Raw genomic sequence first — 72,089 nt, 5'->3', positions numbered from 1 at the left:
CAAGGAGCACACTGTCCAGACATACACGAGGCTTTTTTTCTCACTGATATTTGAGGCATATTAAATGTGAGTTGATAGTGTAGTCGTGAGTGAAAAAAGTTTCCAGGTGTTGATAAAATCACAATATTAACCTAAATTATGGTTGCTGCCATGCCCTTGAAAATACAAGGGCATGGCAGCCCTTGTATTTGGCAATTTGGCAAATGCATGAGATGGAAATTCTTGTCTGTACAGTGACACATTTTCTTTTTTTGATGAGTCCCTAAACACAACACACTGATTTCCACATAGCAGTTGGGGAGGCATTTATCTCACGCGTTTGACTTAAAGCAACAGAAGAATAAAATGTTCTAGGTCAACTATTATATCTAGTGCATGTTGATATAATAGATCCTGAATTTATAAAAGCATGGTTAGCATAATATGGAATGTAAAAATGATATATGTTGGAAGTGACATATGTCGTTACATTTGCCCATGTTTACTGTTGATCATCTAAATTGTTTTTACTTTTAGACACCATCTTGCCTACTTCAGGACCATTATGTAGATGTAATTCAGTTGTTGTTAAGGGCTGGTATATTTGTTCACATTTATGTATCAATAGAAGATGAAATATATACTGAACATTTCAAGAATTATCATAAAGTCTGAACTCCGCCGCCATATTTAGTATGACTTTATTAAAGTAAGCCATTTTTATAAGAACACAAATTATATTCGGCTAAATTAAATAATTTTGAAATTGCCGTAATGTTTAAACCCTAAAGGTGGAACCACGCAGCTCTGTTACACATTCAGAGTTTTTTTTTAAGGTTTGATTATAATATTTTATTTAATGTGTCAGCATTTGAGTAGATGAAGTCAACATATTGGTGACGAGGTAACAAACCTCTGTCATTTTTTGTTTGTATTTTTTTTTTAATATTCATATTTTTATTATTTTCTTAAACAAAACAACAAAACAATCACAAACCACATATACATACATCACTAGACAACAAACTCACAGGACATTACAAAACCATACACAGTACAACATGTGAGGGGTGGGAGGGAGGGGAGTGCAGATCCATACAATAAATTCATCCAGTTTCTCAAAAACAGTCTTATAAAGATCCAGAGTCCTTCCTCACCACGGTTGAGTTCATTGAGGGCTGATGTTGCCCGTTCCATTGACAGGAGATCCATAACGTCCTTTAACCAATTGTCAATGTGGAAGCAATTGGGTTTATGTATTTTCCAATTCATCATAACAATTCACTTCACTAACAAAAAGGCTAAAGCTATGATGCGTTGAGTGACAGTTGACTCAATATTTTGGACTCAAAATTAGTGTGCAGGTATTTTCACATTCAGAATAGAAGACAAGTTATAAATCAAATCCTTCCAAAAACTCTTAACTGAGGGGCATTGCCACATTAGATGTATCAATGTTCCTGCCTCCCCGCAACCATGCCAACAAAAATGAGAGAGGAAATTGTCCTTTTTCTTTAATCTGCTTGGTCTTATATAAACCCTGTGCAAAAAAAATATTTTAAGAATTCTATATCTTCCACATTAGGATAGGGCTGTTGTGTTCCTGTAACAGTATCCCACTATGCATTACTCACGGGTATGCCCAAGTCCTGCTCCCATTTATGTTGGATAGAAGATAGGCTGTCAAAGGATGACTGCAGTGGTTAACAACTCGTATAACCTTGACACTGTTCCCCTCCCTGATGCAATCTCCCTAAGTTTTTTGTCCAACACTACATCCTGGACCTGTACTGTGGGTTCTTTTGAAATAAGTAACCCAAAAATGTATTTTAATTGTAAATAAACAAAAGTCATATTGTGTTTTTAAGACATTTAAGGGTACCATATAGCCATCCTTCACTATCTGACCCACTTGGTTTATACCTCTATGTTGCCACGATTTGTTTGTTAATGTTTTACCACCAGCTTTTATTACGGGTTACTCCATATAGGACACGATGGTAAGTATGCTCCATTGAAAGGGAGACACTTCTGTATCATTTTCACAACCTCACAGGAAAATGTAATTAGAGGATTGACTATTTTCAAAGATTCAGAGCTTTTTATTATTTAATTTGTAAGATCCAGAGCGATACATTTGCACTGGAAGGTGTTTTATTTTTTTCTGTTTGACTTTACACTCTATCTTCATGTTTGCACATCCTACACTTAACAATTCCACCATTTTCCTTAGATCTAAGAATCTTTGGAGTTGAAGGAAGTGGGTGTGAAAACATTAGCTTCTGTCACTGTCAGGTGATACATACATAATGTAATATACAGTATATATATATATATATATATATATATATATATATATATATATATATATATATATATATATATATATATATATATATATATATATATATATATATATATATATATATATATATCCTGTATATACAAATATATATATATATTATACACACATAGGTTTGTTCTGTTGTTACTGACTCATGACAAAAAACTAACAATGAAATGACTCACAGACTGACATCTCTACACTGTTTTTTTGCTCAGTTCCTATATGTTTTGCATGGAGTGTCTGACTTTCTGCTGCTGTACAGTACTAACCATTGTGCCTGGTGCTAATGGCTCTCTTGTTTGTTGGTTTTGTCTTGTCTTGTTCCAGTGGGTTTTCTTCTCTGGAAAGGACGTCAGCTCTGTGCGCCTGGCCTTCCCTGAGGACACTTGATGTCATGTGGTCTACCTGATCATTACACTACCTGCTCTCCTCTACAACGCTGCCCTCTCGCTGCTCCGACACTTGAAATGCTTGGCTGGCCTCTTCTCTGAAACCATCGTGAAATCTTGTGCTAAAACGTTGCAGACTCTCTCCTCACTCCAGCCATGTGTGCAGGAGCCAGAAGAAAAGAAAAAAAGATTCCTGAACTCGGACGACTGCTGCTCAGTCAAGGGGAACAAACACAAAACCTCCTTCAGCCGCCCGCCACCGCTCACCTCTCACAGCTTTAGTTGTTTTTCTTTAGGTATATGAAATTGTGGCAATAGCCAAGTCAATGTACTGGCTACATATCCAGCTGATTAAAAAATATCTCTGTTTATACTGTATGTAGATGGCATGGTTTATTCAACTCTACATAGTCTTACATCAAGCAGGTTTAGTTACAGTGTATATAATTGTAAAATGTGTAAACAATGTGTCAAACTATTTGATTTTGTGGGAGATTGTGTAGGTAAGGTATAAATACATTTATTTAGGTAAATACATTTTCTGAATCTATTCCGTTTTATTTGGAATTATAACCAAATGTATTATTTCATGATTAGTAAAAAGTAGATACTTTATATACAGACATTTTGCTGTGTTGTCCTAAAAAAAAGTACACAAGGCCTTTTTTTCCTGGGGACACTTAGACGTGTAACAAAATGCATCAGCGTACATAGTAAAAATTAACGATTGATTGCTGAATTCCATTTATCTGCTTTAATGTCTGGATCCTGGTATTGTGTTACTTTGATGCCTTGTTTACCAAACAAATATTCCAATCCATCATCACTCATGGAAGAAACTGATAGATAAACGTTTTCCTGAACTTTTGACAAACAGCCTGCGAGTGACTGAGTTCACGTGCACCTCATTCAAGGGATAGTTCAGTATCTTTACTTAACTAGTTAGTGTGTTACATTAGAGATGGGGATCAGTGCAGTCACTATGAGGAGTTAAGGGGAGATGTAGCTGTAGCACAAGTCAGCCTTCTACTGTTGCAGACAGGGCCAGAAGAAAAACATTAAAAAAAAAATTCTCCACACATAAATGCTCACCTAAAACCTAAATATCCGTTCAATTGTATGCTAAACTGAGACTTTTTCCACAGCTTTAGTTTGCCGCCAGACCTCCGTTCATTTTTTGTATCACTCAACGATCAGCTGCTCGACTCTAAGCTACTCCGGCTTACTCAATAGACACAAAAAAGCTAAAATAAACAAAACTAAAGCTGTGGAAAAAATCTCAGTTCAGCGTAGAATTGAACTAATATTAAGGTTTTAGGTTAGTATTTATTTTATGGATATATATAGTTTTTATATGTGGAGACATATTTTTTTCTTCTGGCCCCCTCCGCAACTAACCTGGTCCTACTCCTACCAGACCATCGTACTTCATAAAATTTGTACAGAAGGTCTGGAATCGCTCAATTGACGAATGTAAACTCAATTGAAGGCGGGTGTCTGTTGAAGTTTAAAACTATTGGATCTGCCCAGTGCCACTCTGGATCTGCCAACCAATCGCATAACGTGCATTTTTCTCAGCCACTCCCTCTGTTTGCTGATTGGACAGGTAAAACTCTACCGGAGAACTGACTACTGAAGGGAAATGAAAATTGAGCGGAAGCAGGTAGGCGGGCGTTGCCAGGCTACTCCGCAACAGTATAAGGTTTATATATATGTAGGTTTACAATGTTCTACTTTGTCTTAAGACAATAGTCAGAAGTCCGCTGATTTGGCCTCATATATATTTTTTTCCTACTGGCCATAAATAGGACTGTCCACGTGGGAACCTGACTTGTTTTAAAACGGACTTGAAAAATTACCCTTACCCTTTAATATGTAAAATTTTTATTTAGTCATATTTCAAACAATATATTAATACCCCAATTTTGTAACTCAGTAAGGTAAATAAATACATTACAATGTCAGGGAACATTTATGTAAATAATCAATTATTTTACAGATTTCACCTTATCACATTAATTAGCGGATTGCATAGTGTTATGCCATTTGTGTTACTTACCCCCCAGCCTTCTTATACTCAACAGACTCCTCTTACTGACAATTTGACAGCATACAAAAACCCTGTCTCGCTTTTCTGAACTGAATGGGATTACACACACCAAAATGCTAAGTGCTGCAAGCATTCACACTATATTTATTCACACTTTTACTTTTTTTTAACTGATTATTTACATGTATTTGGCTCACTGTAACTCCTTCAAATCTTAAGCGATTTCAAACATTAGACTATCAAAATGTCCAGCGCCTTGGGACATGGTGGGAAACGTCTCAGCATTTTTATAATTTTTCTACTTTTTAAAATATTCAGCCTTTTTAAAAAGTGTTTTAACATTCGAACCAATGGGAGCAGCCTTCAAATTCTCTTGAACTTCTTCCCTTTAGAAATATTGCGCTCCTGAAGAGTTTGTGATGTCATCAGTGGTGTCACCCACTCTGCATTCGCTGCTAGCTCTTCTGCTTCTTCAAAAAAAAACTGAATTAAATACTTGTATATCTTCCACACCTCACAATTTATACATCAACACATATAAAAAATATGTCACCTTTCTGCACATATACTTATACAAACTGTGTCCCTTACAGATTTGTCACAGTCTGCCTCAAAGCACAGAGAGAGACAGTCTTCCTCATAACACAGAGAAAGCATTTTAGCTGTCTCATTGACTGCAATGTTATTTGAACTTCTTACAGTCTTAAGCAAGAACACAAATATGCCGATTTTGAAACAGTCATTCTATCTTTATCTACAGATATCTATCTATACATATGTACATATTCAGCAAAGCTTTGTGAGTCTCACAGTAAAGAAATGTCAACAATAAGACCTACAGATTCTTAGCTATTGTGTTATCACCAGTTCTGCTCTACAATGACTCAGCATTTTCAGGCACCAACCAAAGCTTTTTGTGAGCAGCATTAAAACCTCCAGCTTTTTGTGATCAGCTCATTAAAGCTCAAGCTTTTAACAATACATTTTGAAACAGTGATTTCTCTGTCATTTTTAACTTTATCCACATAAATTAGATGTACATCTTCAACAAAGCCTTGTGGTGCTCACAGTGAATACATTTCAACAATAACACCTACAGTGTTATATATTGTAGGGGAGACTGGGGTGAGATGTGCCACTTTTTCCTCAAAGTGACTTTAAAGTGAGGCCTTGACAGTAAAGTCTCCAACTCAAATATGTACATATATTTCAGGGTGTTGTGTTTCCCCGGCAACAATAACTTTGGATCTGAAATAAACTGTTTAAGAAATATAGCTTTCGGAAAAAAAGTTGTATTGTGGCACAACTTGCCCCCGGTGTGGTGCCGTTGGAGAGAATACCATGGGGTAAATTGTGCCATTGATATATATCTCATAAACTGTAATGCAAGACAAATCCATTACACAATCACTTATTTAAGGTTTATTTAAAGTAAATAAAGTAAATATTTTACAAAGATTGAAGGACACTTTTCTTAAACAAGGCCTAGCAGATCTAATAGTTTTACCTGCAAAGCTCACAATGACAAAGTCACCATCATCATCTTTCTGGCCATCTGAACTCTCATCAGTGGTGTCGTTAAGTGGAATGGAGATGTCAGTCTCTTCTGAGCTACTGTAGACAATCACTTTCTTTTGGTGACCAGCGTATACAGCCATGCCAATGGCACAACTCTCGAAATGTACTTTGCATTAACTGCTCCGCCCTTGTAGAACCAACTGCCACCTGGCATATGTGATTCCCCCTCCATTTCTGCCTTTAAATCAAGGCTCAAAACCCATCTGTACACCCTGGTTTTTCCTCCCCATTAACTATCTTTGTTGATATGTGGATGTCTGGGCTTTATGTCTTTCATTTTGGTTATTGTTATTTTACCTTCATTTGTTACCCACTGAATGCACTGCATGTTCAGCACTTTGGACAGTGCAAACTGTTATAAATGTGCTTTTATAAATACATTTTATTTACTTACTTACTTGTAAATCACCCCAGGCCCTTTGGCACAAATCACCCCAACCCCAGAATTTTTGATAATAAGCATGGTGCAGCCGTTTAGGGCTGACATCGTGCTAACTATATAGACACAAAGTGTTGCATACTAAAGCACTAAAACATGTGTCAAATGGTTTCAAATGTGTCTATAATTGTTCAGACACAATAATCAAAAAACCTTGATCATAGAAATGTTACTTTGAAAGGCAAAGAACAGTTTTTTTAGCTTAAATGTGCTTATGTCTTATTCCTTGTTTCTCCCTTCTTTACAGGATGACTCAAATGGATGGCTCTTCTTAAATATGTGGTCACATTTCCAATTTCTTCTATGGTTTTCTAGAAACAAGGGGTGGCACAACTTTCCCACTGGCACAACTCACCCCACTCTCCCCTATCTTGTTCAGGTGCTGCTTTGGCAGGATTTTACTCCCTGAAGAAGGACTCCGCACTTCAGGCTCCACATACAGTTACACACAACTGATGATGATTAGCTGATAAGACCTTTGCAGTTCCTTTGAACTCTGTTTTTTAAATGTTCTAACTATTTAAATTCTTCATAGTTCCCCAGCAATCCAGTTTAGCGTCAGGCAATAATTTTTCTAGTTTATTAATGGTAGGCTGCAAAGACCGCACAGGAGGGTGTTAGTTGTAAAACTATAGTGGCTGGTGTTACGTCTACAGTGCCCACCATCACTACCTTGAGCAAGGCACTTAACCCCAAAACTGCTCAAGGGGCGCTGTACTATGGCTGACCCTGCGCTGTGACCAAGTGTGGATATGCGAAAAGACACATTTCAATATAACCATTGACTAATAAAGTAACTTAATTAAACTAAACTTAATACAGTGGTCTCAGTTAAGATGCCTCCTACCAGTGCAATGCGCGTATCAGCAGTGCTCTGATGCTACTTGGAAATGTAGTGGTGGAAGATGAAGTGTCTTGCTCAAGAGCACCCTAGCAGCCTTTGCAAAGGGAAAAGACTCTTCTAGCCTGAGATTTCTTTCCCAGTTGTTCTCGGCTCAACCAGGGATTTGAATCACTCACAGATGGGTTTCTGTTATTTATAGCTGACCCACTTCCATTGCAAGCTTCAAAATAAATGCCCTAAAATGACTGTGCTTTTATCTACTGAAATGCTTATAAAGTATGTCTTTATTTATTGAAAATACTATTGGGAACTTTTAAATGTTAATGAAACAGTCTCATTTTGTGACAAATTATCATTATTAATCTTATATATTCACATATAAATACATTACCTCATTGCAGTGCAGTTTTTCTTTTCATTCAACAACGGAAAGTTCCTCATAATACTTTAATTTAAAATACAAAAGTGTATCCAAACTAAATGCTACTTATGTTCTTAATCTCCCAAAAGACCCACCCTATGTAGGTTTCTATGGTTCCAACATAGTGGAATTCTCTCGAGCTCCTATATATATTAGCCATCCTGACATCATACTGATTTGTAGAAATTAAACTTGAATATGTTTGTTTATTTTTTATTCTGAAGACTGATAACTGTAATGCATTGAATGTATTTATGAGTGATTGTGTTAGCTGGCTTCATACTTTAAATTAATAAATTATTTATTTCTGGCTTTGAATACGTATCTTTGAACAACTGTTGTCAGATTAAATATAGTGGCTTGAATTGTATAGTATTAGACACATATACACACACACACACACACGCACGCACACACACACGCACGCGCACACACACACACACACACACACACATATACAGCTCTGGAAAAAATTAAGAGACCACTCCAAATGTTCAGTGTTTCTTGTTTTACTCTTTAGAGGCATATGTTTGAATAAAATTAACATTTTGATTTTATAATGTAAACTACTGACAACATTTCTACCAAATTCCCAATACAAATTACGTAATTTACAGAATTTTCAATAAGTAATGTAGAGATAAAGACTTAAGAAAAATCTTGACTGGCTCTTAATTTTTTCCAGGGCTGTATATATATATACTGTATATTCCCTAATTAATGTGTCAAGTACAAGCTTGGATAAAAACTTGCTGGCTTTTTATGTAAACCACACAAAATAATGTAAACATGTTTGTTACGTTGTAGTCACTTTTATTTATAGAGCACATTTTCAAACAACAAACTCAGACAATTGCTGTACAGATATGTTAAAAATACATTCAGATCATTCAAAATTACAATAAATTGGCACGGTGCACAGAAACACATGATGTGAAATAGATTATAACCAAGCATGTATTGATATTCATGTTTGCAAGGACTCAAAAAGCTAAAGTAAACAAGTTGACAAGTGGATTTAAGAATGAATACCAAAATGACAACAGCAGTGGAAGACCTAGCAGTGAAGAATAAACTGTTCCACAATCTGTGCAACAATGGAAAAATGCTAAACCACGCCGTATAGAATTCTAACTGTGGGGATTGACTGAAGGGGAGATGCTGGACAAAGGATCTGAGAAGCCTGGAGGTGAGTTTTGGTAGAGGATGTCAGAAATATGAACTGATGTCAAAAGGGCATAGTATGATTATTATTTATTTTTTGTAAAGGAGTATATTTTATATTCAATGTGTAGTGCACATCCCTTTCAGATATAAATTCCAAATTAATTTCATTACATTGTTAGAAATGTGTTTTGCCTCTCGTTTTGCTTTTGTGCCTTGCTCGGCTGCACTTTGTCAATGGCGGCCATGAGTACCGTGATACTCCCTTTAAGGTGGGAGACTTTAGGAGGTTAACGCGGACATCAGTGATTTTTGTTGTTGTTGTGAGGATTGTGGTCTTATTTCACTCGAGTTGATTACAGTATACCATTGTAACTAACCTCAGTATAAACATCTGTCTAAACCTCAGTATACCAATGCCTAACAATCTTTAAGGACAGTGGGCTGATGGGAGGTTGTATGTGGATAGAAACATGGCAAGCCGATTATATCTGTGACAAATGACTTGAAGGTTATTGCTTCACTCTCACGGATCACAAGGAGTATAACGCCTGAATGTGATGCATGACACAATAAAGTCAGACGGTGCATTGCTCATACGGTCATACGATTGTGAACACTGCACCTATTCAGCAAAGAAAGTCCACAAAAAGGAGCATCATGGCGAAGCTTCCTTTTATTTTCTGATTTATTTTCTATTCAGGGAAGTTAGCTCCGAGAGACATAATAAATTCACCACAGGGTACAAGTGCACAAAGACATGATGGGCAAAACTTGCTACACATATTTTTACATATCGCTATAAAACAGGAAGTTAATTAGGCAACTTGAATTGGTATAACACGTTGCCGCCACATTGCTTGCTCTTTGATCATCACGCGTGCTGATTGAAGCATGTCTGAAACAGATGACGGGGCTGACTGTTGTTATCGGGGGACTCAAAGCCCCAGGATCCATTTGCAGTGCTGGCATCTCAAGCACCTCATGTTCATCCTCTGAAGAAGGTGAGACAATCCATTAAGTGAAAGGCATAAACACTCAACTCTGGGAACCTGATTGTGTGCGCTGTCCCCCATCCAGCCCATCTGACTGCAGCGGACTGTGGGTTTTATACAAGACAATTCAAGTCCTGAGATGGAACATTGAGAAAGAGAGAGACAAAGGGATATAAGACCATGTGGCACTTTGCATATATCATCACATTCACACAGCAGCAACACCGCTCAATACAAGACATCACAGACGTACGGGACAGAAGACATGTTTATAGTAATCAGGTATTGTTGTTACAAATATACCTGCTAGAGATATAAACAAAAAGTCCATAGTCTGTTAATTTAATTGAAAAACACTATAATCGTAAAAAAAAAAAAGTATAAACATGAGCTGTGTGTTTCTTTCTACACATGGCGTGTTTGTCATGTGCATTTTGGCCCTCTCCTTTGAAAATAGGGAATATTTTATACTGCTATATAGAGAAAGTAGTCCTCTTCTTTGACCAGCATGCATTTTCTGAATGATTAAAGAAGGAGAATCAATAACATTAATGACAAGGACATGGAATAACATGAGTGTCCCTGGTGTTGTATATTAGTTGGGATGGAGACACACGTTTGTGTATCTTTACTATTAGTTGTCCCTTGGTTTAATTTAGTGTGACAACCCAATGTTTGTTTTTCCTATTCATTTAATGTGACAAATCTACATCAGGTCTGAAACACCACACACTTCAGATTGAACAAAGCAGTTGAATGAACATAGTTCCTAAAATGCAAAAATGGATCCAGTGGACGATAAGCATTGAGGTGCTGTTGTCAATCAATCACTGTTTCGGTCACAAACAGTGTCAGGGTCTGTACTTATGACGATTTTTTAAAAAACATCACCGTTCTTTGTTCGACTAACGCTGTCAGTCAGCCTGCTTTATTCATCATAAGAGCTACTGTGTTGGATACACACACACACACACACATAAGAGTGTGCGAGAAATCCAAACACAATGAGGACGTAGCAACTTCAAACCAAATGGATCTACTTTTTTTCTCATTCAAAGTTTCTCTCAGGAGGGTTTTAATCATCCTCTTACATTCATAGTTCAGTGATATTATATTCTTCTGAAGAAGAAATATGAGTTCAAAGGCGGCATTGTTAGACACTTGACAGCTGGGTAGGCGGAATTGTATGGCGGCAATGAAACTAACTTTATAAGAATAAGGGCTAGGTTTTCAATAGGTACAAAAAAAGAAAAGGAAAATAAATCACAAACAAGAGTCCTGGTGGTATAAAGCTAACTTTTTCCTTTGTACATCAAACCAGATTCAGAAGTGAATGTGTGAATAGTTACTTATCTACAGTATATACATACGTAGCTGAAGTACACAGTTGTACTTGAGACACATTTAGTTTTTAATGGCTCTCATGGCTCTTTTCTTTTTTACACTCACTGCCTTGTTCCTTTGCCATTGACTCAGAGAAGTAGATGGGGTACCCTCTGTGAATGTATGAGTTACTGGACTGTTTGTTCCTCTCACACTTTGAGTATACAGTCCTCTGCCTGGGTAGAATTTGGGTTTCTTACATCTGGTGAGCTTGTATGCTACTTTAAAAATGCAATTAAGCCTCTTTCCTATTAATACAAACAGTGTATCACAAACTTTCAAATTTAAATTATAACCGTTCTGAACATTGTACGCCAACTCTGCAGAAAAAAAATGACTGTTAGACAGAATGATTTTGAAGTAGTCTTTTATTTGATTCACATTTATACATGTCTGTAGAACAGAATACCTGTGGACAGATGAAGTGAGTTACCTGGGCAGAAAAGGGCCCTGGCTGTATGAGCACTCTAACAGATGTGATTGTGACCCTACGTCTCCTGTGTAATAGTCTGCAGACTCTGCTGTTTTTTTTCCTAATCTCAACATTCAGCGTGGTCAAGAAACCTTGACGCTTCCCTTCCTCTTTCACAATAGATGACTCCAAACTGGCTGCTGGTCATCTGCACTACTCTAAACTCAGACGTTAGCATAATATAAAGAAGTGCTCTATCAGCGTCTCCCATAGCAAAACTCTGCTGCAAGTTTTGTCCTGTCCAAGGGAAGCACGGATGGTGGCTGAACTCACAAACACACACAAACACACACACACACACACACACACACACACACACACACACACACACACACACACACACACACACACACACACACACACACACACACACACACACACACAAACCTGTTTATTCCAGTGTCAAGCGCTGATGAGATCATGTTCCCTGACTCTATTGAATATTTCTATTAAAATGTTGGTATGTGTACATTTTCTGTTTCCCTGTATCCCTAAGCCTTACCTCACTTTCAAAAGTGTAACAAAAAACTGCTACCCTACGTCCTCTTCCACTCCTGACAAATGAGGCACCTGAAAATGACCTCATACGGAGGCAAGGACACTTGTACAAATGGCTTCTGCATTTTTGCTCTGCCGTGTTTGTATACACGTGAAAGGACAGCATTGTACACACCGCTGATAGGTAAAAATTAGCTAAAGGCTTGTGGAAATAACGGCTCAGAGCAAGTAGCAAGAGACCAGATTGCAAAACCTTTTAAAATATAATACCAGGGTGTATTTATACTTATTTGCTGGATACATTTGAATGATTCAAATGATACATGTTATACAGATGTAAGATGTAAGGTATATAATGCTGTATTACACAATCATTTTATGGTATAGAGTTTTAACAGACTTTTAAAGGCGAGACACGGCAGAGATCTTTTAGCTATTTTGCTTCCATAATATATTTTCTTTGATACCAGTATGAATAAAATGTCCAAAATTTACATTTAGGTGTTTATTTCATTAAAACTTGTCTGTTTGCGTCTGCATATTTTTAATATACAGTACAATCATCTTTAATGGCCATATCTTCACATTAGTTGTTTTTTAAATAATCACCTAAACTTTCCATATCATTTTAAGAACAATGTTGAAGGTGATTACAAAAGGATTTGCTCAAATGTTGTTAATTGTCTGTTTCATGAAAAATGTTGCTCTAAAAGAAAGCCTGCTGAAAATGTGTTTTTCAGACCTGTACATAGTATTTTTATTTTATTTATAAAACTAATAAAGGCAGTATCAAAAATCTATTCTGTAAAAACTTATATGATGTAAAAAGGAAATAAAGATTTCAACTTTGGCTTTATCCAGCTTCTGGATTTTTGAAAATGCAAATCACAGTAGATAGATATTATACAATTTGCAAGTTTATTCAAATATTTCTGAAAAAGTATATTTTTATCTATAAGTAGCCTAATTATTTTGACCGTATTCAGCTGCAGTGTCTCGCCTTAAATCATTTCTTCCCCTTTTTAATTTCACAACACTACATTTGGTCTTATTAACCTGTGTATTTTCCCTCACTCAATTCAATTATGACCAAACTATCAAATATGCATCAAGACATCCTTTTATATACAGTATCCCAACAAACAAGGGCATACATTGGAAGCAGATAAGGAGGTTAATTAGTAAGCAAACTAAATCTAAGAAATAAGCCATCTACCAATTGTGAACACTGCGACTCTGTATAATAGTTGTTTTCTGTATACCATTCCTAATACAGATGGAGTCCTGTTTATTTCTGTTTTTCATGTTATAGGCGAACACAACATGACAGAGGTTGGAGATGCTCAGAGGTGTTGTTGGGTCTCGTTCTCTTTCTCTCTCGCTCTTTCCTCCAGCTCCACGGAAAAATAGTCATCTAGCAGCAGCAGCTCTTCTGTTTTTCTTCCTTGTTCAAACCACACAGACACTGGTGTGTGTGTGTGTGTGTGTGTGTGTTGCTCGGCCCCTCGGCTCACCAGGTTCTTCTCATGCAGATGGGAGGCTGAGCTGAACAATGGCCTGTTAGACAAGCCCCCTGTCCCACTGTGTAAACTTAGTGGATTTGCTGTTGTGTGGATTCGCTCCGGCTCACACAGCAACATGCACACCGATAACACCACCACCCTGCCACCTGCACACACACACACACACACACACACACACACACACACACACACACACACACACACACACACACACACACACACACACACACACACACACACACACACACACACACACACACACACACACACACATTATGCATTCCCTATCCCTTACCCTAACCATCAAAACTAAATGCCTAACCCCAACCCTTACACTAGCCCTAACTTAAACCTTATTCATACCTTAACCTTAAAACCACACCTTAACCCTAAAACAGCCCTTTAAAAAGGTCTGCTTGTCCCAAATTGAGAACCAGCCAAAATCCTCACTTTCCCAAAATGTCCTCACTCTTATCAAACTCAAATTGGTTCTCACAAAATAGTTGTAAGCACACACACACACACACACACACACACACACACACACACACACACACACACACACACACACACACACACACACACACACACACACACACACACACACACACACACACAGCTGACGACACCAGTAATTAGATAGCAGGTTTTGGTAATTATTTGGAGATATTTAAAATGAAATGTATTTCAAGATAATATTTTGTTCACGTCCGTCTGTGTCTTTCCGCAATAACCGTTAAGAAATTCTATCTGGGATTCGGCAAAATATTAGCATCTGGAAGTGAGTGTGCTGTCCTCGCTGTTTTGATGTGCACATTTGATTGAAGCAGTTTGTTCTTCTTCAGTGAAAGGGTCAAAACTCCATGCAGATTTAAACATTCCTCCCCTTCTCTCTCACTCCTCCTCGCCCATCACTCGGTCAGCATCCCTTCTCCAGCCCCCTGCTGTTGCAGCTTTCTAACCCAATGAGGCCCCCTACAGGTGCAAGCTCATTGATGCTGAACTGAGCAGGTGCATAAAGATGGTGGCCACTTTTTAGTTTGTCAATTGGCCCATTTTGCAGAGCTTTGCATACTTTTTCATTTCTTGTGTGAGAAAAGTATGGTGCATGGGCACTTTGAGGCCTGTAAAGTATAAGTCTACATAACTTCACGATGTAAGAGATATTGAAATGATACACGGGAGAAGGGTTTAGGTGTCTCATTTGATTATGAGTATTTAGTTATGTATGTGTTTAATTAATTCAAAAGAAAAAGCTTTCTATGATCTTTTCTAGTATGGAAATAATAGTGAAAGGTCATATGGAATCAGTTCCGTATGTTGCTGATTTGACTAAAATAGGACTTCTTTGTTGTGGAGGACACTGATTGAACTAAGACTGGGAAAAAATGCACTTCGGCCCCATTGTTCATTTTCACTGAAGTGAATAAATCTGTACCATATTTTCCCCCTATCCTATTGCGCCACACCGTGGAAACAGACGGTCTCTCTCTCTCTCTCTCTCTCTCTCTCTCTCTCTCTCTCTCTCTCTCTCTCTCTCTCTCTCTCTCTCTCTCTCTCTCTCTCTCTCTCTCTCTCTCTCTGTCTCTCTCAAGTTTGAAATGGAGACGATGCTAATTGCCAGTGGACTCTTTACGTTGAGTCTGGTTTATTGTTTTTCAAGAGCGTTATGATTATGCTCTCAAGATCCATACCAATGTCATAAACCGCAATCATGCACTTTAAAAAAAGACAGTCAACTTTGCTGTGATGTCTGTTCGTTAAATATAGAGAAAGAAACAAGTTAATTCCCGCCGTAGGAACATTGTATTGTGGCAGTAACCCCAGTCAAAGCGCTGGGTTTAAATGAAGTTGGACATTTGTAGGTTAAAGCCGCATGACGCCAAGTGAAGAACTCTGCTGCCATCTTGTGGCCGCTCAGCGCAACATTTTTCTACTCTGCCTCTCCACTATCTCCCTCCCTCCCTTCCTCGGTCACTCTCTGTTAATATCAGCACTGTGGCGAATCTAATCTGGATCTCCTTTAAGGCAATAAAACCCAGATAGCTTCCTTTAAATGAAAAGCGCCGCTTATTATAGCTTTGAAATCCTCGTTTATTTGGCGATGTGCGCGATAGAAAAATGATTCATGTCGAGGTTCAAATGGGCAGGATGACGGAGATCCATGGTGTCCCAAGTGCATATTTCCTCAAGTATTGTATTTTCCAAGGTATATAATAGTGTTATCCACGCAGGTTGAACTATGCGGCACGCCAAGACGCTTGTTTTAATGTCGCCATGCTTTATCCCTTCGAGCAACTAAAAAGCAATTTCCGATAAATCTGACCCTGTTGCTTGAGCCGGTGGAGGGACGGTGTCATTTTCTGGCGCGTTAATGACGAAACACTGGTGCAAAGGGAATATTTGTCACCGTAAAAGTTTCATCATACGGGGCTTTTTACGCAGCTAAGGTTTTTATGTTGATGCAGCTCAGGGTTTAAAACAACAGGGCATGACTGGATGAACACATTTAGCTATATATTCTTTTTTGTTTTGCATTTTGCTACCGAGGCAAAAGTGAATCATAGATCCTACATATTCGGGGATCTTGAAAAATTACAAAATCCATAGCAGAATACATCAAATCTACAAATATTTAAATATAAATTAAAATATAATTTAAAATAGCCATTTTCATAATGTAATTTATATATTTTCCAATGGCATGGGTCTTGTCGGATAAACACCAGCCAATATCCCTAGCTTTTCGTTCCCAAGGAAAAGACATCTGCATCCCTCAGCACCACGTCCAAAACAAGGGATTCACAATAAAATACCACTGCAAATGGCAGCTTAAACGTTTACCTCTTAAATTAATCAGTAGTATTATTGACATATTTCTGTAGCTAATTGCTGCCAGCGTGGACGACGTCTTACTATAGGCTATAACTTACAGTAAAGATGATCATGCTGGCGTAAAATCCAGGGAAAGGGTTTGCGAAATCCAATCTTTAATTGGTGATGAATATGCATAGTGGCGAAGGTTTAGGCCTACATCTAATACAGGAATCCATAAAACGCACTCTAATGGTGTGGGGGCAAATGGTGTCAGATATTTGTTTCCATGCGTCTATTTTAGAAGTAGGGCCCACTCACACCAGCGGGACTCAAAGCAAACAAGGAAGAACACTGTCTGGTATTAAAAATAGTTTTTTGCGCTGTGACGGGCGACTTTTGAGGACAGACAATGATCAGCCTTTGACTTTGGAGCACGGGGGAAAGCAGGGGAAAGAGAAATGAGAAGGCTGTTGTTGGCATAGCTCTATCAAGGAAGAAGGACTCCCTGTTATCTGTGAATGGGGCTTCTTCTCCTTTTTTTGACCAGAATAGATATAGCACGAATTTTTAATTCGTTTTTCTTTGAGAGACAACAATGCTTTATTTGAAAGCTTGATACAATTTGGGGCTTGTGAGAGCTCCTTTTCTCCTTGTCCGAGCCCAGCTGCCCATATGGGATACAACGTGTGCAGCAAAGATCACAATGGCACCAAGTGACAGGCAGGACAAAAAGCCCAAGGATGCATCTCCCTGACTCTGAACAGCACCAAGCAACTCTGTCTCAGTCTCTCTATCTGCACTGTCTGCCATCCCCACTCCTGCTGCTCGTTAACATGCACGCCTCTAACACCCAGCAAAACCAGGCCTGGCCCTTTTGTCTCTGCGTTGTCTTATGTACTGTGTTATGCAATGATAGAGTCACAAAACTGCCTCACCAGAAGGGTGAAATCTGAGGGCATAGAGCCTTGCTAAACAGGAGTCTACTTTTTTCCTTTTTTCTTCTTCTTCTTCTTCTTCTTCTTCTTCTTTTTTTTTATTTATTTATTTATACTTTTGAGGTTTTAAAAATCGGTGTTGTCTAAGACATGTCCAATTGTAAAGTTTGTATTTTAAAGAAGCCATCAGTTTTAGAGTTCACTAATGTCCAAGCACAGACAGCCAATCCTTTGTCAATGCCTTTTGCAGTTCACTTCTTTTTTGTTATATTCCCGTCTCAAATCCCATTTCTCCTCACACCAATTTGCCCCATTATAACTTCGGTGTCAGCGATTATTTGCAACGCTGCGTGGGAGCAACGCCGCGCATTTTCTTGTTCATCGATCAAGACGTAAGAAACGAAAAACTATAGGCAAATTCGCTGATGTATTTGACCTACAAGCTCAACCAGTGGTGGAACACAAAGCCCTTTCTGCCAGGGACAAATTGAGTCTGTGTCGCCTACAAAAGCAGTAGCCCCTCGAGACCCAATTCTGTAAATAATTAGCAAATCTGCCCAATTTAGCTGTTTGTTCAGTGATGATAGGGGCGACTCTAGCATCTGTTGTGAGATTTTTTTTCTTGTCCTGGGACAAACAGAATGCATGGATTTTTCTATCAGGCTATCATATTTACCCAAGATATTGACTAGAGTCTGATAATCCGCAGTGCGCTACGGATCAGTGGGAAGCCATGTGTGCTCGTTTAGGTTGCACCTTAAAGAAAACGAGGACTAACAGAGCAAAGGATATTTGACGCCAAATATCATTACTAACAAGTTATGTGATCATGAGGACAAAATAACTTTATTAGGCGTTAAAAGCCCCTTCATAGCCGTGCGCATTTTGGTTGACCGTTGGCCGTGGTTAAACAAAGAAGACTGACGACTCATTGATTATTCCTGCTCTGTTTGCAGTTTGGCGCTTTAACAAGATAACAAAACATTTTATTGCATTAAATGTTTTTTTTCTCTCCCCCTTCCACCTTCTACCTCTCTGCACCCAAAGGCTGGGGCTGGTTGGGGATGCCGACTAAAAGGAGAGCTTTTGACTCAAAGGCTTCTTGTGTCGAGAAGCCCTCTTATATTAAGTGAGTGGATTTTAGTCCCATTTCACGAGTGACTTTAGGCTCTTTATTAGTGAGGTGTTCGGACTCAGAAAAAAATATTCTCCGGATTAAATTTGCTCGGAAAGAAAGGGCTGAAGTGCGCTGGAGATTTCTTCCCAGAGTAAAGCTCCATTCTGTGGCACAATAGTGTTTGGCTCCTCGCCTCCTATTATGGCGTTTAGCGATGCCTTTTCAGAGATGACCCAATCCAATAGGACACTTGTATAAACCAATACTTCATTTCAGAAACACAGCATTTTATTTTAAAATCCTTATTAAAAAAAATTGAGGATTTTTGGCCATCGCCGCGCGGCTACAGTTATTAACATTATAAATCTACGTTTTGCCAAAAAAATCCCTCCCATGTGTTTTTGTTATTTAATTTGTAAATATATATAAAGGTCGACCTTCAGCCTCACGCTCCCTATAGAGCTCTCAAACATTTGCCACAAAATATTTACAAGAAATGAATACAAAAGGGAAATAGCTGAAAAGTTTGCCAGTGTTTATTCATGGCCATAAATATTTTTTCGGTCCATAAAAGAAGCAAGAAATTAAAATTTCTATAATTATAAAGTGGTTCGTACGTGCTGATAATAACACGAAGGGACAAAGAAAATAAAAAAAGAAGAGGAAAACATCTCTACAACCAACACACAACATACTTTACAAAAGTTTTTCACAAGAAGAGCATTGACATTCTTAATAAAATCTATAAGGGAGAGGTTGGACCCAGTTCTCTTAACGAAAACATGTAAACACGGCGCACACATGAGCCCCGAATAAAAATGGTAGTATATATATGAGTCAAGCTGCAAAAACGAAAAGTCTTTTGTGTTTTTTGTGTTTTTTTTTCTCTTTTCTTTGCTTTGCTTTGTGGTGAAACTCCCTGCCTTCCAAGCCAGCCCCAAGTCTCTATAATTTTCTCTCTCTCACCAAGTCCACTGTTGCGTTTGCACCAAGTGATGTGCAGAGGGGAACTGTGGCGTGGCCGCGGCGCTGTACTGCGCGTTATACTGCATGTGGTGTTGGAGTGACTGGGCTGTGTACGCCGAGAAGGGGATCCCGGCCTGAAAAGTGGCCGCCAAGTCCTGAGCTTTAAGAGTGTGACAAGGCTTTCCATCCCTGACTAAGACGGGCACGGCCACCCGCCTGGGAGAAGGGAGATGGGTCACTTCCATACCTTTCTCGGCCCGCGCTCTCTTCATCTTATACCGGTGGTTCTGGAACCAGATCTTCACCTGCGTCGGGGTGAGGCGGATCAGGCTGGCCAGGTGCTCCCTCTCCGGGGCGGACAGGTAGCGCTGCTGCCTGAAGCGGCGCTCCAGCTCGTAGGTCTGCGCCTTGGAGAACAACACTCGCCGCTTCCGCTTCTTGCCGGAGTCGCTGCCGCCGCTGCTCGAGGTCTCCTTGTCGTTGTCCGGCGACTCGTCGTCCGCGGACGGCTCCGGGGACTTGGCCGAGTCCTGCGAGCTGGCGGAGAGGCCGTGCACTGCGGCAAGGAACGGGAGAAACACTGTCAAAATGTTATGTTGTAAAGTTCTCAGGGGGACATGTATCATACTGTTTATATAAGCTGCAGGCCATGCACATCATCAATCAAAAGTTTGGGATGCGTTTGGCGATTAATTGCGCTGATGCCATGCGTAATAAGAGGAACAAGCTGCCCATGCAGTGATTTAGCACTATATAGCCATAACAAACAGCATTACACACGTGAGATTTAAAAGATATGCATCACTTTGTTTTAAAACACATGAAAATGACTGAATAATAAAACAAGGGGACGTTGTTTGTCTGGCTCATTTAAATGAATTGGTTGGAAAGCACACAAGCATAATTCTTCAGCCCAAATCTGAACGAGCAGAACGAGCAGAGCGAGTCAGTGAAGCATTCAAAGGTGCATTGTCTGCCTGTAAATCCCCCACACACAGAATGCAACCCTTATATTTCACACCGTGGTTTATGCTCGGAATAAATTACACAGCCACCCGTGTTTATCCACGGCGCCTTTATCGATCAAATTCTAAAGATGCACAGACAGTGCGTGGAGCCCCTAAACACTGCATGCATTTGTTGAGCTGTAAACGCCTCAAGACGAGCGCAGCAGTGCACGGTGCATAAAGATGCACGCTGGTGCCTGCTCTGCTTGCCACCCAAGGGCATCGTTAGGGTTGGAAATAGGAAGGCATGCATGCCATCAACTGTGGCTTAATGTAACCGTATAAGCTTTCAGATATCACAGACACGATCAAGCAAGATCAACGAGGATTCAGGGGACTCTACTTACATGAATACTGAATACTGTCCGTAGTGGCGAGCCATCGTGTGTAAGGATTGTCACTACTGTCATAAAAGGGGTTCTTTAAAGGCAGATTTTGAACGTTTTCCAGTGGACTTTGCACCAAAACTCCAGTGGTTTTCGTCGTGGACGTGGTCTCCGAGCCCTCCGTGTCTTCCTCCGGTCCGGTGATAGATCCTTCTTCGTCATTCGTGTCAGGAAGGTCCAAAATGTCCTTTACAGAAAAGCCCGTCTTTGTGTTGGTCAACGACATATTCTGGTGGGGGGGCAAATATGCAGGGGAAAAAGTTGCCGCACCAGCTTTCTCGGAGAATCCGCTGTTTTTGAAACAAACACACACACACACACACAGGGAAAAAAGGAAGCAGAGGCGATGTTTCAGGAGAAAAAAATAAGCTGAGGAAGAGTCGCTCTACGCTGAAGTACAGTCAAAGCAGCCTCTGTGCAGGATAACCATTGCCTAGGCGAGGAGCAGCAGTAGGATTCAGTGTCTGTAAGTCCAGGAAGAATGCCAAAGTGGCTGAAGTGCTATATGTTGCTCATGGATACTGTGCTACTGCTGGGTGCTAGAGGGAAATAAGCCATTACCTTGTCCGATCAGTCCATATAAGGTTGGTCTGAACACATGAACCTGCAGTGAAAAAGCATTAAAACACGCGAAAGGTTGGCCACGTGTGGGCGGGTCTTAGGAGTCAAGTGGATGAAGACAGTGTTTGCAGATGTGAAATTGTGGGTTTTGGGGAGATCCGAGCCTCTACCATTGGTGCTTCAGAGCATGATGAGTGGTATAACGTGTCAATTAATTACAAAGACGGGGAGGGCCTTTTTTACACCCCATTTACATACAAAGAACCTCCAAGTAGCTTTATACTCACAATACTTAAAAAGCCCGTTTTAACAAATTGCTCCCACTGAAGCTTTTGCCTTTTTCCTTCCATCATTTTATGATTCTTTTTTCTTTTTTTAAGCAAAAGCAAAGTTTGGGGGTTCGGTGTACGGAATTGGTATTTATTTTATTTTTATCTATTTTTTTGTGAGATGGGAACCACGGGGGTAGAGCTGCTTTTGTTCAAATATTAGGGGATAATTTATGTAAACCTTTTGTGTCAATATTTTTGCCAGGGCTTAAGGACAAGAGGCTGTGTTGAAACTGAAGCAGGACTCTGTTTGTTCGAAAACGCTAAGCAAGTATTTAAGACAGACAGTAGGCCTATCCAAATGTGATAGTGATAATGAGGACTATAAAACCTACAATGCAAATACCAATAATAATCAAATAAAAAATGGATACTGCTTATAATAATAACAATAATAATAATAATAATAATAATAATAATAATAATAATAATAATAATAATAATAATAATAACAAATTAATAATAATATGAATAATTAAATTAATAATAACAATATTCGTGTCTGTAGCAGCAGACCTCCGCAGGCTTGTAATAAAAATATAGGCCTATAAGTAAAGTGACACTTTTCTTATTTATGTTTTCATATCGCTGCATACTTTATCATCCAATTATAGTATTAATTTATTTTATTTTTCTGGCATTTCCCCCCTCAATAAATCTCTTCAGTTCCAACATGACAGCGCATCCTAATATTTGTTTTCTGCTCGTGTAGAGCCCCCCTTTAAAGTGCTCCATCTTGCCTTTTTTTTCCTTGTGGAAACCCGAGTATCATTGTTGCTTACTTTATTTTCCTCCCCTTCAAGACTTTCCCTTTCGTTTCTCCCTCTGCCTCCTATCCAGTATGTGATGTGGGTGACAATGTTTCACGATTTTTTTTTAGCAAGTCCTCTGCGCATCCTGGGTGGTCGGACCCGGGCAAACACAAATACAAACCGATTGCTAAGCTGCAGACAATGGGGGAAATGTAGACAAATGTCCGGCTCCTGTTGGAAGCTTTTGTCCGGCCGCAGTTTTTGCATTTATTTCAGGGGCGAAATAATGGATGATTGACGCCCCGTGCACAATGCTTTCTAACTGTTTGGAATAAATCTGAGGTTGTTCCTAGTTGTCATGGCATTCAACTGCTTTCAATGGACTATCTCTTCATTCAATTCCTGGACCCTTCCACAATATTAAGGAAAGTCCTTCATCTCAGCGCACGCAAACGCGCACGCACATAGACACACACAGGCAGTCAGGCTCCTTTGCGAAAGAAAGCAGGAACTATTGTGTATTTTAGTCTCTCGTATATAGTTCCACAGATTGTTGAATTAAAATTGAATTAAATTGATTGATCCAAAAGTTTTTTAAATACTGTTATTTTTATGATACTATTTTATATATTTTCCAATGACTAATAGTAGTTATCATACCAATAGAATGTGGTATTAAACATAACTTCGAATACATTATATTATTTAAATGTATCATTGGGACACTGTATACTGTTCCTGGGCCATATAGAAAGTGCACCTGACATCCAGGCCATGGAGGTAAATATTTTACCAGACTGGTCGAATTAATCACAAGTCTCAACATCCCACAAAGGCTCCATTGAGCTGAACGGGGCTATGTGGACAAACTGGAGCTGCGCCTGAGCCCTCTATAAGGGAGAGAGAGAGGTTACTGACCTGATCCACCAAGTAATGCTGCACTGCTAAATCCGACATGTGAAGGGACATCCAGCCCGCAACAGCAGACACCCAGAGAGCTTTACGCACCATGGAGGAATGGCCCGGGATGTAGTCTCTATGCGCATCTCATCAAGAAAACTCACATTGGCCCAATTCGGGACATTATTTCACTGAGACTTTATTTAGTGCCTCAAAAAGTGTGTGGAGCGAGACCAGGGTGTGTGTTAGAGCACGAGGGGCCTATCACCCATGCCATTCTGGTTTGCTTTTTTTTTCTTTTCTTGGCTGTGTGGTGGCACAGTGACAAAGGGGAAGTCACAGTTTAGGTTGTTTTGGTGACGGTGCACGGGAGCGCACTGGGTTGCAGACTTATGTGGCCAGTTGCTGGGGATGTAGGCTACTATTTGATCAATTGAGCCGAGGGTTTCGGCAAGAAGAGGTAAATGTGCACACAGGCTAAGTGGACGTACTCCACTTTGGAGAGCCTATCGCGCTGTGTTTACCTGTTTACTTTCACAGGTAGTTCAAACAGGCCGCTTGCCTTTTCCGCACTGACAGGGGGCCAGTGTGCAGACGAGTTAACACGAACAACACCGGAAAATTTTCAAAATCTGATTTAGGTTACAGGCAGCAATTATGTGCAATTATAAGAAATTGATTTAGTTATGTTTTTGTTTTGTCTTTACAGCATGATATTAAAATTATTATTCATTTTATACTAATATTATAATCAATGTAAGTATCCCCATTGTTTTTGTTATAATCAGCTCTTTATTTTGTTGTTGTTTTTAATTTATGTAATTAATCAATCTTAAAAAATAACTATGCCGTTTTAAACAAACTTTTAATCAAGTTTAACCAATGTTGCTCTTATGTTTGGACGGCCGGCACTGCTTTTCCCTTGTCCACGCGTAAATATTCCTCGGCCCTCCAGTAATATGTCTGTGTGTCCGTTGATGTGTTCGTGTGTGTTCGTTTGTGTGTGCATGCGTGCGTATGGGTGTGTATCAGGGGTGTTAAACCAGATAGAAGATGTAGTAAAGAAGGGCCTCTGAGCTGCAGATGCATCAGGATTTAAAGGACAATGCGGGGCGCGGGGCTGGTGCTTCCCATCACCCGCTCATTCGAGTTCAGCTGACACTAAATCTCCCAATCTGACACTAAAACGATGCATTGTAATAGTATTTTCTCACCGGGTATTTCATTTGACTTTTGTGCGTAAAACGGCACAGTGCATAGCCCTGCACAAGGCTAACCTTTTTTATGTGATCATTGCTGCTATATAATTATGCTATCACCAGTTTTGCCAGTGCTCCCATTTTAATAGTATAAGCAACAGAGCTGACTGGCTCATTATTAAACCTCGTTACATTTTTTTTTCTGATCCCAGCTTTGCAATCAAACGTACAGCAGAATGGACTCATCCAAAAACAATTAATTTTTCGGATGAACCCCAAAAAACGGGCCCCGTCTGATTAATTATAATTCCCTCCTAGAAATTCATGCCCACGATTGTTCTCAAATAAGTGAAGAAAGAGCTTTTTATATTCTTGATTAAATAAATCTTTCGATTGAATGCACAAATAAGAATGCCGCAGGAGAATCCATAATAGCGTTGATCATTCCCTCCTTTAATCGCTGAATTTCAGCGTGTTTGGATGCCTCAGGCAGGGAGTTAGTCTTTGATAAAGGTAACCCCGCCCGCCTCGGGGTGCGCGTGTGATAAATGTACAGAGTGACAAGACCGATTTCCTCCCTCCATGATTAAAAGCCTATATATAATATGCAGGTAAAGCGGGTCCGGTTTATTTATTATGGGGGCTAAGCCATGGCCTGGGGAGACTTGGCTTCAGGGTAGAAATCATTTTGGAGCCCGTTTCGTTTTTTTTCTCTCTCTTTTTTTCATAGAAATCCAGCCACTTTTTCCTCCCGGGCAAAAAGTCTTTATTCGTCTCCTTTCCTCTAATGATTAAACATGTCACGGCGAGATTATAGCAGTGCGCCCATGCCCCGAGGAGATGCCTTCATTTGTTAAACCACCAGTTTATTTGTAACGCTGAATTTCATGCCACGCTGTGCCATTCGCCTTAATCTTTTTACTATGTAAGACGAATTGCTAAAAAGGGGTTTATTATTTTTTAATCACTTCCCATTTCCCCAGTATCGCACTGACATTGGCGGGGGAGGAGGCGGCGATGGCTTGAGTCGCTGACACTTCTTCAGATTTAAATCAAAATGGGGACAACTCATATTTCCAAACGTGTAGAACATTTTGGATACACGTATAAATAAATCACCATCTCCAGGAGAACCTGATCTGGCCCCGCTCTGGATGGCACAAGTACAGACAACTTGTGTCCTCCTTGTTAGGCAGCCTGTGTGTGAGTGTAGTAATAACATCACCAGCTGTTCACATCTGTAGAGCTCTAGCGGTCTCTACCGGCACATTTAAGAAACAACAGGGGGTGCCTATTGTGTGCACCCAATTAGACAACTTTTAATAGCTGTTGTAGTGTTACAAATATAGGTGGTGGAGTGAGACAAGTCTTATGATATAATAAATATGTAGCATTTAAGGTCATTCATCTTCAGGTTATCTTCACCCATGGACAACCTGCCTTAGGCTACACCTGTTCTTCAGTAAATTAGTTATGGATGCATGGGTCTCAATCAAAATGTGTGGGATTTTTTTTGTTGACCGTTGACAGATTTTCTTAAAACATCTCTCAGTTTAAACATAGTTTAGAATTCTGCTTTTAAATATGTACATATAATAGGCAGTCAAGGAAGTGAAAGGGCAGGCCACAGTACCACCACAATGTTTACCAAGCACAGACCTCACATGAGTGCGAAATGATCCCCAACTACTGTATAGGCTAAAACCACACAGGCCTAAACTCTGAATTATCATCATTTAAAAAAAGAGTTAAACAAAGAAAAAAACTGGGTTCATTGTACACTCAAGGACTAAGGTGCGCTCTGGCGCGCATTAAATAGCAGCAAAAGGAAATAAGCATTGTCTATCAGGCTGTAAAAGACAGAAAATACCGTATGTAAACTGACTGGAGCATCCAGTGCGCTTACCCAGAGACTGGAGGGGGTCTGAATGTGTTGCCAGCGTTAAGACAGCGCGCAGAGTTAATGAAATATCTCCAAATGGGAGTCAGGAGTGCGTGCAGAGATAAGCCTGATGTGGTTTATATACCCAGAAAGCAAGTGCTGCTCTTCTCATATTGTCCAAGAGCGTTTGCATAGCTGGCCAAGTGGCTCGGCTCTTGCTGACTCGCTAACATTGCACGGTGTTTGTTTTCCCCTTGCTATGACGTGAGACAAAATATTGGCCATATGTTCATCGGCAATAAATTGGTCTCCAGCGCAAACACAGCTCCCTGCGGACGGTGCTTTTTAAACCCACACCACTACTTTTCTCTCTTTGGGATGCTTTGGGCACACCAAACTATCTGCTGTATAACGTAGATGAATGATAATGTTACAACCGTCTGTTTAGGGGATAATTGTACGCCTATGGAAGAGCTGCCGGTTGATCTTTATACAGCGACCTACTATTCCTCACACAGGGCGCTCTAATAAATCGCTTGGTAACCAAGAAGCAGCGCCGGCCAAAGAGCAGATGTGGCATGTTATCCACGCCACGGTTGCGTTTACATTAGATACCCTGATACAATGATTGATAACCAAGGTCACAGTAATTCACGACGATTCGGGACCCGGGCATCTCCCTCGAGGCAGTCTACTAACACATGATGTTTGCTACATAGATCCACACACGTGTCGACACTGAAAACAGACGCAACTGCGTGAGCCGAGGCCACAGAGGAGGAGAGAAAATGTCATTAGTTACCCATAGTCCCAAAGGAAATAACAGCTATAAATACCAAAATCTCTACTCGGTGGTACTAAAGGCGCAAAAACAATCTAAATGAGTAAAAAAACAAACCAAATGAAAACTAATAATAATAATAATAACTATTATTATTATCATTATTCAGGATGCATATATGTTAACGAAAACATACACTTATCTACACAAATCTTTCTTAAAGCCACACAAAAAAAGCAAAATATATTGTATGTCCTTTTTAAGATGTTTTACTACCACCCAATACATTCTACATTTAGTGTAAATCTAGAGGGAATTTAATAAACAAAATAAAGAAATCATATGTTGATCAAAACCTAAATGCTTCATGCACATTTAAATCATGTGGTTGTTAGAAAAATATCTGGGTCATCTTAAATCAACTTTTTTACTGATAAAATCAGCATTTAATAATATAGATAGGTAATAGGCTAAGGCATCATTATCTATTGTGTAATACTGGTATTCAAAATAAGATTGTACAGTTGTTTACTGTAAACTAAATATAATGTGAAACGTACATGTGTTTACGGAAAACCGTGTTCAAATGTATTTCCATGACCTATCTTCGACACAACTTATTGGACAGAAAACGGACTGCAACACGACTCACTTTCACTTTTATCTTTAGAACAGTTTTCACTATGCCCTCTTGATTCTCCCTTGAAAGTCTATTTACACCTGTTGCACGTAGACTGGCAACATCTCTGCGTATAGAAATCATCCTCTCCGGTATCAAAGGTCGGTGCGTAAAGACGAGGACAGGTAATGCCAGTAATTGTGGAGGAAGGAAGCGATATGAGGCAAACACCAGTTGTGCTCTTATGACACCTCGGAGTGGTGGTGTTGGAGGTGTAGGAGGGTGTAGGCTATAACTTAAATCAAGACAATGATTTTATTGTGGGCAGTGTGGAATCCATGCATGGTAATAATGGTGTTGCCTGGTAGTGCAGGAGCGACCGTCAATCAATAGCGAATGCATTACGGATGCGTTTTGTGCCGGGGCCACTTTGCTGATGAAAGACAGAGATTATCCCTCCCTGCCATCACGGTGTTGAAGAGCATCGCTAAGACGCTAAGAATACAAATAAATAAATTGGCCTCATACCACGTCTGAAATCCCACACTCAGGCGCAGTAGTTAGTTAGAGTTGGAATGTATTCATGAGGTTTAGACGAATGAGAAAAAAAAAGAAAGAAGCTTTCCACTCAGCCGCTCTGTGAAAACCCTTGTGCTGTTTGAGATTTGCCACAAGTGCTCTGGGTGCTAAATACAAGACCTCCTGAAAAAGGATGAGTAAGATAGGCCTCGCCGGTCAAGCTATTATCAATCCCTGGCCTAAAGCCTGATGACTAAGATCCTTGAGATGTAGTTAACGGGCGGCGCAAGGACACTGATGGCACGGCATTCTGAAATCAATCAGTTCAAGTTTTAAACGTATCGACCACTCAAGGGGAACGAAAAGATGGAGAGCTTCTCGACACACAAATGCCACGGAGACTGGGTTTACTTTCATGGGAGATACACTTTTAAAAACAACTTTGATTAAACCTGTGTGAGCTCCCTTGTATGGCTGAGACTCACTCATACATGATGATAGCCGGTCCTATCAATTCATTGCTAAGCTCTTCAAGGATTATACATTTTTCTTCACAATATGCACGCACTTAAGAGAGGTTTTGCATTAGATCACCAAGCCCTCATAGTGTTAACAGCGCATGAATGGCAATTTGCTAGCCCTTCAAGAGATGTAAAAGCAAAGTAAAGGAGATGGGTTGTTTTTTTCCATCAAAAGTGTCCAATTGTACACACCAGTGGATATTACCATTTCTAAAATGACAGCGGTTCATTGTGAATTTTGAGGAGCTCTGGAGTGTATAGGGCGACTGGTCTTTAGATTTTCGCCCTGTTATGTTACCTACTGGAGAGGAAAAGAGAAGGGAGGGGACAAATAGCGTGAGAGTGGTGAGCTGTGTCAAAGTGTTACCTGAGTGATAAAAGTCCCTTCATAGAGCACTCATGAAATGTCTGGTATTTCCATCAAAATATCGGATTCATGTGTTGTATAGATGAGGGTGCTGTGGCCATTACTTGACATGAATAACTTTAGGCCTGAATGCCTCTTTCCCATCACTAAGCATCTGGTGCAAGGCCAGTGCTTGGCCTTGGAGAGCCATATAGCTGTTTGTAAACCCTGCGACTGAGGCTGAGAGCCAGCGATGCAGTACTTAGCTGACACATTCTCCAAGCATTTTAGCCTCCTGAGGCCTGCTGGCACAAAACGAATCCTAGTCAAGGTCAGACGCTTGAAAGGCCGTCAGCTTCAAGTGATAATGAAGAATCGATCCAATCAAAACAATTTCACTTAACTATATGTTGACAGAGTCAGGTACCATCAGAGAGGTCAGCTAATGTTATATATGTGAGAGCACAGGCATCAGTGAAAGAACTGCACTCATCCCACACATGTGAAAGCTGTAAATTATTGTCAACATATTGTGAATCGGGGAGTAGCAGATATATGTTTTGCTCAATAGCCCTATGTATGAAAGGATTACTGTATTGTTGTATGTCTGCGTCATAAGAAAGAAGGTCACCTGACAGGATCAGTTCCCACACAGTGGACAATAGCCATCGTCTGAGGTGAAAACAGAGGAGCCGTATCAAATCACAGTTATGGCCACTTCAACAATAAAGTGCTCTCCCCGATGGAGAGGTCTTTGAAACGGATGGAGAACCAAATCATCATGTGGTAATTAAAACCTGGAACTGAAGACAAGGCAATGCTGTGAAATGGAAAGGCTACAGCAGTCTGTCAAGGTAGCCAGCCAGTGTTAATCGCATGGCTTCCACAGTGAATTAAGAAAGAAAGAGAAAATATACAGAGAGCAATTAGTTAGGTCCATTTAAGTCTTTCAAGACCTCTTGAAATTTTTGAAACAATATATCCCAGCCTGGGTCAAGGACAGTTCAGCGCAACATGGGCGAGCTCGTCCTTGCCTTCACTCCAGCTGCACAGATCAACTTTGGAACCGAGATTCAAAAGCTTTGCAAGGATACTGACTGTTACCTTCAACAGTCGGCCCACAGTGGAGTAGGGAGGGAAGAATATATCTCTCATATTTGAATAGTACTGTGTGGACAAAACATGTTGATTTAGAAGAGGGATGTCTCAAGGCCATTCATTTCTTACAGACGTACTTTGCTGAAAAATATATACAGTATAATATCCCACCGGCAGACTATTCAGGAAAAAACTTACATTTTTACCTGGAGGGCAAAATGGTAGAGCCTTTATTATGTATTTGGTGTATTAGTCCTTGGTTCTTTAAACACTCTGCATAAAGGCATGTGCACATTCTTCCAAGAGATGCACAGAGGGAAACATGAGAGATGAACTTAATATCATGTGGGTATTCGGTGAATGCACACCTAAATCAGGTGGGGTCAGCAATTCTGGAGAACGCTTGGTGACAAAATCACTTCTCCTAAATCAGTGAATATCTATTAGCGATCCGCTACCTGTCTGTACTGTGTCAACTAAAAAAGAAATCTGGTGTTAATACACAGCCTGTAAACAGCTTTCTGCCCCTTTGTATGACGACCCCGCCGACGTTCAGGAGGTACTTTTTGTAGTGGAAAACGACCCATGCTGCTGCCAAAACTGAGTTGAGCTGAGTCGAGTTGAGTCGAGTAGAGCTACATGTGCTGTGGAAAAGCGCCATAATGCACCTTAATGCAATGAATCTTTAAAATGTATTTCGGTTAACAATGATGTGCTAAGATGTTTGACAACAGATTGAAAGATTGATTTACTGTAGATTCAGAAATCTGAGGACACAATGCTGGGTCCCCATTGAAAACATTTATTTGCAGAGAGAATTTATGTTTGGTTAATATTTGAAATGACTCCAACCTTTGGTTATGCAACACAACTGTCAGTATTGAGAATTTTATTTTGTATTAAACTGCAGACACTGCTGGTAATAACAACCAGAAAAAAGATGTAGTGGGCAAAAAAAAAGAAAAAAAAAATATTGTTTCAAAAGGCAAGGCAAGTTTATTTATAAAGCACATTTCGAAGCAACCTACCTGAGACACGGAAACAATTACTGCACTTAGTTGAGGACCAGTTCTTCTGAATCACCTAACGGTGGCCACATTTTTTTTAACAGTGAATATTGTTAACATTAAACATACAGTGGATTTTACAGTAATGACTCACCAATGTATGGGTCTTTTTTACAAAACACCCTGGCGGCATCCACTGGTTTCATGATGGGTGACGAAGTAAAATAATGGAAACCATTGGGAAATTGTATTTACCATCCAAATTCATAATAAAGGGAACTGATATTTTGCTCAACATCCTCAGTATTCATTCAACATCATAAGTTAAGTCTCTTGTACAAAACCTTCAACTCAACAAAATACTATTTAATACTTAACCCATTTATGAATGTCAGTTTCCTACAAAATGTTGCAATCAAAATAAATCAAATATCATCCATTTCTGGGAGCATTTTTGGATCAAGCCTATCATGGTGATAAAAGTGTCACTGTCACCTAAACAAACCACTGCCCATTCATTTTCTTTAGGTCAGTTTTGTCTGTGCTGCTTTAAAACACAACATGAACAAATGTCTTTTAACTGTACTTAGTGATAAGTTATTCCAATGATTTTTGCCTCATAAATGACAGAGGTTAAAAGATTTTAAATTTTAGAGCACACAAAATGTTTGAGGTTGGAATTTCATTGTTACTGTTGGTTACACTACGCTGAGCAGGAAAACGTTTTTTCCTCTTGCCTCAAATCTCACCAAAATCTGTAATTACATAAATAATAACCAGTCATTATACACTGAAGGCCAAGCGTTGCTGTGAGTACGTGATTGTAGAGCAGTGCACATGTGCATGCATGTTTATGGCGGCACAAGTTTGTGTACGTGTGTCTGTGTGTGTGTGTGTGTGTGTGTGTGTGTGTGTGTGTGTGTGTGTGTGTGTGTGTGTGTGTGTGTCTGTGTGTGTGTGTGTGTGTGTGTGTGTGTCTGTCTGTCTCTCTGTGTGTGAGTGAGAGTGAGTGAGTGTGTTTGTGTCTGCATGTGTGTGTTTGTGTCTGCATGTCTGTGTGTGCTAAGAAAGTCCCTATTGGAGTACGCTGAACTGAAGTGATAATTGAACGTGATGTAACTTTTTACTTGTGCATATATTGTGACATTTGTATTTCTTTTTGTCATACGTAAAAGTAGGAAATGTTTAATGAAACAGAATAGAATGTAAAATGCTCCTCTGACCAGAGGATGGGGGAGGACCATAGGGTCACAGGAAGTAATAGGGGGAAGGACCTTATATGGCCATACAGTAGCAAGGAGTAGAGGGAGGGGGCTACCGGGGTTCCCCCAAACAGCTGTGCCTTTTTCACTCCTCCTTCCCCCAAGTCTCATTGGTTTTCAGTTCACTATATAAGAGCCTGTTTTGAAGCAGGACAGGGCTTTTTGGGAGATGATAGGGCTTTTTGATGCTTTTTTGAGGCTTCTTTGGGCCGCTTTTTTTGTGTGTTACTCTCTGTTCCAGCAGACTCTATCTGTCCCTTTAACCATGGAGGCAGAAGAAAAACTTAGAAAAACTTTGTGAGTCCAAAATACTCCAAAGTACTTAGAGGCAAAGTCTTTTAAAAACACATCTGTGAACCTCTTGACACTAAGAATGATATGTACAGGCACGTAAGTGTTTGGATATTGTTTCAAGAGTTACAACAAATTTAGAAACGAGAACCAAGTCAAACTAACTCTATTAAATGAGTTATAGGCATACACCCTCTTTTCTTTTCCTTTCTGGTCCATTTTATGTATTATCTATACTCTCTTGTATTTTGTAAATAAAATCCCTTAAATGTTGAAAGCCTCAGTTGTGAATTAGTTTATAACTGGAACAGCAGGACCTTAGGTATAGTGTTTTTTCTTCAAAGAGATGGTTTGTCCCCGGGGAGGTAAGTTCAGTATGATTCTACACGACGGCACATTACTGATTTAAAACACACACAACTTCATACAACTAACTTCTCTGTAAAGAGAGAATATGTTGATACACCTAATCTTTAAACTAAAAGAATAGGTCATAAATACCTTCCCAGATTAAACTAGATGTTTATATTCTGAAAATAGTATATTTGTTCTATTTTATTAGGAGGGTGGGTTACAAAATACGTTTCTAATAACTTATACACAATATTGAAACCTTCCGTGAACACGGGAGAAGGATTTTCTGATAACAATATTAGAAAAGGTTTATAGTTTAGCGGAGGTCGACCTTATTATAAGCAGAGGTGACTCTGATAAAATAGGGATTTTTAAACACAGTGTTATATATTGGACATTGTACTTTATTTAGACGTAAAATTCAGGTTAGTCTAGGGTAAATGCCGCGTTTTTAAACAAGGAGGCCGGGGTTCGCGTCTCTTACAGGGGACTATGGTGAGCGGAGAGTTTTCTTTATAGAGGAATGATAGACAATTAAAGCATTGTGCCACAAGTTGGTTACCAGGAGTTTGAGAGGACATAACTCATAGACTTTTGATAATAGCTTTTCATTTAGATTAGACCTGTATAGTCGAAATCGTAATATGGCGCCCAACGTGGGGCTCGAGTAAGATAGTTTAGTTTCATATAACTGTGTATATATAAATATACAAGGGATAGAGAAATAACTTTCTTCCGAGCTTAAAATACAAGGACCTGAAACTCCCGTGAGGGATAGAGTCTTTTTCAACCGGCGAAAACAAGCCGAGGAAATAATTGAAGTCTGCCAGAAGGAATAAAAATACGACGTGTCTCCAATTTGCGTTTAATTTCCTTTAATAAAAATATAACGCACGAACCAGCACCATTGGAGATTACGTTTTTTGTTTCTTCTGCTTTACTTAAATCTAGTAACTAATACACTGGACAGGAGGCTATTTGGTCTTCCTCTAAAAACTCGGCCGGCTTTCTTATGTAAAGTAGGAATCGTCTGTTTAAAATGGGGAGATTGGAACTGTTTAGGTAAGATGTTATAGACTAGGTTCAGTAAAAAAGCGCTTTCTGATTGAGATAAAACTCAAAGTAGACAGAAAGGGATTTAGTAGATAGTTCAATTAGTTCTGCGTACTAAGTTTAGGTGTTACAAGTACTTGTGGTTATTAGTTTGTAATAATCGAAGCCAGGCGTTAGGATATTTTTAAATAGATAAGAATATAATAACTCCCTTTTCTCACTGGAATTGAGATAGGCAATATCCAGAACGCGGTGACGGTCCAGCTAATCTGATCAGTTAGTGCACGACCAAGAAATCCAAGAAAGGAATTAAAAGGCTTGTTACCACCATATATAGTAAAGGTGTTTCACTTTTACTCACCCGTCATTTGTTTTTTAGTGGCTAGATTGTAGTTTACTTTACAATTAAGGATGGATGCGGTTTAACTCTGTTGTATACAGGAACAGATAGAGAGAGCCTATACGGCTTCCACAAGAGGAGAGAGCAACCTCTTTAAGAATTTTTTCTTACACAAAACAATAGTAGATTTTAAAGTTTCTGACTATTTTAATGGTACACATAGATTTACATGTTAAACTATTAGGACCAATGCCCGATGAAAACCATTGTGGTATAGTAGCCTAATTTATTTTCTAAATAGGGTAATTCTTCTTTTTCTCCTTCTCCTCCATTTTAAGAGACATGCAGTTTGCACCTAGGGACTTCAAAATGGAGTATGCATCCAGGGAGTCATAAAAAGGGGGAGCAGAGGTGACAGCCATTTCACCAGGGTTTTCTAAATTGTCAGAAAAAAAGCAATTCTAGACTACAGTGAGAAAGCTTTGAGAGCTCAAAATCAACTTTCGACAAATATGGGGTAAAATAGTCTTATACGAGTAAGTTATTGAGTCCATCCGGTGATAAGTTGGGGAAACAGGTGCTCGCTGTGTTTTAACATTTAACAAACTCTTACATTCTGTAAACGGGACAGCCACGGCTCTCACTTTAAATAGTGCGCTCTACGTTACCACAGTAAAGTTCGCGTTTGTGCAAATGGGGTATTTCCTTTGCGCCTTCACATTAAAAAGCATGATTAATAGCAGACGTCAGTAGGCTTTTATTTTGAAGCAGATAAAAACAGGAATATAGTTTTTCACATGAAGCGCACTATAGGCATGTCTTCTGGTTTAGTGGATTTAAAAATGGTAAAAATAGACAAAGCTTTCCATTTACACTATTACTTGCTGCGCTCACACTAAAAACCTCTTGAACGTTAGTGGGAGTCTTTCAGACATTTATTTTCATTAAACCTTCGTAGAGAAAGGAAAATGGTTTTTCAGAGCAAAGAGAAGAGACACAACGAGTCAGCAGTATAGAAACAGTTTGAAATTAGCGCAGTAGAACTACTCGCAAAATATTCACAGACAATCTTTGTCATTTAGCCTACAAAGGTGAAGTAATCTATTTAATATAGGTTTAAGGTTTTATGGTTTGGGTTTTCAATGAGAGAAATAGATGTTCTAAAAATGATTGTTAAAGCAGTCAGACAGGATAGTCTATTGGTAACCGAGAAATAGGAATAGAAAGGCCTAAATATGGCTAGAAAACTTTTGATTTTACATCAAAAGTAAGAAAATGCACACACCTGAGTGACCATTGAAATGGCCTCGATAAGTTACTCTGGTGCACAAACTTTGTAGAACTTACTGGACACATATAACATGTGGTTCATTTTAAAAGAGAACTTTGTTCTCATTCCGAAATGCACATACAACACCAGAGTTAAAAGAGTCAACACTGTGTTTGGTTGATGAGTTAAAGATACAACTGAGAATACTCCTTTGAGAAATTAAATAAAGTGGAGACACCTTATCTCATTCTTCCTTGATTCAGTGTTGAACCCTTTTTAGCTCAATATACATTACACAATGCCGTGTGGAATATTGTCTGCCCCGGGGACCGATTTCTTATTTTTATTTTATTTAGATGTTTAATACATTTGTACATTTGTTCTGGTCTCGGAGTGTAAAGAGGAGAAGTAGACCGTGGGTATAAAAACTGTTACAGGTTCCCACAGACCGTGCCTGGGAATTCACACCTTAGAGGAAAAACAGGAAGACCATATTGGCATTAACGGTAGTGGCCCTATTTTATGGCATCTATCCTTCCTTCCTTCTACACACTGAGCTTACCTTTGAAGACACAGCTGGTGCGTGTGCTCTTTGAGTTTAAGACTTTAACTTTTTACAAGTTGCCTTTACTTTAGTATAGTCTAGAGTGTTCTTTCTTTTTATCTTCGTCTGTTTATATAATCACAGTCTTATCTATCGTAGAAAGTTTTTTTACTCAGCTATCTTTTTGTTTCTTAGAAAGGATGGGACTGGTTAACTTGTTTTCGCGGCTTTGGTTTGAGTTTAGAAAACGTATAGGCAGTTTGTCTCTGGTCCGACAGCCCATTGTGAGGTTGGCTGGAGCACCTGTTAATCTTTATTTTTGTCAGTCCAACCTTTCTCTTTTGTTTAATTCAAGATACGACAGGAAAAACCGTAGAGGGTTATTGTTTAGCACGGGTCAATTTTGAGATTTGTGTCTATTCTGGCTTCCACGGCATGTATTCTTTCATATTAATGTGAAAGAAGGGACCAAAAATAAGCGTTTTAAATGTTTATTTCTTACTATATGTTTTAATTTTATTTTTTATTTTTTCCTGGCGTCTGAGTTTTGCTCCAAGGTTTTGCCAAAAGTGAGCATTTTAACGTAACATACAGCAGCGCGACCGCTGTTTGACTCTTAATAACCATGGTACTGTTAGAAAGCTCTGTATCTCAAGTATAATCTTATCGAATCATAATATGGACATTTGCTTTTGATTAGCAACAAATAGTGAAAGTGTGAGGAGTGATTTGGTACAGTGAGCGCAACCTGTTTGACTGGTGCGCGTATTGATTTGATTCGCCAGAAGGCATCACGTGACCTGCTTTGGTTGCCGCGGGTAGTTTCAAAATCACAAAATAAAATGGTAAAAAACGCCGAAAATATTCCAAACTAACACAAAATAAAGACTGATTTATGTGGATACGGACATTAGATGATTGCCTTTTGAAGGGGAGAAGTGTTAAAGACATGTAAATTATTCTGATCGATCACGGCGGAGAGATACAGTCTAATAGAGCATGAGAGGGGGAGAGAGAGGGGAGAGTGCTGCGGCTACAGCCACAGTGGCTCATAAGGAATGTATCATGTTTTAATTAGCGTGTGGATGAAAATGTTTGTTATGCCATAGCATAGTTTATATGTTAAGCAGCGGTGTTGAGGGGTATGGTCCTAATTCACTAAATTATTGTAGATAAAATCGGTGATTACCAGTAGAATTCACGTTTTTATTTTTATTTTTTATTTTTTTTCACGACAGTTTTCTCTGATCAAGTTTTCTCAATACTCCGAGTCTGAATAAAATGTCTCGGCTTCCAAACCACTGGCATCTACTAGACTTCCCAGTGTCATTCATTGCCCTATTTTAAGAGGTTTTACACAAGCATTTGTTTATATATTGTTAGTTTGATTTATGAGACATTTTTCTCCTAAAAACATGCCAACGGTGCATTTCTAAAACGTAAGCTTTTACATAGTATTTTTTGATTTATTAAATACAAGGAAATTGTGTCCGAAATCTATGGTGTAAAATCTTTAAAGACTAATATGTGGTAAACATAAATTAAAGTTCTAAACTCTGGCTTCATCCAACATCTGGATTTTTTGGTTTAAAAGACAGGGGAAAATCCCTATTCACTTGGGGTGATTCGCCTTAATTAAAGATGTGTGCCTTTGGGAGAATAAGTTATTATGTTTGTTTTACCTTAGTGGCTAAAAACATGAGTATGGAGTATCAGCTTTTAGTTTTTATTTCATTGCATGTCTGGAAAAGATACCCAAAAACCTGAAATCTACTGCAAATCTCAGCTTTTGAAATACAATCTGAGGGCTTGTTTGTCTAAGTGCTTTTTACCTAGATGTTTTTATTTTTTGAATTAGATGAAGAAATAAATGATAAAAGGGTTATACCAGAGATATTAGTTTCACTGTTACTTTTATTTTCATCTTCATTTTATTTACTACTGAAATTGTGAGTGATTTGCTAATTTCTATTGTTCTCTATTATAGAAGATTTTAGTTTTGCTACTTGATATTATGTGAGTACCCTATGAATATAGCATACGAGCATAACACCAGTTTCTATCTTTATTTTTATCATTATTTTTTGATGGATTACTTAAGTTTGATTTGCTACTTTCCTTTTAGTTTTCAATGTATTCCAATACGAATCAACAGGATCCTTTCTAAAAGCCCTAAATACAACTTTATCAGCAGCCTTAGTTGGTGAATTGCATTTTCCTCTTACATTGAGTAGCCTATTATATCACAACCATAGACTCTTAGTCTGCAGAAGAAGTTGGGAGACTTCTGGGCCTACTAGACCTCTGACACATAGGCGTGACCTGATAGCTACGTCGCAGGCTGTGACACCTCCAAACCTGACCATCTCCTGTTCCATCTGGGTGAACTACACCATATCTCCTGGAGGGGAAGAATCCGTCGCTTGCTGAGTGCTGTGTTCCATGGTACTCCTAACAGTCGGTTGGGACCATCAACTCTATCCTGCTGTGGCGTCATTCTTGTCATGCAGTGGGCCTTTCTGCATCTGCCTGTCTTCCTGCGCTCTCAAACTGGGCGCAACAAGTCTTCTATGATGTGGGCCAGGGGCAGGTGTACTATTCTAAGATCAGAAGTTCTGGGGACTGTTGGGAAGATGTCCTTTATGATAAGCTTGGAGAAGATATCAAAGTGTGTAAACCTGGAGACAAGGGTTGCCATCTTGCATATTGAGCAGACACTCAAAAACTGACTAATCTACATACTCTGTGATTGAAGAAAGGGCTCAAAAGGCCTAAAAGACTCTTTTTAAAGTTACGATCGTCGTGGGACTGTGTTTTTTAAATTTTTTGGACATTACAAACTTATGAACTTTTGATTCTACTGTCTGATGAACTCTTTACTCTGAATGGTGTCAGGATGTCATGGTTTTCTTACAGGTATACTCTAATGTGTTCTGCTAAATGTTTCTTCATCTGTACGGTTGGGTCATGGTTGTATTAGCCTATATAACTGAGGAGAGTTTTTTAGTATTGTGTAGGCCTATATCCTTTGAGGTTGCTTATATTATCTTTAGTTTTTTTATTTGAATAGGTTTTTGGTAATCCGTCACTTACTTATTTTAATTTTTTGATCTGGTGTTGTGTTTATGCTCTCTGAATTGGGTTTTACCGTTATGAATATTATAATTACTATATTATTACGTTTATGCTTTTCTTTTTTGTAGATCCTTTTTCTGGATAGTGTTTTCTATTTTATGCTTGTGATTTAAGGCAATTTTCTATGGATCAGTTTAGAAAAAGAAAAAAGTTTTTTTTGTTATTTCTTTTTTGATTTGTATTATGAGGGTGTTTGATGTCCGGATGATGGTTGAATATTTACAAGTAATAAGTTTCATGAGAGGGTGAAGTGATAATTGAACGTGATGTAACTTTTTACTTGTGCATATATTGTGACATTTGTATTTCTTTTTGTCATACGTAAAAGTAGGAAATGTTTAATGAAACAGAATAGAATGTAAAATGCTCCTCTGACCAGAGGATGGGGGAGGACCATAGGGTCACAGGAAGTAATAGGGGGAAGGACCTTATATGGCCATACAGTAGCAAGGAGTAGAGGGAGGGGGCTACCGGGGTTCCCCCAAACAGCTGTGCCTTTTTCACTCCTCCTTCCCCCAAGTCTCATTGGTTTTCAGTTCACTATATAAGAGCCTGTTTTGAAGCAGGACAGGGCTTTTTGGGAGATGATAGGGCTTTTTGATGCTTTTTTGAGGCTTCTTTGGGCCGCTTTTTTTGTGTGTTACTCTCTGTTCCAGCAGACTCTATCTGTCCCTTTAACCATGGAGGCAGAAGAAAAACTTAGAAAAACTTTGTGAGTCCAAAATACTCCAAAGTACTTAGAGGCAAAGTCTTTTAAAAACACATCTGTGAACCTCTTGACACTAAGAATGATATGTACAGGCACGTAAGTGTTTGGATATTGTTTCAAGAGTTACAACAAATTTAGAAACGAGAACCAAGTCAAACTAACTCTATTAAATGAGTTATAGGCATACACCCTCTTTTCTTTTCCTTTCTGGTCCATTTTATGTATTATCTATACTCTCTTGTATTTTGTAAATAAAATCCCTTAAATGTTGAAAGCCTCAGTTGTGAATTAGTTTATAACTGGAACAGCAGGACCTTAGGTATAGTGTTTTTTCTTCAAAGAGATGGTTTGTCCCCGGGGAGGTAAGTTCAGTATGATTCTACACGACGGCACATTACTGATTTAAAACACACACAACTTCATACAACTAACTTCTCTGTAAAGAGAGAATATGTTGATACACCTAATCTTTAAACTAAAAGAATAGGTCATAAATACCTTCCCAGATTAAACTAGATGTTTATATTCTGAAAATAGTATATTTGTTCTATTTTATTAGGAGGGTGGGTTACAAAATACGTTTCTAATAACTTATACACAATATTGAAACCTTCCGTGAACACGGGAGAAGGATTTTCTGATAACAATATTAGAAAAGGTTTATAGTTTAGCGGAGGTCGACCTTATTATAAGCAGAGGTGACTCTGATAAAATAGGGATTTTTAAACACAGTGTTATATATTGGACATTGTACTTTATTTAGACGTAAAATTCAGGTTAGTCTAGGGTAAATGCCGCGTTTTTAAACAAGGAGGCCGGGGTTCGCGTCTCTTACAGGGGACTATGGTGAGCGGAGAGTTTTCTTTATAGAGGAATGATAGACAATTAAAGCATTGTGCCACAAGTTGGTTACCAGGAGTTTGAGAGGACATAACTCATAGACTTTTGATAATAGCTTTTCATTTAGATTAGACCTGTATAGTCGAAATCGTAATAGAACATCCCATCAGGATATGTAACCCAAACGACACAATGGAGAGAAACAGAAGTGCTTAGGGGCATGAAACACTTACCTTGAACCAGGCTGCTCCTTGCACACACAAGGATTACCCATCTGCACATTTTTGAAGCCTTTTGATGAACAATGTGTCCAAAATGAAAGACGAAAAAGGGGAAAACACAATTTAGTAATTTCAATGGCGGTCTGCAGATGGGTTGCCAACATTTTTGGATAATTAACGTGTAGATATTTCCTTTGTACCAGGCCCACGATGGCAATTAACATGTTTTTTTTTGAGAGGTGAAAACTTTTTTTGAGGCAGTGAAGATGGATGGAAAATGCATTAGAGGAGGTCACGAAATTGGGCTTCCATTCTTTTCGCTAAAAGGTGATAGCAATTGAGGAATTAAACCCCAAGGGCAAATAAATGATAAAGAACTCATCTTTAATTGGCAATCTTTTTGGCTCATATGAATACCACTCCAAATTTCCTATCCACATTTCCATTGACAGCATGGCAAGTCTCTCTTGAACCAGAATTATGAAAGGCAAAGGGAGCCACAATGTCGACCAAAAAGGACAACTCCATCTCTCAGCAAGCCAAAGGTTTGCAAATTGCCCACTCTCTGTTCACCATGATACTATGCAATTCAATGAGAATAGTTACTGCCTGAAAAGTACTTTAAAAGCTACAAAATCTGCTTTTAGGGAAACCTTCAATCTGGAAACCGAATTTTTTTCCAAACGCCTATTTGAATAAAACAGTAATAAGTGTATTTTGACTCACAACTCAGTCTTAAGTCAACAAGTTCCCCGAATCCACAATACACTATCAATCTCAAAATAACATGTCAGAGTTTTAAGTGAATGGCCACGGGTTCCCTTACAGAAATATACCCCTTGACTCAATAAGCACTAACAATTTGTTTATAAAGCAATAGTGGTGATGTTTGTGTGTAAGCCTTGGCCAAGGCCTTCACCCATTACATCTCTCTCTGTCGCCCCCTAATGGCAGTGGTTTGCGTTAATTCTGAGCTCTGGAGCCCAGCTGAGGAAAAGTGTGCACCAACACATCCTCCCTCTTTCAGGTAATTATATCTTTTATCTAGGAGACACATACAGCTAATTTAACATTGGACATCCCGCCGTCCTAATGGCCCATTATTCAAATAAATGGGGGAAACACTGTGGGGTTGGTGACCCCCTCCGTACAGCAGGGCCCTCCATCCAGGCACACCTGCTGAGACAAGGTAACGTTTATCACTGACACCTTCGCAGGACAGAAACAAAATGGCAGGCGGGGTCAGTGGTGAGGAGCACACCGGGCCCTGTCATATTGCAAACATATCCATTTGGTCCGGCGCTACTCTTGTGGTTGCCAGGCTACTGCCTAATATACAGTGACTGAGTGTGCGTCAGGCAAAACAGAAGTAAGATGTTGACTTTGAGATAAGTACCTCTTCAAATTAAACAGCGCCATCGCATTGCATTCAAAATAACATTTCCAAAGGTCAACTTTAAATGGTCCCCATTTGGCAAAAAAAATTGCAGTGTTCTTCAACTCACTAAATCGTCACATTTGCATACCAGTTATGTTAGTTAGTGGCATTTAATTATTTATGTTTTAATTGCATTGAATGAAGGGGATAATATCACTGTACGGTAGTTTGGTAGTGTGTGTGTGTGTGTGTGTGTGCCCCTGTTATCCGAACACTCGGATGTCTCCTTATTAAAGTACACAAAAAGATAATTATGTCCGGCTCTGTCTAAACATTGCCATGGTGCTGCACTAGAGAATCATCGCTGAATTGGACACAGGAGAGGGTTAGACCTCTCGTGATTAATGTCCTTGGTCACACGGTCACACACACACACACACACACTCAGGATTGGTAAAGGCATGTCAACTACCGCTCTCTCCCGCTCTCCTATAGAGTCAAGGGGTCGGCAAAATTGTTCTGATGGCACTGATTGTCGAATCAACCAGACTTATCATGCAGTGAGCTCCCCATATGGACTCCAGAGAACTGAGCCTGCAGCTGTGGAAGACACACCCTCTTCCCAACAAAACCACATGACCGCATCAGTGCATCAATTGGGAATTACTGTAACAAAGGCATGGAGGGTTGTAGATAGATAGAGAGTTGGATAAAAACCTACAAACAGTAGATATACATAATATTGTATGTTGCTATACAAGTATTTAATGGTTGGAGTATAGGTATAGACAGATATGTGATGGGAAGAAAGAAAGCCACTTGCGAGGCTCTTAACCAACAAGCTCTCCCACGAAACAGCCATCACCTGGGAAGGCCTTGGTGAATAGAGTTGCTGATGTCATTGGAGAGATGGTATTGATTGACCAAGGGCCAGCAAAGGCCAATGCAATTAAGAGACAAGAAAACATACAGCGTTCAAGACTGTGTAAATAAAGGGACACTGCAGTAGGGCCAGACAAAGGCCAGTCCAAGGCCCCATTCAGAAGCCCCCTTGTTCACAGTTGGCCTGGGGTCTTCTCCAAGGATTGAGGGTCTAGGTGGGAGGCCTGGGGGAGGTGTCAGAAGCAACAGAGAGGGAGTGTGTGGGTGTCCGGAGGGATAAGGACCGAGGAGGGTGTTGCTAGGCTTCTCTCTGAGAGGTCGGCCAGAGCTAAGCCCTGCCTGTGTCCGGAACTATCAGGTGATCACGGATGATCTACATCTGAAGGAGGGGGCCATTGAGTGGACGAAGCTGTATTTTTATGGGCCTCTGTCTGGTTTGCTTTGCTGTCCTGATTACTCACTTCCTATCACCTTCTTTCGCTCCCCCAATCCGAGTATAGAGTGAATTAGTAGAGTGATATCTAAAGCAAATTGGGATGCTTTTGGAAGAATGACTCAAGACCTTAACTCTATTATGTGTTTTTTAGAAAGCTATCTTATCTGTAGACAGATTATCGTGATTATTTCTTAACCATTTACAATATGAACACTTAAAGGCCTACTTCACCGGTTTGAATATGAAGTTGTATTGAATTCTGAGATCTTATGTAGTATAAATGTGCAAAAAAAATTGAAATCGGTTCATCCTAGCCTGAGAAAAGGCAGAAAGAGTGTTTTTTTTAACCCTATATTTCTCTTTCTCGTGACATCACAGAAAGAGAAATATAGGGTTAAAATAAAACTTTCTTTGTAAATATTACTGTGATGTCTTTTACTGTGACATCACAGTAATATTTACAAAGAAAGTTTTATTTTAACCCTATATTTCTCTTTCTGTGATGTCACGAGAAAGAGAAATATAGGGTTAAAAAAAACACTCTTTCTGCCTTTACTCAGGCTAGGATGAACCGATTTTAATTTTTTTTGCACATTTATACTACATAGGATCTCAGAATTCAATACACCTTCATATTCAAACCGGTGAAGTAGGCCTTTAATATTTACCTCGTATGGGAGGTACTTTAGGATAGGAGCAGGTAGCCTATAATAACAGTCGTGTTATCATGCTAACCTTTGCTAAGTAGCACTTAACCCAAAGCACAGCTGATGCTGACAGGAAACAGTGGGATTGCTTTAGCCTATAAACCAAAGTATTGAAATATTTCTAAATGTTGACCTGTTTTAACAATTGTTTGTGTCAGTCCATCCAGTACATGTTGAGTTTTTCACGTAAAAAGTGAAAGCTTTCAACTGCTGGTATTTTTACCAATTACCAAATTTCCCGGCGATCCATACAATAGTTGTTGAGATAATTCATCAAAAAATAAATTAAGAAAGAACTGAAGGTGGTGGACCAACTGACTGAACAACCGACAGACTGACATTGCCAGAACCACGCATTTTAGCTTTACCAAAAAAATCCTAATGTCTCGTCATGGATTGATCAAATTTATGACTCGACTGTTACAAGATCTTCTTCATTAATAAGTGAGAATCATGATTGCATGTAGCATAAAAAACACAAACTACTATAAATTTGTGATTGTGCAACCCACTCCCTCCTACCCATTATGGGACTGAAGCTTATACAGTATGATCGGCAAACTATTAGTATTACCCCGAGAGGTACTTTATGCAATATTCATTTGTGAGTGCGTGGTCTGCGTCGATTTGTGTCTGTGTCAAAGAAGCTGCTCACATTGACACAACAGAAGGCTTAACCCCCTCCTACCCTCCTGTTTGATCCAGCTCTTCTAGTGGCGACAAACAGAGCTATTGGTTCACCTATTCTGATGTGCTCCCTCTCACCGTCCTCTATCCCTTCTGTGTCTGCAAACAATGGCCTCTATACTTCATCCGTCTCCCAGGTGTCAGCGTGAGCATGATCCTGGGGTAATTTACCTCGCTCCTCATTTTCTTGTTCATCAAATGAGGGCCAGTGTCTGCCCGTCAGTCTCATTTACATTTTCTCATTTGCTCCGCACTTTTATTATTCAAATTTGCATGTTGTCTCGAAAAAAAACGGATGTAGCGGATGGATGGGTGATGCTGTCATCACCCTTGCTCTCCTTGTGCATCACCCCGAGCAACACAGAGGCGACGACGGGTAGCCTTGGAGGGTCTGCATTTTGTATCGTGAGCCACCTGAGGATGGAGGCAGCCATAGTTTGACCTATGCTCCTTTGTGGAAAAAAAATTGTGGATTCTTTGTGCGACTTTTGCTACCTTTAAAAGCTTTCAGATTTATCACATTTACAGTGCTTCACACAACAAATACACAGGAGGACTATGCTTTATACCAACCCTTCTCTGGAAAAGCACCACTGACATTAGGGTGTCCTAAAGTATAGAAAATGTGGAGCACATTGTATCCTGTACATTCCACATCCTATAAAGGAGTTCCCCTTATAGACACTGCACATTGTCTGGCCCTGTACCAGGATATAGGATACAGTCCTTGAGGACTTAAAGGCTTTAACACTTGACCATGGTTTTTCATTACATTCCGCAACAGTGAATGCACACTGGTGCCTTCCTTTTGAATGATGTGTGTACTGTATACTGCATGTTTTTACTGCTGCAATTAACAAATCGGCCATATTCATTTGCAGGGTCATTTGCTGATACATAGCTCCCGGGTTATTAAGCTTTGGTGTAACTGTCAGTGTTATGGGATTCAATATGAGCAGTGTAGTCCAAACTAGAGAATAAAGAATGCTGTAAGTCCCTAGTAATATCTACTGAGGAAGAAACCATATAAGTGCACTAAATCAAGCAAGTTACAGACACCAAAATGCACTGAGAGTCAGCAAGTGATGGAGAGTGAAACTGAGGACTTGATAGGTTCCATCTAAAGAGATGCGGAGCGATTAGATCGGGGGGAGGGTGGGTGTCTGGAGACATGTGTGGGGGGGGGGGCAATATTCCCCAGACGTCTTTCTACAATAAATATATTTTTAATTTGTGCTCTTTTATTAACCAGCAAAATCACTTCAAAATGAATAGCACATTATTAAGTCTTCTAGTGGCTCTTACTGTTCTTTATCATGAGTTTGTATCACTGTGCAATTCATCTCCAGCCCATTCTTCACGCTAAATATGTTTTATATGAGCCTTCATTTATCACGGCCTGTCAGCTCTTAACTGTATCATTATTCAGTCTAGAGTTATAAAATTGGAATCATTAAACGGTTTTTCATATAATCTTGATGCAATAACTGCTCCCCCTTTATTGGCTGGTGAAAGGAAAATAGTAAATACAATTGTCTGTCAAGATCCTTTGGAGATAGCCGTCTCTCTCTCTGGTGCTGAAATGAAATTAGGCCAGCCGAGGAGACAGGATCAATGTCAGCAGATTTGTTCGACTTTCATGGTGGAGGGGGACGGGGTTGAGCGGATGAAGGATGGAGAGAAAAGGAAGCTGACACTGCTGAACCCCGAATGAGGAATGTTGGCTTGGCTGTCAAATATTTTTTTCATACAGTGTCACATCAATCAGAGAGATGTCTTTTCAACATCTCGCCTGCAGCCCCGTGCAGACATTCGTAATGGAGACATTGCATTCCCTGAACTCAGCTAAATGTGTGGTCTCGGTATCTCTTTTTTTTTTGTCCCGGCGTCTGAGAAGGTTCCCGTGGATGTGTAGTGATTAACGAGGACAATGTGGGGTCAAATTTTTCATCACTCGAATCATATTCTAATCAGAGAAGGACCTTGGCAGCGTGAACCATCTGGCGGTGACTGCCAGATACCAAATTGTTAAAAGGTAGTTAAGCTCAAATGTTTAATTTAGAAGGTTTGCTATTGAATCATGCGCCTAGCACAAACACAAATATGTTTGCAGAGCATTGCCAGGAACAACCTTCTTTTTTCTTTTCTTTTCATTGCAAATAACACCTGAAAAGTTTATACAAATACAATACGGATGAAGTAGTTTACAATGATTACAATTTAAAGATTACAAAAGGGGAAATACTATCACAGTTTGGCTCTTGAGAAGAGATGCCTGCTGTTTATTGTTTCCTCTTTTCTCATCCCATAAAGAGATGGTGATAAAAGGTGTAAAGCCCACTCTGATGGGTAAAGACTGCCACCCTCTGGCAACCTCACACACTGAGCTCTTGGGTTATATGGTATGTGTATTGTTGATGTTCTGAGGACATCTGAATACATGTGTATGACCAACTTTGAGAGAATTTCATAAAACAAGTTTTACTTTTAAGAACGTAATCTTTCTTCAGAAATAGTTAAATGGTAGCAATGGTGGGTCAAAAGAGAAAGGAGAAAATGCACCATGGCGGCTGACTCTTGCTTGGACAAAACAAATGAGCTCACCCTTTTCCATGGGCCTATGCTGCCATCTACTGGATGACACAATGCAATGATTGTGTGTCATTTGAGATGAAACTCTCTGGAGGAGAGTGATCAGCAATTAACTTCTCTGTTAGTTATATGCACTGATCCACTTTTCTTCAGTTCTGATCCGATTCAAACACCTGGATTTGGATGTATGCCAATAGAGATACTGATTCCGATACAAGAGCTATTTCTGTTTTGATTATCAATATTATTATTTTTGTAGCTATTGATGTGTAAGGTAACATGAGGTCGTAGTAAACCACACAACATTTTGTATCGGAAAAGTAAATGAAGATACAGTATCTCACAAAAGTGAGTACACCCCTCCCATTTCTTCAAATATTTCATTATATCTTTTCATGGGACAACACTGAAGAAATGACACTTTGATACAATATAAAGTAGTCAGTGTACAGCTTATTTAACAGTGTAAATTTACTGTCCCCTCAAAATAACTCAACACACAGCCATTCATGTCTATAGTGCTGGCAACAAAAGTGAGTAGGGGAGAACGGGGTAAGTAGGCACACTTTTTACTCTAGTGAGAATTGCTTATCACCTAAACATCTTTCAATAGTCATTCCTACATTAAATTGAAGCTTAAGGTGTTGGCTTGAAATATGTACCCCTCACTTTTTCTATCTTATTGTAATAAAGAAGAAATTAATCATCAAAGACACCCTTACACATTGTGACAACCAACCCCATCAAGGGGTCGGTTGTCAAACACTATGGGGTTGTTTGTCACAATGTTATCTTAATGGCAATAATCTTAAAAAGAAGGCAAGAAAGTAGAACAAAATTTTAAAGTTTAATTGCATTGTCAAGTTGACAAATAGGCCTACATAACTTACTGTAGCCTTGGCAGCTGATCTAGTTTGGGATGCACTGGGTTGTTTTGATTTTGTTGCCATTTTTTCTTTTGCATGCTAGCTGCCTTTTCCTGCTCTATTCTTTCCTTCTCTGGGGTGTCAGTGAGGATACAGCTTGACAATTTCTTTCGTTATTGGGTTCCTTTTCTGGCTGCAGCCTTGAGATAACATGTGACAACCAACCCCCCAAAAAATGTGACGACCAACCCCAACTTGAATTTCTTGCTAGCATCAAGGCCAACAACCATCTGACAACTAATTAGCTTGCTAACCACAATCTAAAATATAGTTTACCCGTCACACTTTGTATGGGTAACAAGTGTTTTGTTATAAACCCATTGTGTAAAAGCCTAGAAGAAAAATACTGAGGAGCTAAATATTTTCAATTTGACATGAAAAACACAAACAGTCGTCTCACCTCAAATTCAGCAGTCTAACTCCAAGGAAGACTATGTAGGTGACCTCTGATCCCAATTCTGGATATTTACATACCAACATTTCATAGACAGCGCCTTCTGGTTCCGAGATATAACGATTGTGACAACCAACCCGTGTGACAAATTACCCCGTTCTCCCCTACACCCCTAAGTGAAAATGTTCAAACTGGGCCCAAAGTGTCAATATTTTGTGTGGCCACAATTATTTTCCAGCACTGCCTTAACCCTCTTGGGCATGGAGTTCACCAGAGCTTCACAGGTTGACACTGGAATCCTCTTCCACTCATTCATGAAGACGTCACGGAGCTGGTGGATATTAGAGACGTTGCGCTCCTCCACCTTCCATTTGAGAATGCCCCAAAGATGCTCAAAAGGGTTTGGTTCTGGAGACATGCTTGGCCAGTCCATCACCTTTACCCTCAGCTTCTTTAGCAAGGCAGTGCTCATCTTGTAGGTGTGTTTGGGGTCGTTATCATGTTGGAATACTGCCCTGCAGCCCAGTTTACGAAGGGAGGGGATCATGCTCTGCTTCAGTATGGCACAGTAGTACAGGTTGGCATTCAATGAACTATAGCTCCCCAGTGCTGGCAGCAGTCATGCCACCTCAGACTATGACACTCCCACCACCATGCTTGACTGTAGGCAAGACACACTTGTCTTTGTACTCCTCACCTGGTTGCCACCACACACGCTTGACACCATCTGAACCAAAAAAGTTTATCTCGGTCTCATTAGACCACAGCGATGGTTCCAGTAATCCATGTCCGTAGTCTGCTTGTCTTCAGCAAACTGTTTGTGGGCTTTCTTGTGCATCATATTTAGAATAGGTTTCCTTCTGGGTCGACAGCCATGCAGACAAATATGATGCAGTGTGCGGCGTATGGTCTGAGCACTGACAGGCTGACCCCCTACCCCTTCAAGCCCTGCAGCAATGCTGCCAGCACTCATAGGCCTATTTTCCAAAGCCAACCTCTGGATATGACGCTGAGCACGTGTACTCTTTGTAAACTGGGCTGAAGGGCAGTATTGCAACATGATAACAACCCAAAACACACCTCCAAGATGACCACTGCCTTGCTAAAGAAGCTGAGAGTAAAGGTGATGGACTGGCCAAGCATGTCTCCAGACCTCAACCCTATTGAGGACCTTTGGGGCATCTTCAAACGGAAGGTGGAGGAGCGCAACGTCCCTAATATCCACCAGCTCCGTGATGTCGTCATGAATGAGTGGAAGAGGATTCCAGTGGCAACCTGTGAAGCTCTGGTGAACTCCATGCCCAAGAGGGTCAAGGTAGTGCTGGAAAATAATGGTGGCCAAACAAAATATTGACACTTCGGGCCCAGTTTGGACATTTTCACTCAGGGGTGTACTCACTTTTGTTGCCAGCAGTTTACACATTAATGGCTGTGTGTTGACTTATTTTGAGGGGACAGTAAATGTACACTGTTAAATAAGCTGTACACTTACTACTTTACATTGTATCAAAGTGTCATTTCTTCAGTGTTGTCCCATGAAAAGATATAATGAAATATTTGAAGATATGTGAGGGGTGTACTCACTTTTGTGAGATACTGTATATACAAAAATGCATCAAAATGACATTTTAGTCATTTGTTTGACCTGTTTTGAACTATTTCCATACACAAGTTCAAAAGCACAATAAATTAATTTCAGAGGGTGCAAGTGCAAATTGACAACTCTTATCGTATGGTTTCCAAAGTGAATATTTGAAATAAAAGTGCAAGAAAGTGTGTGTGGACAAATACATATCTACACTATCAAAAAAGCAACCAAAAAATAAGTTAGAAACAACAACGGCTCCTTCTTAAATCTGAACAGGACACATTAAGTTGGGCTGTATGTTAGTGCAGCAGCAACAACTGTCTAGAAACAACAGCAGCATTCATCCAAGAGGACGTGATGAAAGGAGACCTATAGATCAACCTGATCAGACTATGTATGCATTGGCCCTTGGACCGGTGAGTCTGATATCCGATAAGTGAATTACAGCCGTATCAGCACCATATACCAATATTGGAGCGGATTGGTCTTATCTCTAGTGGTTAGTTATGGGATTCATATGATACAACAATTTAAATCCCCTTTGCATGCAGCTGGTGCCTTATTATTATTTTTAATTTCTAATCGTATCAGTCTGTTTGTGTCTCACACAGACAAACTGGCACCATCCAGGTGTCGGCATTAAGACAAAAAGTAAAAACAATTTCACTGTATCTTGATAGTGGATAGATAACATGAGCAACATCCACTTCAGACCAGATGATGGCGTGTTTGTACCAGGTAGCGCAGACTTGGAGGAATGTGGGGAAGGTGTGTGTGTACAAATGCTGAGATGAACAGCAAACGAACAGACCTGACGGGCATGACTTGGATGAGCTTCTGCAGCTGTATATCACTGATATGGAGCTTGTGTAAAATTCATTTCAAGAAAAGACGCAAAAAGTATTTTGTTTTAAGTGTGTGGTCAGAAGCTTATTTCTAATCTGTTCATCTGAAAGTAATCACTTCCTCATCGGCTTGTCGAAGAGACTTCTTTTTCTTTTTTTTTTCTCAAAGAAGCAAGTCCAAGTTTATCTGAAAAAATTCCACTCTGCAAAACGATCAGAGGTCCAGACCAGGACTATTTATTTACCCCTACTGGCCCGTATTGCCACCTGCATGTTAAAGGTGTTTACATGTAAACTCCACCGAAAGAGGGACAGTTCACTCCAAGGTCCCTGTTCTGTCAATCTGGCAATAAAGCTCGGTCATGCTCTCTTTCCCCCCTCTTTGCCCCATCTCTCTCTCTCCACGTCTTTCATAATACTTCACCATCTATCTGAGCGTGCCTTCTGAAGGAGCTGGAACGTTCTGGAAAATGAGAAAGAAATTGCTCTCTGTGGGACGAATGAGCAAAAAAAAAAAAAATCTGAATAACTATAGTAAATCTGTAACTCAAGATTTACTTTTTACTTACACACAAAAAAATAAGAAATGTGTAAGAGTAAAACTACTTCAAAATAGCAAACCTATAGTATCATGTTACTGGCAAAGGACCAATTCCATGTTTTCTGTAAACTCCACAGGTCAAACAGGAGGTTTAAACATGACAAATGAACAAGGAGGAATCTTGGCATTCAATTGGTAATGGTTTGATGTTTTGACTAAGGCACTTTTTAGAGGCAGCAGCTTTGGACTCAGAAATCACTTAGCTGAGTTTAATGCAAATTTGTGGAGCTAAACGTTTTACAGTTGTATACAAGCTATCCAAGTAAGACACTTCAAAGGCATTGAAGGGTTTCTGTTCAAAATAACAAATAGGTGTGGGAGTGATTTTTTAGTTTTTCACACTTTTGACATTCTAAATCTCGTAAGATTTGTTGCATCTGGTACATCCAGTCTAACTTGTTGAATATCGAAGGGCAGACAGAGTAACTTGGCAAACTTGCAATGCATTGTTTTAGAAGAAAGCGCATTAGCAAAATATGAGCTACCTTACTCCCTGAAAACTCCCTCACACTTCAGTCTAACATTATTTAGATTCCCATTAAAAAAGTTCATCTGTTGAGTCCCAATTCAAATGAATGATCTTATCAAACTATTCAGTCTGCTTATTTGTAAACATTTTCTTGAGAAAAACTCCTTAGCCTTAGTCACGACAATGCTAAGTGATGATGACATGATCGCCCGACTATGTGTTTCTCAGTTATCCGTGACCCACGCCTCCTCAGACAGGCTGATTCTGCAAACGTGTCATCACTTTGCACCATCTTGTCGATGCTATCGCGGCTATCTGCATTCTCCCTGAGAACTTGATATGACCCAGAGTGCTATGGAGTGAAGGAACAAGCGGCGTTGGTGGGAATGGCTGTAAGTTTGTCTAGCTGCACAGAATTGAGGACACAGTTCAAAAAGACTTTGGGGTTTTTCACTGCTCCTCCTACCTCTACGGTGCACTGCCAGCCATTCGGTAAAAAGCCACTGTGTTTAAAAGGTGCCACTCTTCTGTAAAGTTGGCCCTCTTTCATCGTTCAACTCATCTATGACAGTTATTTCCCTATTTATGATAATCATCCATGAAAAGCAAAATGTGTTAATAAAAAATGAACGCCCCTTTAATTTCAAAAAGCCATTTATTTTTTCATTCATTCTCAATTTGGCTGTAGAAAACTTTCGTCTTTCATTCCCGGCAGGCAGAGAAAAGAAAACTATTAAAAGTAGCCCATCAAACCTGTCCTCCAGGACTTGCTTGCACTTGTCTCGGCTCAAGTTCAGAAACAGAGGAAAGAGGGCAGAGAACGGCTCAGAGTGAATCATCTGAAGACAAGGAGACAGTGACAAATCCATTTTTAGCTTTAACTCAAACATTTTAGCTGCAGAATGCTAATAACGTCTCGCTTGGTTTAGTCAAACACTCTCTGAAGAGTGAGTATCACTTTCAGAGAGGTTCTCTCTTTGTTGACAGGTCGCAGCCCCGCTGAAGAAATACCACTGACACTGGGCTTAACTCACCCAGAATTAGCACTTCATACAGCAGTGCAAAGTTATGATACAAGAGCTGAAGGTGGATTGTGTGCGCTCCAAAAATCAGGACCAGATGGTTCTAGCATCTTTGAAAATGAATCATACTTTCAGCCATGATGAGATACCTGGCAAAAATAAAATGTATAAAAAACGTGTGTAAAATTCACTGTTGATTGAAATCTTTTGCCCCTGGGAAAGGTGAAAACTCCTGTTTGGGATTCTTATGCAGTTGGGTTTGTAGTAAATAGTATATTTAAAATGTGATACATTAAAGAGTGAAGAAAGATAGCAAATGCAGGTGCTTTTTTACATATAGGTCCAGATAGTTCTATGAAAAGATGTTAATCATATGCTGCGGCCTAAGCAGTCAACACATCTTGACCCCATCTGGCAGATACAGCGTTGTCCTCCTTCACCATCAAAGCTCCGTAAGTGTATACGTTTTTCCAAAGAATGTTTTTTTTTATATCCTTCCAGTGAAGGAGAAGAATCTATGCCATGCGGCATTGACGGTGTTTTGACAGCCATGCACCTCCCTAAGAAACGTGTTGTTCTTTCTCGTGTACAGTATGTGGCTGAAATGCAGACTACTTCCTTGTCCTTATAACAACTTGGGTCTCAGACATTAGCTAGTTATGCACCGTTACTCGTTTTTAGTTATTGCCTACTTGAAATGGCATGTATGGGTTGTGGGCTCATCTATCACCTGGATCTTACTTTGAAGGATAAGTCTAGGGATGTTCAATTATTTTCTTTTAGTTAAGCAAGCCCATGAAATGATAACAAAAACAATAATGAATGAATTATTCCTTCCTTTTAAAAACCTGATATGGGTAATTCATTACTCTGCCATAAAGCGCTTTTTCACTACCTGGTACCGATTCTACTCTACTCGCCTTTTTTGGTTTTCCACTGTAAAAGTACCTGGTACTTTTTTAGGTACCTACTACGCCAAGGTCATAGGTAGCAGGTACTAAACAGAGCCGTGAAACACTACAGACCAATGATTGGTCTGAGAATCGCCATGCTATTTTAGAGGACGAGCCCCCAATTGTTACATCCCCATTTTGCTAGGGGTAGGGACTGTAACATGAAACCAGATAAAAAGAAAAGTAGTAGGCGGGCAGTAAAATAATGTCCGTTTAATTCTCGAAACAAAAGAGGAAACTTAACTTCAGAGTAAAAAAAACGATCAGCAGGATGGCAAAAAAACAGGTAAATTCTCAAACAAAAGCATTAACTTAACTTCAGAGCAAAAACAGGTCAGCAGCAACAGTTCAACAGCATTGCAGCGAGCGTCAGTCTGAGAATCACATGCTACTTCAGAGGCTGCAGGTTTTGAGCTGCAGGTATAAGTATCTCCAGTTCTACTTTCCTTCAGACTGGCAATCCGGACAACCACAACGTGGTCTCTGGCCAAGCTACAGCTGTTCCTCACCTTGGTGGTCCACAAGAAAATCCAGTGCGAGCTGGACAGGGCCACACAAATTGAGATCAGCAACACATCAACGAGTAAGGAAATTGCACTGGGTGACATGTTCCTTCCTAGAGATGGACAGGTTCACTGTAGTTTGATTTGAGTAAATCCAACAAACACCGGCTTGCCACTGTAAATGCTCACCAGAGTACCAAATGTGTGTTAATCCACGGCTGGAAATAGTCCCCAAAGAATGCCTACTTGCTGCTGTTTGAGTGATGTTTTTCTTAACACTACAGTGCTTAGCTGTTGAAGGAAATGACGGAGCTTTTAGAAAAAAACAAAAAAATAGAAAGTATATACATAGGGACCAATTTTAAAAGCTTTACATTTTCAGAAGGAACCATCCGACGGGATGGCATGAAGTATTGATTTTTTATATTTTCTTTCTTTCATGTTCGAGAATAAAAGAAAAATATTGACATGCCTGTCCTTTAGTGAATACGAGACAAAATAAATTAATTTTAAGTTTGTGGATTGATGGCTTTCACACATATTCTCAAGTCATCTACTAGGAATTTGGGAACCCATATTTCACTCCCATAAGCGAAGACATGATGTCACTAATGCAGGAAGCCAAAAGAAAAATCATCCACTCCATTGATTCATTTCATATCTACATACCAAGGGAGACAGAATGCATGTATTGTCATCATTACAGAAATCATTATTATTACAATGACAAAGAACAGGAATGCCTAGCCCCTTCAGTCCACAACTGGCTCTGTCTTTCTATCCTTGGGTAAGTATCCGGCACAGTATGTCATGGGGAAATCCTTGCCATGTCTTTGAATGAAGGAGGCTCTCGGCCAGTATCGCTGCTCGCTTGCCAAGGAAAGACTCAACCCTTCTGATCCCGGGAAGTGTGCCGTACTCTTTCTATTTGATGTCGTAATTGTTTCACTGTCTTGGACGGGGAGGTCTGGGACATGTTTTTTTATGTAGGAGGAAACACTCGAGCGCCGAGTTCCAATCGCTGTAGATGTTTTGGAGATGTGGCAACAGGTTGTGGTCTGCAGCATATGGGCTCACTTTAAAAACCTCCACAAGCGCTTCTCCTTTGAGATAATTGTACCATGAATTAGACCAAGGAGGCTTTGATTTATCAGTTGTTGACAACAAGTTTCCAACCCCTTCAGAGTTTCCATTGACAAATCTGCTGTGATAACCCAAACCTGTTAACATAACACTAAACGGCGTAAAACAACACTGGATTCATCATCTTGGACAAATTGTCTTCGATGTAATTGAGTTAATGAAAGGACAGTCGTGGCAACGGGATGGCAGAATAATTTCCTCCTGTTGCAAATTGTTGTCCCCTAATTACAGCGGATGAAGGTAAGCTCTCCTTTGACGGCTTATGGCACTGTGTGTCTTTTAAGGAAACTCACTGACACCTTTGACCAAACCCATAATTAGCTGTAATATGGGTGCACACAATTCAGATATGGTTCTAGCAAGACTGACATTGAAAGATCGTGGTTTGTCATTTTCCATTTTCCAAAGCTGTTCCAAAAACAACATCATTACATGTGGGCCCCGTCACACACACCATCATTATCACAACTGGTGTCAACAATATTTGACATGGATCAGGATCTCGCTTGTAACTAACTAACCGCAAATATTTTGGAGCGCAGCCCAAAACTGTTGATACTACTTGGCCACAGTAGTTTTATAAAATCTTACAGATTTCTCTTGAATGATGTTTCAATTACTATTGGATATGATATGGCATTAAACTCTTTAAATAGACACCCACCAACTAATGCAGCTTTTTATAGAATGAACAGAAAATGATTGTGTTTTGCTCAACTAATGATTCAGTTCTCGCTTTTAGAAATAATTAATCATTGTTTAATAAGTTAAATCGATTATCAAGAAAAAATGTTTTTTTTTAGCTAATCACGTAGCAGGAGTGGCTGCTTTTTTCTGTTTACATCACCTTAATTTAATATTCTTTATGTATGAACTGTTGCTTGGACAAAAAAAGCAATATGAAAATGTCACCTTGGCTTTTGGGAAATGTGATGTTTTGGTAATTTTTTCCACTGAAATTTCATTGAGTAAATTATCTATGGATGAATAAAAAACATCTTTAGCAAATTAATTTGTATTAAAAAATACTATTGCTGTAATAGTTGCTACATAAGTTTGTACCTTTTTGCCATAAACTCTTTACTAGTGACGAATCTGACGATAAAACATAACAAACCGGAGGACCAAAAAGAAAGACATCCAAACAACAATACATGTAAATAGTCAACAAAAATAGTTAGTGAAATAAAGGATACATGGATTACTTGGTACTTTTCATTGTGTATGCAGAACAGACCTTAAAGAAGTAAATTAACTAAAGTGCTTAACTTTAGTACTACTTTATTTTCGGTATTTCCATTTTCAGGAATTTCATCAAAAATGTATTTGATAAGCTTATAAAATACAGCAAATTGTTAAAGATTAAACCACGGTTTCCAACCTTTTTGGCTTGTTGTTTTACAAAGTAGCAGTGTGTTGTTGTAAGCAATTCCGCTTCAAGTGGTTTAATTTAAATATTTAACTTAAATGAAAATAATTTTTACTGTTCAATGGCCAAACAGCTACAATATCCAATATTTCAAGGCAAAAATTCCACTCAAATTCCATGACCTCCCACATTTATCTTTTGACCCTGTAGAGGGGACCCCACCCCTACGTTGGGAACGACACCCTACATACTACCATACCATACACACTAGCTTCCCCCTCGACCAGCTTCTATCAACTGTACTCACACATTGATGCCTCATTATAAACAATCGTATCGCGTCATATGCTGTATAATGATAGGATATCAGTCAATGGGACGAAAGGAATTAATTTAGGCCTACTTTAGGCGATTTCAGGTCAATTTTGCTGCTGATACTTTAGCTTTTAGGTGGCTACGAGGAACTTTCAGATTCTGTTGATTCTAGCGGCCTCTTTGGACACAAGCGGTAGTGTTTCTTTATATTAAAATAGCATTTTCACTGATTTTCTCGTTTGCTGTTAGGTCATTTATGATCATCAGAGAAAAATTAAACTGTTTCATAAACATTTAAAAGTTCCTCGTAGGAGATTTGAGTAGGAATTTTCATGCAATGGAGTAATTTTACATTGCTGTATTAGTACTTTTAATTAGTGAACTACTGTATCTTAATACTTCTTCCACCACTGTAAATGGATTGCAATTTTTGCAGTCAAGAGTAAAAAGGCAAACAGCAAAACGGACCAAAACTTTTCATTTTAAATTGAAATAATTCATACTACTCTTTTATTTAAACCACGTCTCCCAGTTTTATCACACATACAGTACTGTGTTGTCATGTGCTTTTAGTTTGACCCCAGTTTAACATCCCTGTTCTTTCACTTCCACTGCTTTCATCTCTCAACTGTACACAATTCTGCCAGCTGGTTTCCATTCTGTTCACATACGTACCAACTTCCTTTTATATGTACAGTCATTATGCTAAAGGCAGCAACAGTCACATATAGACAGTTACAGTCAATTTACATACAGTACTCTAATATTTTCACACACTTATTGGAAAACCCATCCAGTGAGCATGCGGGGTTAGGCGGTCCATTCATTCAGGAAGGGGATTGCTTAGGAAAATGGGGGAGCTATGAGGGGCTTTTTCTTGGCCAGCAAGTCCAGGCTTGGTTGCAGGGCCTGTCTGTCCCTACTCAGCGCAAACATGTCAGACATTTCACCACCAGTATGAGTGAGTTAAGGTCCCCCATTCCTTTGCAGCAGGTTGAAGTGCTCCACCTCACACACTGTGAGCCTGGGTTGTCCTCAACGCGGTTAATTTGTTAATGCTGCAATAATTAGCTTTTAAACAGCCATACGCTTAATCTCTCTTAATGTGGAACGCCGATGAGAGACGTGAAAGATTCCAGAAATATCGGAAAGCTCAGGAACACACAGGCATGTTTGGAAAGCTGAAAGGCAAATGTGTGTCTACATGTGACCAAAAAATAATCATGTGGGTTGAGTTTCTGACATTGGTTGACGCATGCTTAAATGCTCGCTCAACCAAGAGCCTGGAGTCAGTTTTCACGTTTACACTCTGGAAATGTGGACCCGCACAGCGCGGCACTACAATTCACCAAGGAGGGAGAGACGTCCACTTGATTAATCCTTGGGTGTTTGGGACAAACAGGTCTCCATTATGCAGACACTGGACTGGAGTTATGCAGCTTTCATCGGATCGCCACCATGACAGACGACCACAAGCAGGAATATACATATGCATTTCAGGAAGTCAGCAGCACAGCTCTCTTATGAGAAACGTGAAAGTGCAGCTCTGGCTGGAATATACTGAGAACACCCAAAACAAACCCACTTCCCGGCCCAACTGGCATCCACACAAGGGTAGAAATAAGGGAACGTATTTATGAGCATCTGGCTGTGGTTCAGTGAGGTCAGTGCACTGATAGAGTACAAGGATAGAACCCTGCACCTCTACATACTCGGGAAAGAAGAAGAGCTAACATGGCCCTTTTCCTGCCTTATTAGTTACAATTCCTGATCATATTTTTGGTTTGATTAATAGGCTACAGTAGGCTATGATTTGTAACATTGTTAACATAAAGCCTTTGTGTAAAAGCAGCAACTCATTAGGTCGCTTGTCATGCATTATAGGGAGAGCAAGTACATCATGGCAACAAGCCCCCTCATCCTGTAGCCTGCGCACACACACACACACACACACGCACACACACACACGCACACACACACACGCACACGCACACACACACAAAGAGACACTATTTCGGATTCTGCAGTGTTGTGACATCAATATTCAATCTGTCTTTGGGATTTCTTTGTCAGTCCGGCGCGATTATGCTGGTAACATTGACTGATATCGAGCTTGGCTCTCGGAAGAGGACACACGGTTTTCATAAGCCCATTAATCTTAAAAGGAGCAACTGTCAGAAAACATACAGTACCCCTATCCCTGACATAAGAAAGGCCTGTGCAAGGCCTTGATTTCTGGTTTGGCGGAAAACGATATCACACTGCCTCCGATAGAAGGCCTTGAATGTACCTTCACAGACTTTTCCATTGTGGATCTGGCATTCTTAAGCGTATAGCAACAGCGGAGAGTTACACCACGACTGAGATTCATGACACACGACTGGATTTACAGCTCAGAGGGTCATTTGAGGAATCACTGCTTATTATTACTATTACAGGTGTGTAAGTACAGGAACTCAGTCAAGGCTGTATCTGAGAGTCGGCAAAATGGAAAGTACTAGCGCTAAAAGTCAAAGGTTTATCATAAACATTACAGCAAAAATGTGAAGTGGGAATACAAAGTTAATGTCAATTTCCACATGTGACCCAGTATTTTCTTTCTTTTTCTTTTTTTTTGTTGTGTGACTCCCTGGGCTTATTTCCAAGTAGGGCAGGCATGAATCAGCTGCAGCCGGGGATGGAGTCTGAAGTGCTCCAAAAGTAATTAAGGTTTCTCCTCTTAATTGACAACAGATCCAGCCCAGCTTAGTTTCACCACCAAACAACAACCAAGCAGGGCAGTATAAAAAAGAGTGCATGTAATAATGCTTAGCAAAACTTTCTGGTTGAACAGACTATATATATAGACTAAACGAGCACAAAGTGTTAATGAACAAAAGATTAGTAATGTAGCCCTGTCAGCAAGTAAACCCTGATAGAACCCTGAAGTTTATGTGAGTCAGTCCTTCCTGCAGGCGTTGCTGTCTGTTTGAATCTGTCTGAAATGTTTCAACCAACTCCGTCACTTGACAAAAACAATATTTACAACTTGTTGGACCCGTGAGACACACTGAGTGCTCCTTTGGTTTGCCTTAAAATAATATCAGTGCATTTATCTTAACCCAAAGAAGAAATTCTTAAGAGTGTGCAACTATAAAATAAGAAGTAGAAAGTATACTTTCTCCGTGGCTCTAAGTAAGAGTGTATCCATAATTTATTCAACATGCAGACCTATTCTGCTCATGGCCACAGAGGGCACTCTTCATCATCCTTTTACACTGTTTTGATTATCATGCAACACTGGAGGACACTATGGTCTTGGTCAAGTCTCGGGACATACGTTGAAAAGGGAGAAAAAGTTCAGCAGAAAGTGTTATGTTTCTCTGAGCATATCCCCACATCTGTACATAAGCCCCCGTATGATTACTTTTGATTCCAATTATAATGACTCCAGTCACATAATATTTTGCCTTGTCAACACTGCTGATAAACATTAACGATGGAAAATGCAGAACAGAAAAGGTATGAGGCAAGAAAAAGCTTATTTTAAAAAAAATAGCATTAAATCATTTTTGAAGAGAAAAGAAGAATATATCTGGTTCAAATGAAACGCAGGCCCTAATAGTAGGGGAACAGTATATTTTCTGCATGGCAATAAAAAAGAGGTTGATTTATTTCAGCGTTATTTCATGTAAATGTATGATTTTAAAATACACATAATAGTGCTCTGTGCTAAGATTTTACGAGAAACAGACAGACAGGTAAGAGTTATTATTCTCCACAAAGAGATGGAAATCATTCTGCCTGGAATCTATAAATCAGACATATTAAGCAGCCATATTTCATATTACAGTGTTCCTCTGGTGTGTTATCAATAAGCATCCAATCATTTTTCCATTCACTGTGCACATCACTTTATGATCACTTGATCTTTATCGAGAATGTGATTGTAAATTAAAGCCATGTATGATTACAGATGCTTAACATGTGTATGTACTTATCAGTAATACTTGAGGTGGTTCTCTTTTCCATTTCCATTTCCAGAACCGATGATCTTCCTTTTTAAAAGTCATATTTTTTATCTAAATTAAATGTATGATCATGATAACCTAAATATTCAGTCATGGCGATACCAATGTACATTACACTACAATGTTCCTGAAAATACACCTACTGTAAAGCAGGATTGGAAGTTTCAACGTACGACCATACTGAATACTTACTTTATTAAATATTCTTAAGTTTACACTTTGGACTCGATGACCCCTAACCCTTAGTCTGGCACAACCAAATCATATTAATAAAATGTCCCTGCTGCCAAAGAAGAGGTGCTCTTTCCGTGTGGTTGCCCCAGGTCGTCTTCCTGGTGTATTTCCTTGGCATGATGGCTTTTCTACAATGCGTATGACATTAAAATAAAACATATGTTATGTAATATTACATTAAAATATGTTTAAGACTAAACTTAACTTGTGCCTCATGGTGGGGGAAAGTGAGACAGTGGCTCACTTTCCCCCACAGCATTTAGCTCACTTTCCCCCACCACCGCAATTTGAGAAAAAACTACCTCTCTTAGCATTTCAGGCTAATCTTTAGCTAATATCATCACATGGTTTTTATATGTTGGTAGTTCATCAACACGTATGCTAGAAGTTTTTCTACGTGAATACATTTGCTTTGGCACAACAGTTGATTAAGTTGACAGCAAGAACATTTACTTTTACAGGCAAAATACCTATTTTGGTGAAAAAAACATGCTTACCACGGCACCATGAGGTCCTCCCTTTCAGGGCCATGGGGAAATGAGAGGGTTTTGAAAACATATATCTCACATGACCACAAATGTTTTCCGTTGCCTAGATACAGGGGGTGGCTCACATTACCCGATGCCTCAGATTCCCCCGTTCTCCCCTATATCAAATTCATGATTCATGAAGACATGGTTACCAACATACTAATGCAATGAGGACTGTGTTTTGTGTTTATTTGATAAGTGCGTGAGTTTGATTTCTTATGGCTATATTTTTTTTTGTAATTGTTGCTAAAGAGAGGGAAGCCTGAAAGCCAGTGCCGACTGATGATAGGCTTTTTGACTGCTACTGATCCTCTGTGGAAGTATTTAGAAGTAGAATAGTGTTGTCCAAAAAGAAGGCAAACTAACCGAATGCCAGATCAGAGGTCAGTCCGTGAACACCAACACTGGAGCCTGTTCACTTTGTGTGATGACAGTTTTCTGAGTCACAGCTGCAGAGTGAGAAAAAAAGTCCATTGTATCTTGTATATGTTTCCACTTCAAATGAAAACCAGATTTGTCCCCGACGCACACAACAAAGTTGTCATGGATTCCCAAGGACAGCCCGCGGTATGATTTAAACAAACCCATTTCTGATGGAGCAGTGTTTGCTAGGTGGCGTTTACTCATGTAAATGGTTACAGGAGATTACAGAGAAACGGCTGGTCCAGTATTTGAAACAATAACTGCGACTGGAGCCAAAACTAAAACAACAAATTTTCTTTGCATACAATAAACATATACATTGACAAATAGGTCCAACAACCTCCCTATGGGGTTTAAGTAGATATACTATCTGTCTGCTTCTTCTCTCCCAAACAAAGTCAAAGCACACGAGTGATCCTGCAGGCATCTCCCTTAATGGAACAATTAGAAGTATGCTCAGAACATGAAGACACATGAGACGCGTTTAGTGAAGGTCACAAGCAATTACCCAGCCTGGTAAAAGCTGGCATGTCTCACATGGCACCGCTGCACGCCCTCATTAGGCGTGTTCTGCAGCTCGGAGTGGGTCTTGTGGCTATAAAAGAAGTGAGCTCGCTGCCTTTCCAAGCCTCCTTTTAGCAGAACCTCACCGACAGGAGCACAAAGAAACTACACATCACCACCTCTGGATTAGATAGGAGTGTGGACAAACCTTTTTTTGCAGAGAAAAGTGGGGGGGGGGGGCTACTTTATACCGTAGGAATCGGTGTGTTTCTTTACAGGTTGGGCTTGGTTGATTTTCAACAGGATAAACACTGAATCCACACCCTCCCCTCCGCCCCCCTGCTAATAATGAGCAACAAGGGCTCATTACCATCCAGACAAAATGTGAAACCAGGTTAAATGTATTGGTTCTAACATTACAAATACGACATTTTCAAGCAGGTAAGGCGGCCAGAATAGCTGCTAACAAAAGTTCAGTGGTTACATTTGTCCCTATTAGAACGAAGGCAAGGTGCAGATGCAAACAAAAAATGTATAGCATAAGTGCATTTAGGCCTATATTGTGTGCTTTTACCTGACATTGTTTTAAACATATAGCCTCATGTTGGCCCCGGTGCGCTAAATGCACACAATCTGGACCCCTGTCTAATAATTTCCATACAGAGCACTGAGATCACTGAACTCACAAACACTAAATCAAAAACATGGGCACAAGAAAGGCTTTTCAATAAAACACCACAGTTCATCCAGTTGTGGAAAAGAAAATTGAAACCACGTCAAAAAATAAAATGTATACACATTCTGCCTGCGTTTGTGAATGAGAAAAACACATTTGTCTGAACATGGTTATGTTGTTTACCTTATGAGAGACAAGATGTTGACGTCCAGAACGCTGCACACTATTAGGACTAATTGAAATTTGATGCATCACAGCTATTACTAGGCAATTTTTCTGATACCAGAATACCAGAAGCCAGTGGTAGGCCTTGGTCGTATTAGGTCTGTGCACACAGACATGCAAAACACACATACACACGTGCACACACACACACACACACACACACACACACACACACACACACACACACACACACACACACACTCACACACACACACACACAGACACGCACACACACACACACACACACACACAAGATTGCATGCAAGTACCCTTTATTAGAGGCAGCTCCTTAACATATCGACGTTTATAAAGCAACATCAGTGTGACTGCACCTGGAAGATCAGCAAAATAATCTATTCCAGTGCACGCTCACGCGATCATTATCCCCTTAGAGACAAGGAAAAATAGAAGTTAGAATTCACACTAAGACTTTAAAGACAAAGCAAACTTGAGGAAGGGAATCCTTTGATGACACTTAAAACCAACACCAATATTTGCCGACGGGGGTCGGTGCACTTTGCGGGAGTCAGGTGTCGATCGGATGAGTCAACTTGTGTCTGATCTAGAAGCGATTTGGGGGGAAATTTCACACCTTGCAGACGAGCGCCTATAAGAGGACTGTTGATCATCTGAATAATCAATTAAGATGTTATCATTTTTAAAAGAAAAATAATCCATAGCTCCATTCAGGAAAAATTGGGCGATACAGTTTGACCCACTGAATGGAAATACAGGTTTAAACGAGATAAAATGTATTTCCTGAAAGTTAGCAAAAATAAGAAATTAATTAATTAGTGTCAGAACAGCGGCTGACTTTTTATGTCACGAATTGAAAGTTTTTAAATGCGAATAAAGCCCCTCGTGCTTGAATTGCACCATGGATATTAACATTGATCAGAGGAGGCCATATGAATTAACCCTCGTCTCATTAATATTATTCATATTATAAAAGCTAGGCTATATTAAACGGATATAACCATAGCAGTTATATCCAACAAGCATGCAATAAAAACAATGAGTGTCAGACGATTGTCATTATAAACATAAATATGCTAGAATAAATCCCTTCATTTGCAAATGTACTTCGTCACTTCCATATAGTGCTGTGATGTGCACGAGGTCTTAAGTTTATAGATATCTTGGGGGAAATAGAAACATTGTGTTTAGTTTGTGTGTCCAAACTTTTTTTTTTTTTAATGAACGGCATAGCCTTGGCGCTGTGCACCTCGGTGATACAAAGAACATCGTAGCATATAATAAAGCCAACGTCAGTCAGTGCTGTAAACACATTTCAAATGAATTATCAAGGACTGCGCATTTGGTGTTTGTGTTCACAGTTCAGCATGTATGTGGGCATTTATTGTATGAATACACTTTGGGTCTTAAAAAATGAGGGAAGCCGTTCAAGATTGTTTTTGTTTAGTCACACATGACGAACACAGGTAGACGGTTACAAAGCCATACGCGGTACTGGTACACCTGATCATAATATGTGCAAATGCACAATCGGCTGGAGCGTGAAATATATCATAATCTATTTCATATTACATCATATTGAAATAGTTGTGTTTATCTTCCAAAGTCCATACGGTTAAATCAAAACAAATTTAAGGGGACATGTTTTAGCAAAAAAAAAAAATATTACAGTAGTATAGTTTGTATGAAGCTACATTGTTGATCTAACCTACATGGCCTGGATTTACACTGCAGAAAACCCAATCTACTGCCGCGTACAAGCAATCCACTTTTAATAGGCCTATATTTTAAACCGTCTGAACATAAAAAACAGAAATTTAATTAATTTATTGGAAACAAACTTCAGACGTTACATATCTAATAGCCTGCTATTAATTTTATTTTTTTATATAACCGTTTAAGGATTCAAACACTAGAACCACCAAGCAATGTAAAAATCCATTTCACTTGTTATCATGTATAAACTGCATTCACTTTTGCATGTTAATGTTTATCCATATTTTTGTATTCCAAGGACTATTTTGGGTCTACAAACAAACTTCATAATTCGATAAATGCATAGCACACAACGACAGTCTTGTGATACAATGCGTGCATTAACGTCCACAATAATGTAAAATAAAATTTGAGTATTTCAAACTAGTAAAGTAGTAATACAGGAAAATGCACAGCGATGGATATAATTTGTGAGTTAATAACGCGTGCTCGATGCCTACACAAAATGTGACTATATGAGGTAAAACAATAACGCACGCTCTCATTTTGATATCAAATAGAGAGAAAAAAATTGTAGCCATTTGATTGGTACTGAAACATTCAAGCTAGGGGTTTTACCTACCCCAAAAACAGTGCACGGGTTAAAGAAGTATGGTAAAAGAAGAGTGCTGTCAAAACTGTGCAATTCCTGCGTTGTCCAGATGAGGGGAGTCCTGCCAGCCATGCCAAGCAATGGACGGACGGAAAGACACAGTGATAGACTGTGACACAGACAGAATGAGACCGAGTAGACTTGTAAGTACCAGTTATTAAAACTATAATTTATACTCTATAGCAGCAACCATATGAGGTTTGCTCCAACGCAGCCCATATATCACCACCACCCTGCAAAAAGCATTCGTGCAAATATGAAGGCATCCACTTGATATCCAGGAAAAGTGTACGTCCACGACAAATAAATAAATAAATAAATAAAAGTTTCCGATCTTCTCCAGCAGCCAGACTGCGCTCCTATGTGACCCAACCTGATGCTTTCCATGTGTCCTGCTCCCAGATCTGGACGCTTCAAGTGGCGAGGAGACAGAGAGGAGAGAGAGGAGAGGAGAGGAGAGGAGGAGAGGGTGGTGGTGGTGGTGGTGGAGGTGGATAAGGACACTGCACCTTGTTACCATTGGGTCGACTGTTAAGTTTTACAAGTAACGTTTTGCGAGCGTATAAACGATAGCTTCTAAACTTGCACAGGAAACTCCGAAAACATGCTGTGATAATGTACGTCTCTGGCATCCAGTCGATATAACCCCATAGTCTGGGAGCGCAGAGATCTACAGAGGTATCGATTACATGAGCCCCTTCCCATGTTTGATGCCTCGAACACTGCCTTTAAAAAAAAGAGAGAAAGAGGCAGGCTGCTGTACTATATAGTGTGCACTTCTTCGTTTGCTCTGATGGTCAAACGGCTGGACTAAGGATCATATGTCCAAACACTAATATGTGTTATAGTCAATATACATTATATATATATGAACCAATATGCAGGAGTAGACATTATGGCTAAAATAGTTAATGTTATTTGATCAAAATAGCCACAACAATGGGATTTATATTAGGAGTGGCATGTTAACATGGGCTACATGTCAGTAATACCAACAGCTGGATAAATTAAGGTGTTTTGATCTCTTGCTATAGGAATTAATTGTCTTTTTTTAATCATGCAATTGACTAAACTGCTCAAAATGTGGATTAGGTGTACACACCACTGATTATAAACTCGTCAAAATGTCACGCGAGTAAAGAAATTAAAAAACAGAATTTATCAGCATGAATATCAGTTTCTTGAAATGACTGATTTATGCAAACTTATGTTTTATTAACCCACGTGTTTTACAATTCGTATCAACTACTCCACTTCATGCACACTAAGGTGTAACTAATACAAAAATCCGTTGTAGAAAGTGGTTGAACTTCCCTTTAGAACTAAAAACAATAGTAACCAATCCAGAAAGGTTTTCCTCCCACTGTCATCCCAGTGTGTATGTCTCCTGCGATGTATAAGTCCTTACCAGAAGGCTGCATGTTGGATGAAACGTTTCCCTTTCTGCCACTTCCCCTATGCAAAATAAATATCCAAGGAGGTTGCACGGCTCCAACCGGATGGGGTTTGCATTGGCTGACAGCGTTTCCAGCGCTGGGCGACCAATGAAACCAGAGCAGAGGCTCGGCGTATAACTGCGAAGATTGACGTGGAGGACGCGTCAAATTAATTCCAGCTAACTCCGGACTCCCCGGGACAACTCCAATTTGCTTTTATCGGATGAAGATCACTTCGGTGCCATTGTACCTTGCAGTCACTTGCTTCCCAAAAAGAAGGGGGCGCGCTGTAGCCTACTACTCGGAGGAGATTTTTTTAAAAGAGGTCTCTTTTTTCCTCTTCTGGGGCTCATTCCTCCGCGTTCCCCTTCCCTTCTCTGCCTTCGTTCGGGACGTATTCAGTCATTTGAAAGAGGGCACCTATATTTCCCAGCATCTCGGAAGACATATAGGCAAATGGGTAAGCCCGCGTTACCATCTGCATGCTTCACTGGCAGGGAGCTTATGGAAGCGTATCCAGACTCACCACGCCTGCGTAAAGACAGATATAAGCATTTGTGTTTTGCTGCCTCCAAGTTCAGACAATGTGTACAACGGCAGCTTGAAATGTTTATTTCATGGTGGATTCATTTTTTTTCCATAGTTAAGCAGGCATTGTTGTCTGTTTCAAGCTTTTTACATCTTAAAAATGAAACCACTCCACCAATTATCCTATGAAAAGTGTGTCTTTGTAGTGCTCTCGAGTCTTATTCCTCAAACTCGCCATTTTTAACCTTGTTTTTTAGTTGTTGTTTGTGTTGATGGTGGAGGGTAAACTCAGCCAGCCAGTTCACACAATTCCTTTAAGTTGCTGAATAGCGGTTTGCCAACCAGAGGTTACCCGTCTGTGTAGGCTGACACATGTTATACAACTGTGTAACCTCAGTTTATGGTGTAAATTACAGGAGCCGGCCTGTGTCTAAATGAGGCAGGCTGAACATTTTGAAGTTATGTCTCTTAATTATAAATACGTGTAATTGTGCCATGAAAATATATTTTGTGGCAGAATAGAATAGAATGACAGCAAAACGAGATTATGATCATGTTTCCATAGACTGTCAGAAATGCTTACTCACCTTTCAGTCTAAATATGTGACCTGTGTGTTTCTCTTGTCTTGCAGAGCAAACCTATGGAGAGGTGAACCAGCTAGGCGGCGTGTTCGTCAATGGGCGACCCTTGCCCAACGCCATACGGTTAAGAATAGTGGAGCTGGCTCAGCTCGGGATCAGACCCTGCGACATAAGCCGGCAACTGCGAGTCTCGCACGGCTGCGTGAGCAAGATTTTGGCGAGGTACAACGAGACGGGCTCCATCTTGCCCGGCGCCATCGGTGGCAGCAAACCGCGGGTCACGACGCCGAACGTGGTGAAAAATATCAGGGAATACAAACAGGGCGACCCCGGGATCTTTGCCTGGGAGATCCGGGACAGGCTTTTGGCGGACGGAGTTTGTGACAAGTACAATGTGCCGTCCGTGAGCTCGATCAGCAGGATTTTACGCAACAAGATTGGAAATCTCTCCCAGCCCAACCAGTACGAGAGCAGCAAGCAAGCCTCCGCGCAGGCCGGCCTCTCCTACAACCACATATACCCGTATTCCTACCCAAACATGTCGCCCAATGGCACTAAAATGGGCAGCCCTCCTGGAGTACCGATGACGGCTGGACATATGAGCATATCCCGGGCCTGGCCTTCTGCGCACACCGTCAGCAACATCCTCGGTATACGAGCCTTCATGGACCCTTCAGGTGAGGAAAACTATACTCTCTGCTCTGTGAGGGAAATATTAGGCCTGTGCGCCTCTGTTCTGAAAAGGAGGCTTAATAAACCAGTGTGGCTGGTTATCATTGTGTTATTCTGCATGATGAATTGGCATATTAATCCGAACAAACTGTGGCAACAGGCAGGACAATATGTCCATCAGAAGTTGTACAGGCCTCCGTTTCACCATTCAGCCAGAAAGCAGTAAATCCACTCTCAATAGGCCTTTTCATGGGATGATGCATTTGCAAACACTTTGCTCACCTGCCATATCCCCCCCTAATCCTTCAAGTGGTCATTACAGGCCTTTTTCTTTGCCTTTCTGGTCCTTTAGTCAGTGTTTTCATCCAATGTTAAGTCAATTGCCTCTCTGCCCTGTTATTTATTTTCTCATAAAATCAAACATGTGTGTAAAAATATATCTAATAATAGTTTTTTAATTATATTTTTTCCCCATTGAAATAACGCAGTACCTATACGAGAATATGGCTTTTACGCACACGTATGCGTAAGGTGACATATGACACAACGTGGAGCATTATTGGGTATAATACTCCTAAACAATTTTTAATATAAATTACAAAATAAGAAACAAATGTTGATGAAAATCTGCTGTTGTTTCATTTCAACTAAATGATTTTAATGTGTTTTGTGTTTTCTTTTCAAGATTAAATTAAAACCAGGGCCTATTTTTATATTACACGCTAATTGCAAATTACGCACATTACGCGTAATTCTAATAATTTTGATATTTCAAAATGTATTTGTTGGACTTGCTTCAAAACTCTTTTGGATAGGCCTACTGTTTGGAAAAATGACACAGGTTTTACAGCCCAGACAGGATTATGCCTATGAAGTGTTTTAAATGTGTTTATATCATTTGGACAATTAATTATAATTCCTGGTGGGACTGCAATGTTTTTAGCCACTTTGCCTTTTATGCATCTTTTGACATGACGTTACTGTTTCAAAAACAGCCATTGCTGGGACGGAGGGCTATGCACAAAAAATGGAGGACTGGAGTAACGTCAACAGAGCAGCTTTCCCCGGGGCTCACACAGTCAACGGGATCGACAAGTCAGCAATTGACGCCGACATAAAATATGCACAGGTAAACACAATATCGATGTGTAACGTCTATTCGCCACGTACACTCTGTATTTCTGCAGTCGTGTCTTTTTATGTTATTACAGGAAATGTTTAGTGACTAATTGTGCAGAGGCCTTTAGTGAATTATTGCTCTTGCTACAGAGG

General features: G+C 39.7%; 2 protein-coding genes across 5 annotated transcripts in view; one reads left to right on the top strand and one right to left on the bottom strand.

Moving 5' to 3' along the window:
• Positions 1-19,913: 19,913 nt before the first annotated feature.
• Positions 19,914-41,896, bottom strand: nkx2.2a (NK2 homeobox 2a; the record flags this gene model as incomplete). Of its 3 annotated transcripts, none has more annotated exons than XM_080042861.1 (3): positions 19,914-20,497; positions 21,272-21,600; positions 41,856-41,896. In XM_080042861.1, the coding sequence occupies 3 exons, from the start codon at positions 41,894-41,896 to the stop codon at positions 19,914-19,916; spliced, it is 954 nt and encodes a 317-aa protein (XP_079898987.1). The 3 variants fall into 3 exon arrangements, with proteins under 3 accessions (XP_079898987.1, XP_079898988.1, XP_079898989.1); XM_080042862.1 differs by lacking the exon at positions 41,856-41,896 and adding an exon at positions 23,871-23,909; XM_080042863.1 differs by lacking the exon at positions 41,856-41,896 and having other exon boundaries at positions 19,914-20,473; positions 21,272-21,536.
• A 27,432-nt stretch (positions 41,897-69,328) lies between these two features.
• The window catches only part of pax1a (paired box 1a), a 4,633-nt gene continuing 1,872 nt past the window's right edge, over positions 69,329-72,089 (top strand). For both annotated transcript variants that reach the window (XM_080041821.1, XM_080041822.1), the window contains exons 1-3: positions 69,329-69,495; positions 70,196-70,822; positions 71,813-71,946. In XM_080041821.1, coding sequence (XP_079897947.1) covers positions 69,492-69,495; positions 70,196-70,822; positions 71,813-71,946 — 765 coding nt within the window. In that variant the 5' untranslated portion in view covers positions 69,329-69,491. The remainder of the gene's footprint in view (positions 69,496-70,195; positions 70,823-71,812; positions 71,947-72,089) is intronic.

Source organism: Ammodytes marinus, assembly GCF_949987685.1.
Source record: "Ammodytes marinus genome assembly, chromosome: 15".
Classification (NCBI taxonomy): domain Eukaryota; kingdom Metazoa; phylum Chordata; class Actinopteri; order Uranoscopiformes; family Ammodytidae; genus Ammodytes; species Ammodytes marinus.
Note: the sequence above shows the minus strand (reverse complement) of the source record. Positions and strands in the feature narration are given on the sequence as shown.